Genomic DNA, 72,089 nt, shown 5'->3' on the forward strand with positions numbered 1-72,089 from the left:
TTCAACAAAACTGCTGCTAATTACTGAGAGTATTATTATGATATTTTACCATAATAGGGCAATGCTGCTCAGTAGCTACACATAAGACCTATTTTATGGTAATGCTGCCTTGAAATAAACATCCTGTATTTTGTAACCAAAGTACAAAAATACTTCAAAAATTACGAAATTATGATCAGGAAGGCATGGTTCAACCATAAAAGCAAACTAAATATTTTAATGGTAATGCTATCAATGCTTGCCAATTAAAGGGTTAATATCAATATATCGGGCTGTATCTAAGGTGTCATATGTTCTCAGCTGAAACATTTCGTTATAAGCATATGAAATGATGGGATAAAATACATGTTCATTGAAATGACTAGAAGACTGAAACGGTTGCACTGGATGCAAAGGAAATGGTGCATATTTAGTTTTTACCTGTAATCTGCACCAGCTCAGTTCATTCACCGCCACACCTCCAAATGGAATTCCGAGTTCCATGGACCGTCTAGGAATCGACTTCTGTGGGCTGTTGATGATGCTTTCCCTTACCCTGTTCACTGTTGCAGACGATGTTGGCGGCCTCCCACTTCGAGGACGCTCCAGGACGCTTCCCGTCTCCAAGAACTTAGCATGCCACTTTCGGATGGCACTCTCAGTCGGTGCCGGCTTTTTGAACTCTTTGGTTAACTTTCGACACACCAGAATTGGTGATTTTAGCTCTGCGTACCACAGAACACATTGCGCTTTCTCTTTCACCGACGCCATCTTTGATACGGTAAAAAAAATAGTCTTCTCAGAGGAGTTTTTCATTTATTTATTTATTTAAAAGACACACACCAATACAACTTACAACTTACTTTTAACAGTCAACATTGAAACAACAATGGAAACAACAATGGATGGAATTTGGTAAGAAACTGACCCTTGCCCTCCCCCTCCCTCTCTCAACGTGTTCAGAGTTGCCGCTTATCTAACAGTGTTGCCAACTAAAAATTTAATCCTTCCGCTACCGTTTGCACTTTATTTGATTTCATTGTGAGCATTTTTATGAAAATTATAAGCAAATTAAATCCGTCCAGACTTTATGAAAACACTGTAATAAGATTTATGAGGATTATGATGAAACACTCCGAGAGACGGGCAGATACACACATGCGTATTGGGTCTGATATAAAAATCTGAGTACGCTTGCTTCAACTTTTTACTTGAATACTATTGTATTGTAAAGAAAATTGAACATCTCGTTTTTGTATTTCTTTAAAATTAAGACCATTAATTATCTTGTGCATGGTACAGCAGAAAAGCGTCAAGTTGAACAGTTTTCAATTTGAAATTGTGAATACATTATTTCACATAAGATTTATTCTTTCCAAGCAAAACTACTTCAATATTTGTCTTACAATTAGTTCCGAAACATTCCAGTCCTACTTTCCCAAAATTTGCGTTTCTCAAATGATTTTCCCAACATTCGGAAGTTTAAACGGTAATCGTTTTTCCTGATTGTCTAATCTTCACGGAACAAGTTTCCTACGAAAGTAAGGTACCGACAACAATATTTGCTGCTTCTTGAAACACTGTGATTCTGATGAATGTTAAGTTGCGGGCTAAATACACGATGGTGAATAACAATCGCTCAATAATGATTTGAAAATATACACGATAAATGCTCGCTTTACTGCTGTCCATTATTTCACGACGACTGAAATCATTAAGAGCAGGTTACAACGTCAGAGACACCCCTAATACTTTCGCTTGCATAGCACTAATCTAAAAAAAAAAAAAAAAAAAAAAAATATATATATATACTTAAGGCAACTGTGAATATACATTTCAAAGATTAAGGAAACATCTGAAGTAAGGTGAAAATGTAATAATCAAAAAAGTAGTTGCCTAATGTTTCCTAAATAATTGTAAGAGAACATTTTAGTTTAGCTGATAAGTAAAATATATATTAAATAATAATTTGGTAACAATTTCAATCATAAAACTGTCTGTTTTTGCTACACTCTGTACTTTAATTAAAATATTCGTACAGTACTAAATATAGAAAATCTAGGAGAACAGATTTTATAAAATATCTTGGGTATTAGATTAATGTAACAGATTTGTACCTTCAACTTCTAGAGCTATTGTGTCCCAGAATCATGTTACACCTTGTGTAATATTCTTTAGGAGTTTTACATATTTAAACAATTAGTTTAGTTTTTGGTTTGGTTTGATTTTGTTTAACGTCCCACACTTATGCCTGCTAGGCTAAAGGAGACGTGAACCTACTGATTATAGTGGAATCCGAACCACGTAGGTCGTTCAACTGTACCCCCATCGGGAATCAAACCGAAGTCAAGCGTGCTAGCCAATAGACCAAACATGGGTTCTAAAATGAATTATTAATATTGATCATAAATAATTATTAATGTATTCATAGGAATACAAGTTTCAATCTTTTTTTTTTCAAATGTGTAAATATGATATCAAATAAATAATTCATTATGTTAGTTGTACAGTTCACCTACCTTTCTGTGACGTGTCGGTTTTTCCTTGCAGCCTCTCCAATGCCATGAAATGAGGTTCCTAGCATAACATTTCTTAACCAGTCAGTCATATTTGGTTGTAATGTTGCTAATTTAACCTACAATGAAACAATATAACAAGGAATTAAAAAAGAATTAAACATATTTTTGCTAATCAACTATAATTTAAAATGTAGTACGTAATCGTTCATAACGAGTTGGGAAGTTTTTGTATTGTGTAGAAAAATTTGTAAATTTTTAAACCTTCATAAACAAGTAAAGATTTTACAATTTAGATGTCAAAGAATGTTACTAATTCTGCGAGTGTTAATGGACAGTTGTTCCATAGTTCAACTCCAGTATGTTCTTATGAAGCATAATACTGCCAAAGAAATAATAATCGTAACACAACTAAAAATTATTCATTCGTTGTTATGGAGTTTAGCATCCTTTTCCACCCCATAGTTGCAAATATGTGGACTACAATTTAACACAGGATCCGAACTACACGTTCGACGACTGTAATCAAACACCGAAAGTAAGCATGAGCTAATCATGTAACTATGAGGAAACTATAGTAGCGATGGAATACGTTCTGTGAATTCAAGATTAATAGAACTAAATGCGGAATCATGGCAGATTTTCAAAAAGATTCTGCATTCGTCTTATCTGTTTTCTTATAATTTCAATAGGATATATATTGAGAGTTCTTTGTAGTGCCTAATATTGTGGTTGCAACCAAAACCATAGTACCGAAAATAACAAAGTGTTTCTTCTTTCACTCTTTGGAACACTCTCAACCTCACAAACCGGAATTATTCTTTGTAGTACTTCAAAATTAGTTAAAATGTCACTTTATCCAGTCAAAACGTTAGAACTTCAAGATAGGAGTTTAGTTTTGAATGTTCTCATTGATACACTCTTAGTTATAATAGATGACGGAGAAATATAGATATTTCATATGGTAAAAGCTGCCAACGTTTGAACACATTTCTCATCCCACACTTTATACGTTTTTAAGAACCCTGAATCCAATAGTGCTATTTCTAAACATATCCATCGAAAAAATATCTAGAAGTTGGGATGTAAATAAATGTCAATATTCAAAATTCTATATAATGTCTCTCCTGATTCCATACACTGACATGTAATAAAGTCATTTCATTAACTTCAGTGTCCTCTAGTTAGTATAAAACAGCAATTAGAAATATATTGTCTTGACAACTTTTGAGACTTTTATATAGACAACTATTAGGTTCTTTCACTCTCATCTTTTGAACAAATATGTTCTCCTGCCACTTGCGGACGCCAACCATCTTCGTCCTACCCAAAAGCAAAATAATGGAGATATTGATTGTAGTAATCACCTATTAAGGGTTGGTATGTGCTTTTTGCAATAATAAAGTTAATATAGCGTATCAATTTGCTGGTCTTTATCCATATATACGAAGGTATTTGACGCGTGTCAAGTTAGACCAACCACCAACACTGAAACGACCAGAACATCTCAGAATAATGGGCTATTTATGGGCTAATTAGTTGCTCTAATCAAAATTATTGGGCTCCTACTGTTTAGTGGGAAATAGGATTCAAACTGGGCGATTCTACCTTCACATCAAGCTAGAACCCTCCATTCGGTTACAATGGTTCGATCGAAAAAATTCAAACGCCAGAATTATGGGCTACTTATGGGCTAATTACTTGATTTAATCCCAAATTATGGGCTCCTATTGTTTAGCGGGAAATCGGAAACAAAACGGCGGAGTCTAGCTTGACGTCAAGCTAGAACCCCCCATGTGGTAACAATCCTCCGATCCAAGAAATACTCAAACGCCGGAATTAATGGCTATATATGGGCTAATTGGTGCTCTAATTTCGAGTTTGGGGCTGCTACCGTTTACCAGGAATTCTTCATGAAATTGTGGAATTTGGCTTAACTTCTAGCTATAAACCTAATGCTATAATACTCCTATCAAATAATTGAAATGCCGGAATTATGTGTTATTTGTGTGCTAATTAGCTGCTCTAATGTCGATTTTGATTTTCCTATCGTTAGCATGAAATCTCATACAAGATTGGTATTGATTTCTGGATAACGTGGGATAATAACTTCAAAGTTGCTGTGAGAAAACGTCGATGTCTATTAACTAAAAATTGATTTATTTGCACTCTACGCAAATACAAATATATATCTCTACTAGTAATTCCATGAATTCTCTTTTCACGTGTTTATGTTTATTATGTTTGAAAGTAAGTAGGGTATATATAGAATTTATATAGTGAAATATCACATTATTTTTCATTTTTTTAAAATAGGAAATGCCTCTTCGCTGTTGCTGGGGGCCGCAGTGGCACAGCGGAAGAATATTTATCTCTTGCGCGTGTGATCCCTAGTTCGATCCCAGATCGCGCCAAGTGGTCTTTGTGGTTGACAAACACCGTGTGCTTGGGTTTTATCGATGTTCTCCCGTTTCCTCCCACTTTATTCTTTCCACTATTTCATTCATTTCTTATTATCACCGGCTCCCTTAGCCTCGGTTAATAATTGTGGGTCGTTAAACTAGATATTTCATTTCCTCTCCCATATTTCATTTCCTCCTAGATATTTTTTTAAACATTTGTGGAGGTTTTACTTTTCTAACAAATATACAGGTAATCTCGCCTATGATGTAGATATTGCTTAAACCGTAACTATATTTGTAGTAATTCTCGAAGAGTAGGGTAAAGGAGCCCAACAAGCATGTTGGGAAAATTTTTATTAAACTAATTAAAAGTGGAAAAGTAAAGTCAGAAATGCCTTTTTCTGTAGGCATGATGCAGAAAATTCACAAAAGAAATTTGAAATATATTATTTCAGATTATTATTTGTCCATTGTTATGCAAAGTTTAAGTTATATTATGAGGCTCATTCCGAATGTAAAGCATCCTTTTTCTAAGCAGATAGTAATAATAAGAAATGAATGAAATGGTGGAATGAATAAAGTAGGAGGAAATGGGAGGACTCCGATAAAACCCAAGCACATGGTGTTTGTCAACCACAAAGACCACATGGCGCGATCTGGGATCGTAACAGGGATCACACGCACAAGAGGTAAACACTCTACTACTGTGCCTCTGTGCAACGGTGAAGAGGCACTTCCTTTGCACAGAAAAAAATATTTAAAACAATAAATTAGCACACAAATAATCCATAATTCCGACGTTTTAATTCTTTTGATCGGAGTATTATAATGCAATGTTTATAGCTAGAAGTTAAGCCAAATCTCACAATTTGATAAAGAATTCCTGCTAAAAGGTAGCAGCCCAAAATTTGGGATTACAGCATCAATTGGTCCATAAATAGTCCATATTTCTGATGTTTGATTTTCTTCAATACGAGGTGTCTAATCTTAAGGGGGGTTCTAGCATGACGTCGAGCTAGACTCGCCCACTTTGATTTCGATTTCCCGCTTAAAGGTAGAAGCCCAAAAATTAGGCTTGGAGCAACTAATTAGCCCATAAATAGACCATAATTCTGGCGTTTGAATTATTAAGATCGAACCAGTGTAGTTGTATGTTTTTTTAGGTTGATGACAAGCTAGACTCGCCCATTTTGAATACGATTTCCCCCTAAATAGTATGAGCCCAATATTTGAAATTAGAGCAGTTAATTAGCCCATAAACAGTCAATAATTCTGGCGCTTGAATTTTTTCGATAGGACCATTGTGACCGTATGGGATGTTCTAGCTTGGTGTCAAGCAAGCAAGCCTCGCCCATTTTTATTCCGATTTCCTGCTAAACGTTAGGGTCACAAAAACTGGAATTACAGCGAGTAATTAGCACATAAATAGCCCAATAATTGTGACGTTTAAATATTTTCCGAAAGGGCCATTGTAACCATATGAGAAGTTCCAGCTTGATGTCAAGCTAGACTCGCCCGTCTTGATTCCCATTTCCCGCTAAACATTAGGAGCCCAAAAATTGTGATTAGGGCAACTAATTAACCCATAAATAGCCCATAATTCTAGGATTTGAATTTTTCCAATCGGGCCAATCTAACCGTAACCAAATGGGGGTTCTTGCTTGATGTCAAGGTAGATTCTCCCAGTTTCATTCCCATTTCCCGCTAAATATTAGGAGCCCAAAAATTGTGGTTAGAGCAACTAATTAGACCATAAATAGCCCATAATTCTGGCGTTTCAATTTTTTTGATCGCAACATTCTAACCGTATGGGATGCCTTAGCTTGATGTCAAGCTAAACTAGCCCATTTTGATTCAGATTTCGCGCAGTACATTAGGACCCCAAAAATTGTGATTAGAGCAACTACATAGCCCATAAATAGCCCATAATATTGGCGTTTGAATTTTTCTAATCGGACCATTCTAACCGTTACCGTATTAGGGGTTCTTGCTTGATGTGAAGCTAGAATCGCCCATTTTGATTCCGATTTCCCGCTAAACATTACAAACCCAAAAGTTGTGATTAGAGGTACTAATTAGCCCTAAAATAGCCCATAATTCTGGCGTTTTAATTTATTTGATCGGATCGTTGCAACCGAATGGGGATTCTATCTTGATGTCAAGTTAAACTCGCCCATTTTGATTCCCATTTCCTGCTAAATATTAGGAGCCCAAAAATTGTGGTTAGAACAACTAATTAGCCCATAAATAGCCCATAATTCTCGCGTTTGCATTTTTCGATCGGACCATAGTAGTGAGGGCCTGACTATAGGAAACTTTTTGGCCCCTGGGTCCCTGCCTCAGGACCCATGGTCCCTGGCCGGGGTCAATGACCTAGGGGTACCTAGGACCACCCCCTAAAATTTGGCAGGGGTACATAGGACCACCCCCCAGGACCCATGGTCCCTGGCCCGTGTCAATGACCTAGGGGTACTTAGGACCACCCCTCTACATTTTGGCAGGGGTACATAGGACCACCCCTTAAATTTTGGAAATTGCCAAATCTAAAAATTGGGTGTGGTAGCCTAGGACCACAGTATGTACCTCTATCAGTATTGGGTGTCTATGTCGTTCCCTTTTATGGGTAAAAAATTGCCAAAAATTCAAATTTCGGGGTTTTTTGACCTAATTTATCCCCTTTGATGAGGTATTATTATCCTATATGGTTATATGTGCATATACAGGGATTCATTACCTTTCATAAGACATGGGTATATTAATGCACCCCTTTAAATTTTTGGGAGGTGTACCTTGGCCCACCTCTTCAATTTTGGAAATTGCCCAATTTCAACATTGGGTATTATAGTATAGAACCCTAGTATGTATTACTATAAATTTGGGTGGTCCACCTCGTTCCCTTTTAGGGGTACAAAATTGCCAAAATTTTAGTACAACCACATGTTTGGTTTTTTTTTGGTTCATTTTTATTCCCTTGGATGAGGTCCTATTACCTTATATGGGTGTATACAGGTGTTTATTTCCTATTGTAAGACATAGGTACATTTGTGCACCCCGGCAGGAGTGCCTTGGCCCACCCCTTCAATTTTTGGAAATTGCCCAATTTAAACATTTTGGTACAATAGTATAGAACCCTAGTATGTATTACTATAAATTTGGGTGGACCACTTCGTTTCCTTTTAGGGGTACAAAATTGCCAAAATTTTAGTATAACCACATGTTTGGTTTTTGGCTCATTTTATTCCCTTGGATGAGGTCCCTTATATGGGTGTATACAGGTGTTTATTTCCTATTGTAAGACATAGGTACATTTGTGCACCCCGGCAGGAGTGCCTTGGCCCACCCCTTCAATTTTTGGAAATTGCCCAATTTAAACATTTTGGTACAATAGTATAGAACCCTAGTATGTATTACTATAAATTTGGGTGGACCACTTCGTTTCCTTTTAGGGGTACAAAATTGCCAAAATTTTAGTATAACCACATGTTTGGTTTTTGGCTCATTTTATTCCCTTGGATGAGGTCCCTTATATGGGTGTATACAGGTGTTTATTTCCTATTGTAAGACATAGGTACATTTGTGCGCCCCGGCAGGAGTGCCTTGGCCCACCCCTTCAATTTTGGAAATTGCCCAATTTAAACATTTGGTATAATAGTATAGAACCCTAATATAGATCACTATAAATTTCGGTGGTCTATCTCGTTCCCTTTTAGGGGTATAAAATTGCCAAAATATAAACGTAAGCAATACGTTGTACCACGTGTTTGGTTTTGACCTAATTTATTTCCTTGGATGAGATCCTATTACCTTATATGGTTATATGGCCATGTATAGGAGTCCATTTCCTATTATGAAACATAAGTACATATGTGCACCCCGGGAATGGTACCTTGGCCCGCCCCTTAAGTTTTAGAAATTGCCAAATTTAAACATTTGGTATCATAGTACTGAACCCTAATATATATTACTACAAAATTTGGGTGGTCCACCTCGTTCCCTTTTAGGGTGCATTTTGTTCCGCTTTAGGAGTGAACCTTGCAATCGTCCCGAGTTTGATTCTTGGAAATGTTGAATTTAACGTCCCCGCGAAAACGGTGATAGACCGAAACATGAACTTACTTGACTGAGGATTGAAGCAGTGACCTCATACAGTAGAGACAATCGCTGAGCCATCGTACACGTGTGTTGATTACTATGCAATGGTCCCGAGTTTGATTCTTGGTGCTAGTTTCAGGAAATGTTAACGTCCCACTTGAAACGATGATGAGAAATGAGAAAACATCATAAACTTACTTGCTTGCGGATTGAAGCAGAGATCTCACATATTTGAGCCACTATGGCCCATTGAGAAGTTCAGTTTTTTGATTACTATGTCATGGTCCCGAGTTCGATTTTTTGTGTGTGTGTGTGTGTTAGTTTAAGAAATGTTGAGTTTAACGTCCCCTTGAAACGATGATGAAAAATGATAGGAGGAAACATGAACTTACTTCGTTGTGGATTGAAGCGCTGAGCCGTCGTACTCCATTCAGTGCGAACAGTTTCGCGTATGAAAAGAAGACGAGCAGATTATGTTACATTACACATTTCAGTGCGAGCAGTTTACACTAGGTTTATGTTTCATATAGAAAGATAGAAGATCTGCGTTGTCATCTTTTTACTTCGTGTGCAACTTTGACCTTGAAGAAAACCTTGTTGACTCAGTGCTAGCATTGACGTATACACACAATCTTATTGTTTAGTTGGCTGTATTTAGAGATGAATCAGACATGTAAGGTTGCTGGTTCGAATCTAGTTGTGTTCGCTGTAACTCAGGGTCTGAGCGATACTTACCGAAATTTTTCCAGTGTTGCCAACACTATCAGAATGAATCGATTCATTTAGTCGGAGCAGTTTCGTGACGAAAACGGAATTTTGTTTTGCACACAAAAATTTTTTCTGAAACAGAATTTTGTTTGTACATAAAAATTTTTTTTCTGAAACAGAATTTTGTTTGTACATAAAAATTTTCTGAAACAGTTTTTGTTTTGTACACACAAAAAAATTTTCTGAAACAGAATTTTGTTTTCGTACACAAAAATTTTTTCTGAAAACATTTTTTTTTCGTACACAAAAATTTTCTGAATCAGTTTTTTTTTCGTACACAAAAAATTTTCTGAAACAAAAATTTAGTTTGATTTTTTTTTCGCAAAACATTGATTTATTTTATCGGTAAACTGATTCAGAAAAAAGAAATTGAAATCGCAGTACAGGAAAAAGAATTTGATTTTAGGATGTGAAATAAAAACACAGAATCATGTTTTTGTACATTTATTTTTAGCATGTGAAATAGAATACAGAATTTCTTTTTTCTTCAAAGGAAGACGTGTCCGTGACGGGTACAAATTCTGTAAAGAGAAAATAAAACATATGAATATACATGGTAATATTTATTTTGTTTCCTGTGAAAGAAGAAAAACAGATTATTAACATCGAACTAACTGATCAAGAGAGAGTGACGTGAGAAAAGAAACGCAAATGTGACGTACCTGAATTCCTTTTTTTTTTCTCCACGGGTTTCTGCAAGGTGATGTCATCTGAGTTTTTGTCTTCGCTGTGGCCTTGTTGAAGCATGTCCCGTGTTGCGTTGATTCTTTGCCCCGTCTTTGGGAGGTGATGTTGGTGGGATTAGGGGAAAATATGGCTGTTATTCTGTTCTGGCTTTTTTATACCCATAGGGCAATGTCTCGTATGTGTCTGGTATTAATCGGCGTTTTTTATAGTTGAAACTGTACTTCTTTTCTTCAGGTTTTGTGACAAGATGATGATCGTGGGTTCTGTAAATTTTGTGCGGCGTGCTAATGGAGATTTTTTCACTCGATTGATTTATGATCATTTGCTCCAGACTATTGAAATTTAACTTTTGACTTGCAGTATAATTGAGTGTGAATCCACGAATTTTGCATACATAACTGGTTGATTTCGTGTCGGGGTTGTAGATTTCCAAGGCGTACTGTTTTGGGCCACCAGACACGAATTTTTTAATGTATGCTTTTGGTCCAATTGATTCAAGTTCATTTGACATTGAACCAAGAAATACTTCTGGTTCTATTGTGGGCTGTGATGGTCGCTGCGTGAATATCACTGAATCTGTATCGAAATATAATACTCTTTCTTGCAGAAGTTCTAAATATTTGTAGAGTTCCAGACGAGCTTGACACGTTGTAAATGCTCCAAGGACAACATTAGCATTGTGATTTTGTACTGGAACATCATCTTCATACTGCCAATAAAGGTATAACATCGAATCGTTAACAGGTAAAATTTGGTTGACTTTTATGTCTGGAGCAGTTAATTTTTGATACAGTTCTTTGGGGTCGTTAATGATGGTCGTTTGGCTGAAATTGTCTCTTATAGCGAGTCGTCCCCAGAAGGCATTCAAACAGAGCTTTGCAAGACTACGACGTGCTGAATTTGTCATTATATTTGCTGCATCTAAAGTTATGCCTTCCCGTTGTTGTACCACTTGGATATACTGCTGCTTTTCTTCTTCGGTGACGCAATTGGCAGGCCAACCAGAAGCTTCCAGCTTAGATTTCAAAAATGTATTAATGTATTCGCTGAATAATCCGCCAGTCTTGGTTTCTGGATCATATACGGTGATGTCGTAATCCCAAATTTCGTAAATTTCAATGACTTGATACCCAAGTTCAATGGCTTTTTGAATTTCATAGGACACCCATGTTCCTGTTAGACTTCGTTCACTGTCCGAATGTGTACATTCAGAATCTTGATTTAATGCTGTGGCACAGGCAGCACAAAGTGGAAACAACAACTTCTTATTTGAGCGAAATGGCAGCACTGGATGAAACACATTTCTGCTAGGCAAAATCTTCAACTTGACCAATCCGTTGACATCTTGGATGTCGGGCATTTCTGGATCTCCCTCTAGATATATTCGTGGGTGCCCTATTGGATACCGTCCACATTTATTCACATAAGGATACAGGGAAACGATATCCAAGAATTTTATTTCTTCGCCTTCATTTTCATTTGCGACGTGATACAATTTAATGGCATTAACACGGCCACCATAGAAGCTGTCTCTTGGATTTAATGGTGTCTTATTAGTATAAGGATGTGTGCTTAAAGAAGAGGCCAATGCTGGATTGGATTTTAACACTTGACGAAATTCACATTCCCACATTTCATGTACTTTATATCCCATGGATCGTAATAATTTCATTTTACGCTGTGTTCTCTCGTAGCGATAGTTCATTGTTTCTTCTCATAAATGGGTTGATCACGGCCTGTAGGGACACATAGAGTACAGCCGTGGAATCTGCACCCTTCAAATTCATACACGTGTTCCTCTTTAGTGTCGGGATCTTTGTAGTAACCGTCCAGATGAAAACCAGCAACATAAACTTCTTTTCCTCTCGCAGCATGTTGAATTGAATGACCCTCTTTTTCTTCCATGTAGGCAAGCCACTGCAAAGCAATCCGTGACTGATTGTTTCTGTGACGATATCCACGTGCAGGGAGAATGCTAATAGTATTAGGTTTTAAGAAATTTCGTCGAAATACTAAATTGCACGCACTCGCCAAAGTGATAGCCTCCAGGAAAGGATTAACGTGAGTTTCTTGTTCAAAAGTGGTCATGAAAGATATACAAGCCATTCGAAGTACGTTTTTCAGGAAATGTTATCGTCCCACTTGAAACGATGATGAGAAATGAGAAAACATCATAAACTTACTTGCTTGCGGATTGAAGCAGAGACCTCACACATCAGAAAAAAACGCTGAGGCACCATGCCAACTTCAGTGCAAGCAATTTTTGCGTATGAAAAAAGAACATGAACAGATTATGTTACATTACTACACATTTCTGCTCGTTGTTACGCATAGAAGCTTGTTATTGTGAAATTGCAGAATCTGCTTATACTATATCAGCATTTTTTTCTCAGCTGACGGACTTTTAAAGCTCAACTTTACATTTATGTCAAAGACAGTTTCGTAACATATCGATGAGTGTTACATTTTTCAATCAAGTTTAAGAAAAATGAATCACATTTTAGATGTGGTAATTTGAATGTCGTAAGAAACTAACGAGTCAACGGTATGATGTCATTATCAAAATTGCGATACTAGATGTCGTAACGATTGATGTGTAAGGAGAAAAAACGTGAATAATGTCACAACCAATCAGATTGCTTCTTACATCACGTTTCGGCTCATGATACATGATGAAAGCTGTGTTTTCATTGGTTCTCCGTGATGTCATTGATTCATTTTCCTCGTTTCTGATTGGCTGATAGTGTTGTCACTTTATAGTTGAACCGTTTCAGACCTAAATAAAATTCTTAATTTCATTTTTGAAGTTCTACTTCCACGAAGATCTTGAATGAACGTAGGTGTACCTCTTGTGTCAGCGTGACTTTACTCCGTTCCTTGAATTTGAGGTAAGTATCAACCGCGTTTTCTTAATATCAATGGAGTGCTTTTGCATAAGGATAACATTGTTATCACTGTTTTTATTTTAACATGAAATATTTAGCAAATGGAAGAATAACCCTCACTTACTTGACCGGGGATCCCGCACATTAGAAGTAGGCGCGAGAAAATTGTTGATTTTGGTTTAGCGTCCCTTCAGTAGTGGGGTGCTAGGAATACAGCTTAATGTTGAATTTGAGCGCATACTGGGTGTTGAACCCGGGCCAGAGTTGCGTAACGCTAACCACTTAGCTCAGTTTCTGAAAGTAAACAAAGAAACTACGCACGAATTTGTTCCCTACAACGTGAGACGTGGACTTGCAGTTTAATGTGGGATCTGATCTCCCGCCGAGAAACGAATTCGAGTCTTTCTTGCCTTAGCTCGAGAAAAGCAAGCGCATGAGATTTTGTTTTCGTTTCATGTTCGTCATATGTTTTAAAGTTCAGTGTCAGAGGAAAAAATGCTTACTACAATGATTCTTTCAGCACAGTTAGAAAAACAATTTCATTCATTCTTTTTTATCACTACAGAAACTTAGGTCATTTACATGTTGATGTTGGTCCGGGTTTGATTTCCAGTATGACGACAATAAAAATTTTAACAGTAAAACTATTTGAGATATGATCATTCTTTTAGGATTAATCGTGTAGTCATTTTGATAATGTAGTGATCTCTGAATTCAATTTTAATTCGTGCTTTTTTTTCTCTCTCGTTTTAGATATTTGTTTTCTTTGCCTATTCCTTTTTTGCTTACCTTACCTTTCTTCCCTATTTGAATATGGCTACTTCTGGCTTTACTGTCTTGCGAGAAATCAATAGACATTATCGGCGTTTTAATCTTGAAGGACGAATGCTGGAAATTCAAATTAATGCTCCGACCAGTGGCACCGATATTGTGGAGTGGGTTCAGGCCTCCTTTCAACAGATGTTGGATTACTTATTGGAAAACGTCGACGAATCATCGATGGTTGGATTATCGATTTTATCCCACGATGAGAAGAACAAGCCATTTTATTTATCTTTCCGGCATGCAAGTAATTTGACACTGGAGACTTTATGGGCTTCCTTTGATCGCATCCTTCAAAGTAACGATAGTTTTCTCATGAACGAACCGTTCATTGTCCATTTTCATCATGTGGATGTGCCCCGTGGATTTGGATTGGTGCGTCGAGGTCTTTTATCAAACGACGAATTATTAAAGTGCAAGAAAGGCATTTTACGTGTAAAAAACACCGACAAGAAATGTTTAGCGTATGCAATTGTGATTGCTATTGGCCTAAAGAAATATAAGGATACAAATAAAAAAGTTTACGATCAATATCGCAAACAGAGCAAGTGTGTCGTTCTCCCTGACGTACATGAACTTTTGTCCAGATCATCAGTGAATTTAGACCATGGGGGATCTGTGGAAGAATTACGAAAATTGCAACGCTACTTAACCGATTATAAACTTACCGTATACACCAGTTTTTCCGGAGAAGATATTCTGTATGAAGGGCCTGGTGGCGAAGACAAGATTCCAATCAATTTAATGTGCATCAATTCTCATTATGACATCATCACGTCATTAACGGCCGTTTTTTCTACCAACTATTACTGTGCTGCATGCCACAAAAAATATGATCATCTTAATAGACACGTTAAGAACTGTTCGGCCATGTGTGAAAAATGTTTGCAGAAACCGCCATGCAGTAAGACCAATACGGAGAAGCAGTGTCCAGAATGCAATCGTGAATTTTATGGTGAAACATGTTATACAAATCATCTGACTGTACCATATCATAAGGGCCAACCAATATGCAAGATGGTGAAACAGTGTGCCAAATGTCTACGCATTTATTCGTTTGTCCGTACAGGGGAAAGAAAACATGATTGTACTGATTATTTTTGTAATGTGTGCCATAAACACGTTACGTCTACCCACCAATGCTACATGAAGCCTGATACGACTCAATTAAAACCTGGAGTTCCATCAGTGTTACATGCCAAGAAAGCTATGATTGTCTTCTATGATATCGAAGCCACACAGGATACTTTCTTCGATGAAGACACGTTCATTCATAAGCCCAATTTACTGGTGGCCCAACAAGTATGTTACAACTGTGTTCAAGATGAGGATATACATCATCCGTGTGAAGTTTGTGGACAGCGAGAACATATTTTTCAAGATGATCCGATCAATGCCTTTCTTGCGTATTTACGTCAACCACGACCCAACATCAAACTTATTGTATCTTTGGCACATAACTGTAAGGGATATGATGGTCATTTTATTCTTAAATCTTTAGTGGAAGAACATGAATTGAAACCTACTTTGATCTTGAACGGAGCAAAAATTTTAAGCATGAAAGTGAATCACTTATCATTTATTGACTCCTTAAATTTCATGCCAATGGCTTTAAGTAAATTATCCAAGGCATTTCATTTACCAGCGACCAAAGGATATTTTCCACACTTTTTTAATACTGCTGCAAATCAAACGTATGTGGGAAAATTACCGGACATCCATTATTATGGTGCAGATGAAATGAAAGTGGATGAACGAGAAAAATTCATGACATGGTACAACGAACACCAGAACGATACGTTTATTTTCCAAGAAGAATTGGTAAACTATTGTGTCCAGGACGTCAACGTACTTCGAATGGCTTGTATATCTTTCATGACCACTTTTGAACAAGAAACTCACGTTAATCCTTTCCTGGAGGCTATCACTTTGGCGAGTGCGTGCAATTTAGTATTTCGACGAAATTTCTTAAAACCTAATACTATTAGCATTCTCCCTGCACGTGGATATCGTCACAGAAACAATCAGTCACGGATTGCTTTGCAGTGGCTTGCCTACATGGAAGAAAAAGAGGGTCATTCAATTCAACATGCTGCGAGAGGAAAAGAAGTTTATGTTGCTGGTTTTCATCTGGACGGTTACTACAAAGATCCCGACACTAAAGAGGAACACGTGTATGAATTTGAAGGGTGCAGATTCCACGGCTGTACTCTATGTGTCCCTACAGGCCGTGATCAACCCATTTATGAGAAGAAACAATGAACTATCGCTACGAGAGAACACAGCGTAAAATGAAATTATTACGATCCATGGGATATAAAGTACATGAAATGTGGGAATGTGAATTTCGTCAAGTGTTAAAATCCAATCCAGCATTGGCCTCTTCTTTAAGCACACATCCTTATACTAATAAGACACCATTAAATCCAAGAGACAGCTTCTATGGTGGCCGTGTTAATGCCATTAAATTGTATCACGTCGCAAATGAAAATGAAGGCGAAGAAATAAAATTCTTGGATATCGTTTCCCTGTATCCTTATGTGAATAAATGTGGACGGTATCCAATAGGGCACCCACGAATATATCTAGAGGGAGATCCAGAAATGCCCGACATCCAAGATGTCAACGGATTGGTCAAGTTGAAGATTTTGCCTAGCAGAAATGTGTTTCATCCAGTGCTGCCATTTCGCTCAAATAAGAAGTTGTTGTTTCCACTTTGTGCTGCCTGTGCCACAGCATTAAATCAAGATTCTGAATGTACACATTCGGACAGTGAACGAAGTCTAACAGGAACATGGGTGTCCTATGAAATTCAAAAAGCCATTGAACTTGGGTATCAAGTCATTGAAATTTACGAAATTTGGGATTACGACATCACCGTATATGATCCAGAAACCAAGACTGGCGGATTATTCAGCGAATACATTAATACATTTTTGAAATCTAAGCTGGAAGCTTCTGGTTGGCCTGCCAATTGCGTCACCGAAGAAGAAAAGCAGCAGTATATCCAAGTGGTACAACAACGGGAAGGCATAACTTTAGATGCAGCAAATATAATGACAAATTCAGCACGTCGTAGTCTTGCAAAGCTCTGTTTGAATGCCTTCTGGGGACGACTCGCTATAAGAGACAATTTCAGCCAAACGACCATCATTAACGACCCCAAAGAACTGTATCAAAAATTAACTGCTCCAGACATAAAAGTCAACCAAATTTTACCTGTTAACGATTCGATGTTATACCTTTATTGGCAGTATGAAGATGATGTTCCAGTACAAAATCACAATGCTAATGTTGTCCTTGGAGCATTTACAACGTGTCAAGCTCGTCTGGAACTCTACAAATATTTAGAACTTCTGCAAGAAAGAGTATTATATTTCGATACAGATTCAGTGATATTCACGCAGCGACCATCACAGCCCACAATAGAACCAGAAGTATTTCTTGGTTCAATGTCAAATGAACTTGAATCAATTGGACCAAAAGCATACATTAAAAAATTCGTGTCTGGTGGCCCAAAACAGTACGCCTTGGAAATCTACAACCCCGACACGAAATCAACCAGTTATGTATGCAAAATTCGTGGATTCACACTCAATTATACTGCAAGTCAAAAGTTAAATTTCAATAGTCTGGAGCAAATGATCATAAATCAATCGAGTGAAAAAATCTCCATTAGCACGCCGCACAAAATTTACAGAACCCACGATCATCATCTTGTCACAAAACCTGAAGAAAAGAAGTACAGTTTCAACTATAAAAAACGCCGATTAATACCAGACACATACGAGACATTGCCCTATGGGTATAAAAAAGCCAGAACAGAATAACAGCCATATTTTCCCCTAATCCCACCAACATCACCTCCCAAAGACGGGGCAAAGAATCAACGCAACACGGGACATGCTTCAACAAGGCCACAGCGAAGACAAAAACTCAGATGACATCACCTTGCAGAAACCCGTGGAGAAAAAAAAAGGAATTCAGGTACGTCACATTTGCGTTTCTTTTCTCACCTCACTCTCTCTTGATCAGTTAGTTCGATGTTAATAATCTGTTTTTCTTCTTTCACAGGAAACAAAATAAATATTACCATGTATATTCATATGTTTTACTTTCTCTTTACAGAATTTGTACCCGTCACGGACACGTCTTCCTTTGAAGAAAAAAGAAATTCTGTATTCTATTTCACATGCTAAAAATAAATGTACAAAAACATGATTCTGTGTTTTTATTTCACATCCTAAAATCAAATTCTTTTTCCTGTACTGCGATTTCAATTTCTTTTTTCTGAATCAGTTTACCGATAAAATAAATCAATGTTTTGCGAAAAAAAATCAAACTAAATTTTTGTTTCAGAAAATTTTTTGTGTACGAAAAAAAAAAACTGATTCAGAAAATTTTTGTGTACGAAAAAAAAAATGTTTTCAGAAAAATTTTTTGTGTACGAAAACAAAATTCTGTTTCAGAAAATTTTTTTGTGTGTACAAAACAAAAACTGTTTCAGAAAATTTTTATGTACAAACAAAATTCTGTTTCAGAAAAAAAATTTTTATGTACAAACAAAATTCTGTTTCAGAAAAAATTTTTGTGTGCAAAACAAAATTCCGTTTTCGTCACGAAACTGCTCCGACTAAATGAATCGATTCATTCTGATAGTGTTGGCAACACTGGAAAAATTTCGGTAAGTATCGCTCAGACCCTGAGTTACAGCGAACACAACTAGATTCGAACCAGCAACCTTACATGTCTGATTCATCTCTAAATACAGCCAACTAAACAATAAGATTGTGTGTATACGTCAATGCTAGCACTGAGTCAACAAGGTTTTCTTCAAGGTCAAAGTTGCACACGAAGTAAAAAGATGACAACGCAGATCTTCTATCTTTCTATATGAAACATAAACCTAGAATTTGTACATAAACCTAGAATTTGTACATAAACCTAGAATTTGTACATAAACCTAGAACAATAAGATTGTGTGTATACGTCAATGCTAGCACTGAGTCAACAAGGTTTTCTTCAAGGTCAAAGTTGCACACGAAGTAAAAAGATGACAACGCAGATCTTCTATCTTTCTATATGAAACAAAACTGCTCGCACTGAAATGTGTAATGTAACATAATCTGCTCGTCTTCTTTTCATACGCGAAACTGTTCGCACTGAATGGAGTACGACGGCTCAGCGCTTCAATCCACAACGAAGTAAGTTCATGTTTCCTCCTATCATTTTTCATCATCGTTTCAAGGGGACGTTAAACTCAACATTTCTTAAACTAACACACACACACAAAAAAAAATCGAACTCGGGACCATGACATAGTAATCAAAAAACTGAACTTCTCAATGGGCCATAGTGGCTCAAATATGTGAGATCTCTGCTTCAATCCGCAAGCAAGTAAGTTTATGATGTTTTCTCATTTCTCATCATCGTTTCAAGTGGGACGTTAACATTTCCTGAAACTAGCACCAAGAATCAAACTCGGGACCATTGCATAGTAATCAACACACGTGTACGATGGCTCAGCGATTGTCTCTACTGTATGAGGTCACTGCTTCAATCCTCAGTCAAGTAAGTTCATGTTTCGGTCTATCACCGTTTTCGCGGGGACGTTAAATTCAACATTTCCAAGAATCAAACTCGGGACGATTGCAAGGTTCACTCCTAAAGCGGAACAAAATGCACCCTAAAAGGGAACGAGGTGGACCACCCAAATTTTGTAGTAATATATATTAGGGTTCAGTACTATGATACCAAATGTTTAAATTTGGCAATTTCTAAAACTTAAGGGGCGGGCCAAGGTACCATTCCCGGGGTGCACATATGTACTTATGTTTCATAATAGGGAATGGACTCCTATACATGGCCATATAACCATATAAGGTAATAGGATCTCATCCAAGGAAATAAATTAGGTCAAAACCAAGCACGTGGTACAACGTATTGCTTACGTTTATATTTTGGCAATTTTATACCCCTAAAAGGGAACGAGATAGACCACCGAAATTTATAGTGATCTATATTAGGGTTCTATACTATTATACCAAATGTTTAAATTGGGCAATTTCCAAAATTTAAGGGGTGGGCCAAGGCACTCCTGCCGGGGTGCACAAATGTACCTATGTCTTACAATAGGAAATAAACACCTGTATACACCCATATAAGGGACCCCATCCAAGGGAATAAAATGAGCCAAAAACCAAACATGTGGTTGTACTAAAATTTTGGCAATTTTGTACCCCTAAAAGGAAACGAAGTGGTCCACCCAAATTTATAGTAATACATACTAGGGTTCTATACTATTGTACCAAAATGTTTAAATTGGGCAATTTCCAAAAATTGAAGGGGTGGGCCAAGGCACTCCTGCCGGGGTGCACAAATGTACCTATGTCTTACAATAGGAAATAAACACTTGTATACACCCATATAAGGTAATAGGACCTCATCCAAGGGAATAAAAATGAACCAAAAAAAAAAAACATGTGGTTGTACTAAAATTTTGGCAATTTTGTACCCCTAAAAGGGAACGAGGTGGACCACCCAAATTTATAGTAATACATACTAGGGTTCTATACTATAATACCCAATGTTGAAATTGGGCAATTTCCAAAATTGAAGGGGTGGGCCAAGGTACACCTCCCAAAAATTTAAAGGGGTGCATTAATATACCCATGTTTTATGAAAGGTAATGAATCCCTGTATATGCACATATAACCATATAGGATAATAATACCTCATCAAAGGGGATAAATTAGGTCAAAAAACCCCGAAATTTGAATTTTTGGCAATTTTTTACCCATAAAAGGGAACGACATAGACACCCAATACTGATAGAGGTACATACTGTGGTCCTAGGCTACCACACCCAATTTTTAGATTTGGCAATTTCCAAAATTTAAGGGGTGGTCCTATGTACCCATGCCAAAATGTAGAGGGGTGGTCCTAAGTACCCCTAGGTCATTGACACGGGCCAGGGACCATGGGTCCTGGGGGGTGGTCCTATGTACCCCTGCCAAATTTTAGGGGGTGGTCCTAGGTACCCCTAGGTCATTGACCCGGCCAGGGACCATGGGTCCTGAGGCAGGGACCCAGGGGCCAAAAAGTTTCCTATAGTCAGGCCCTTACTACTACCATTGTAACCATATGTGTTTTTTTAGCTTGATATCAAGCTAGACTTGCCCATTTTGATTCCGATATCCCGCTAAACAGTAGGAGCCCAAAAATTGGTATTAGAGCAACTAATTAGCCCATAAATAGCCCATAATTCTGGCGTTTGAATTTTTTCAATCGGACTGTTGTGACCATATGAAGAGTTCTAGCTTGATATCAAGCTAGACTCGCCCATTTTGATTCCGATTTCCCACTAGAGAGTAGGAGCCTAAAATTTGGGATTAGAGCAACAAATTAGCCCATAAATGGCCCCAAATTCTGAGATATGTTCCGGTCGTTTGAGTATTGGTGGTTGGTCTAACTTGACACACGTAGATATTTGGACTATGCCAAGAAAATAATACTTTTGAATGTATATCCTTATGATGTAAAACAATAATTGTGATACACAATACAGTTAAGAAGTCGTGCCTATATTTTTAATCTACATATAAAATACATTCGCCATCCCTGAGAATTTTTCGCAATGTATTTAATAGAGAAACGTTAGCATGATATTCTTTGTCATAGCAGAGAAGGAAACTTCTTTGATTTTGCGACAGTAAAAGCAGAGGAAAATAGAAGTAGTTAAAACTGCTTCCTCTTACCTTCCATAAGTATATACAAGGAATATTAATTGAAGTATTTGTGAAACTGTGTCACATGAAAGTTGGTCACTTGCCTCTTGTGCACTTGAGAACGTGTTGTTGCCACAAATAGGTCCCCTTTTGGATCACGAAAACAATGTCTTTTTGTTAACGTAATACATATTCTTCAGATATGAAGAAACAAACTTTACAAACAATAAACGGGTTAATATTCGAGTCAATGCTTTATATAGAATGATGATTAATTATTAATATATATGATAAATGGCATACAAAGAAGAAAGGAGCTACCAGAAGACAGATTTTTAAAATATTACAAGCATATGAGAATCATAGTTTCCGGGGTGGGGTATTTCCAGCGATTGCACACATGCAACTTAGATATATAATAATAAACTCGTCTTAAGGTAATAAAGAGGTCAGTACCGAAGATAGTCACTTCAGTCATCAAATTACGGTTCATGGTACCTAACTTACTTGCTGAGGTAGAGTATTTCCACCGATTGCACGCAAGCTATCTGTATATCAATCTTCTCATCTTTACAAAGGAATTAAGTCAGTATAGGAATTGGTTACTTTCGGCACATGGTGACTATTGCAATTTCCGAGGATAGGCTATATGTAGCGACTACGCATATGCCACCTATATACCAATCGACCTGCCTTGACGAAATAAAGCAATCCGTAAGGAATTGGTCGCAACCGTTAAGACAGTTCCGGTTTATGGTACCTTAATTTCTGAGATGAACTATTTCCACCAATTGCACGCACATTTTCTATATTTCAATCAACTTATTTCGACGAGGAGATGCGAAGGGTGCCAGAATTGGTAACTTCTGGTAAATCATTCCCGGTGCATGTTGCCTAATACAGCTTTTGTGTTTAAAATATGTCGACTTATTACACACATATAGCATATAAATGAAACAAATCGTCTTGACGAAAGATATGGGCTTTGGAATTCGTCACCTCCGGTACACGGTTCGTAATGCTATCAAGGATGAGGTATTTTCAACGACTGGACATATCCAAACTATGTAATAATCAAGCCGCCTTTGTAGAAAGAAAGCTAATCACTTCTGATTGCCAACTTCCGGTACATGGCTTCTAATAAAGTTTCCTTGTCTTGGCTATATCGAGCGACTGCATAGATGAAATTTACATATCAAACAATTTGTATTGACGAAAGAAACGATCGGTAACGGAATTGAAATGTTCCGGTGTAACACTATCCTTAGTAGACATGTACTTGCGTTTTATATTTGAATCACTAGGGCTAGGCAAATTTCTCGCATGCTTTACTTATATATATATATATATAATATATATATATATATATATATATATATATATATATATATATATATATATATATATATATATATATATATTATAACTATTTTCAGTGTGCTTTATATTTGTTTTCTATTTTAATGTTTGCTTGACAAGTGTTTTACGGGTCGAGTTTTAATTTTGTCTCTAATGTTTTCTATTTTATTTTATGGTATATTTGAACGTTTCTTTTAATCTCTTATAACTAGTTTACAAGAATTTTTTCCTTGTTTCCGTGAAGTTATGAAATGGCTATATGCATCTCTGTGACGGTTATAAATAACCTTGGAGTTGATTGCAAATAAATGATCCAGTTACTTAATGAATATACCAATCAATCGAATCTTGTGCACTGGCAGCATGAGCTCGAAGGTTTCTCTCAATATAATTGCACTCAAATAAATGTTTTACGTGCACAATAGCTAGATTAACCATATCCCTAGAAAATTAAAAATGTCTCGTGTACTAGAAATGGCTAAACACAAGTGACCAGTTCTAGTATCCGAGTTTTAGTTCGTCATGACGAATTGATTGGTATGTAAGCTTTATGTGAGTAGTCACAGGATATGGCTGAACCTCGGGAAGTGCATTATTTCCAAATATTTTTTTCTTCAGAAAATGATATATGTCTGTAACTATATTCATAGGGAGAGCATTACATGCAACTGTTTACGAATGTCAGTTATTTCTCCAACACCAATGGTCAATGAGTTGGCGTGGGTCAATGAAAATTTGACCCACGACCCACTGACCACCACCCACCTTTCCCCACGACCCACTGACCCACCACCCACCATGACCCACTCTGACCCACGACCCACCATGACCCACCACCCACCACGACCCACTGTGACCCACCACCACCCACGCTGGCTCACTCAGAACCACTACCCACTGTGACCCACCACCCACCGTGACCCACCACCCACCATGAACCACTCTCATCCACTTTGACTTAGCCTGACTCACCAAAATCCACCGTCATCATCTCTGAACACGATCCACGGCCTCTTCTGAACTGACTAAAGAGTTTACACTTGTGATAAAACAAGACTGTAAAAAAAATTGTCACTAATCGGAGTTTGAATTTCTAGTCAATCGCTCAAGCACCACTCTGTTACAATAACGGTGGATCTGACCTTTACGAATTAAAATGGTAAAGTGTTTGTCAGTGAGGAAATTGAAACAGTTCCAGGTGGGGGGAAATTAGTGTGTGCCTAAAATATACTTGTACTAAGAGAGTATTCTAGCAAGTGTTAATTTCTGAACGCATTCCACAAGAAACTTCTATTCGCAAGGAAAATACCCCTGTACAATATGGAAAAGGTTATGGTTTCTCAGTTCACAGTATTTTTCTCACAAAAGACTTGAAAAATCAGTTGTTCGTGGGGTATAAAGGTGCTCGGGTACCCTATGTGAGAGCATCTCCATAAAGTATGCTCATAATTGTAATTTGTGTAATCACTAAAACACAACGTTAAATTTAAGTTACAAATATGCATAATTGCAATTATTATGAATATTTATTCAAAGTAGTTTACCTAAAGCAAACAAGAGACTTACTAAAAATTAGGTACAAAGTTGAATAACACAAATAAGCCATTAGTAATACAAGTATACATTTTCCGTAACTCGTAATTTTCAACCTTAAAATAAATCTGAAATCGGATTTATTTCCTGTTGGTAACTTTTTGGCGATAAATCATCCTCAGTGGAATGATGTCCATCCTTCAGCCAAGGAATAACTAGCTCGTCTACTTTGAACTTGTCTAGCGGTGGGCCATTAACATTAATGAACAACAAGTTAGACAATGTTTGAGCACTTAGTCTATTTCTAATATCAGTCATCTGATAATTCATAATGGGAAATCGCCGTTCGCACTCTGTCCTGGAAATTGATAATACTTTTACCCGATTTCTGCAACTTCTCATCGGCAATCTACTTGTTAGACTCAAGTCTGATAACGATTTTTCTTGGTCAGGTTTGAAATACTCAGCAAGAAGTATCATTTCTCTATCACCATACAACATCTTTTCCATATCGACCATGTCAGTTCGCAATGTCGACCCATGTAGAACAGAAACTTCATCTACCACGCCTTTGATAGGGAATCTTGTGAATAAATTATCAATTAAAGCCTGATAAACTGATGATTTCTTATTTGTTTATAAATTTAATTTTTGTAATTACACATGAAGGTTTGATACCATTACCAAGTTCCCTCCCCCGTCTAGAAAGCGAAGGGAACGAGGTTCCTGGAAAGTGTTCAGAGGTGAATGGGAATTTCCCTCCTTCTTCAACTTCAATTACTACACTGCTGTTTGCCATGTGCGAAATTACGATGAATTTCAATTAAATTATCATAGTATAATTATTTCCTTGTTGAATTATCAATACTTTTCAGTGGAAAAAAGGATGAAATTTCAAAGTTCCAAATCAAAGTAAGTAGACCAACTTAAAGGGAAAAAATGTGTAAAAGTTTCCATACAATTATGCGTACAATCCAAACTTCAAATTTCCGTGTAATTAAGCTTACAGTACAAATTTTATGAATATTTTTCTCACAACTTTATGGGTTGATTGCCCTGTCTGTACTGTAAGCGCTTCATATAATAAACATAAGCTTCAGCAATTATTATAGCAGATAGCAATGGATATATGAAGCCAAGCACTGTATTTTTTGTTTCTGATTTTTTTCTTAAATAACATCAATCGTTTTCAATCATTTTTGCAAACCAACTCACTACCAATTCTCCATATATAGAAAGTGCAACCCCCCACGTAAAGGAGAATTTAAAAAATGCTAGGACACATTCTGTTTATTTTCAATAAAGAGTTAATACACTGAATTTCAGCTCCGTAAGTTTAACGGCTTGCGAGATACTCATTTCTTTTTCGCAAAAATTCGGATCCTCACTACCTCCTTAGGATATTATGCATTATAATAAAGGCAATATAACATCTCAATTTGGATTAAGGCCTAACTATATACCAAAAGTAATTTCATTTGACTTTGCAATTTGACCGTAATGATCAGGCACACATAGTTACATTCATTTTTTTATATAATAATTTATATATTACAGTGATTCAAAAATGTATATTTTCCAGTAGTTAGCTCTAAAAACTCACAGGTCTCGAAAGCCAAGTTGTAGTGTAAGTCCTATTGCTATTATTACTATTAAAAATATCAATATCCAAAAGAGCCTGAAGTTCTTTTTTCACTTGGTTAGATATACTCACCTCAGGTAAGTAGACAGAAACAAGTGGAAAAGGAAGGAAAATGAAGGTCTTGAAAGTAAAACGGAAACAAATTTACCAGTCTTCAGAAGATACTGTCTGCAATGCAGTGAGCAGAGAGGGTCGGTAGATCATACTGAGTCGGTGGGTCGCAGTGGGTCACGGTGGGTCATGGTGGGTGGTGGGTCACAGTGGGTCACATGTTGTTGACCCACGACCCACTCAGAAAACTTGACCCACCGACCCACTGACCCACTTCATCTCTGAACACCATCTCTGGAGAGCAGATTTTGGAATATATTTAGAAAGAAAAGCAATATTTGTAGTTATCCTCATGAGGTCCTGTGCAGAGAGATCTCAAACCTTTGTTCGGATAAATCTTTTATGCATCTAATAGAAATGCTACAGCTAGTGGCAGAAGTATAATAAAACATCCAAGACGACAGAAATGACAAATTCATATCGACAGCGTTGTCAAACACTCGAACAGAAAATATATATTAAATTGATATATACTAGTATGTATATATATATATATATATATATATATATATATATATATATATATATATATATATATATATATATATATATATATATATAAATATATATACGTCGGGCTTCAGGAGGCTGTACAATGACAGCATCGATATTCTCAACTTATGCACTATTTATTTTTAACATTAAATACTGGTATTGTAGCAGGTAGTGTTGTAAAATTTCCGGAAATTTTGAAGCTATTGGTTAAAGACCGTTTTTCCCGGTTTTTTCCAGAAAAGTTGAAAAAATTGAGAAAATAACAAAAGTATACTATTTCGTTGTTTACAAATAATGGAACCTTTCTTTCTCGAACACGTGAAAAATGTAAGTTGAGAAATTTCAATATTGTGAATATTAAAAAAAAAAAAGCACTCGAAAATAAAATTGTTGCAATCATTCTTGAAAATTAATAGTTTGTACTTATTTCCTTCATGAGCTTTTTGTCGCTTATTCATGGATATGCAACAATTATATACCTTTTACAGTTACAAGTCTGCGATCATTAAGCTTTTCTGTTGCAACAAACAGGGATCTTGAATGAAAGAGAGTTCTTAATATGCTCCTTGATCTGGTAAAGTTTTATTAATTTAAAACAAATTACTTTTTAAAAGAAAGAGCGGTACGTAAATTTCGTTAATACTCATGCAGTAAAACATATAATTACTATTATTTAAAATGATAATATGCGGTTTTATATAAACTTTATTTACAAAATCTTGTATGCAAACAAACACCTGTTTTGTAATGCAACAAATTATCTATATACTTTAAGTTATATAAAGATGAAAATGACTATTTTTATAACTTAATAACTGTTGAACCACAGGAGTGATCTCGATAAAATTTTTAACTCATATTAGGTGCAGGCCTGGGACTCTTTTTATTTCACTTTGAACGTGCAACTTCGAGGAAGGGGAGGGAAGAGATATATCGAAAATGACTGATATTAGTGTCGAATCAATGGTTTTTGTGATCGCTAAGATGAACAGTGACACTTCGGATGCGATTTAAATCCAACTTCAACCCCACAACGTAGGGGAAAGGGACATACAATGATTGAAAATGGCCGATAAAAATGTCGAACCCAATGTTTTCAGGGACGCTGAGATGAACAGTGACACTTCCGATGGCTTTTAAATCCAAATTCGGCCCCGATGCCCCGCATATGGGGGATTGTGACATGTAAAACCATTGAAAATAACCTATTGTCGAATTAATAGGTTTTCGGTCCCTAAGTTGATTGGTGACAGTTTTGGTGCCCTTTATGTTTCAAATGAAACGACTTTTTATCCTCCCCCTGAGAAGTACGGGTATTATGCATATCTATAATAATAACGAACGGAAGTTTCACGTTTTCAACGTTTTAATATATTTATCACTGCTCAAATTGACTTACTTGTACGATGTAAGTAACTGTGTGTAGATATCATACCTTTTTTAAAAATTGTTCGAAAAATGTACAACTAATAAGGAGAAATTTTACTAGAAATTAGAAAACTAAAAAGTAAAATTAGAATCCGTTGCTTTCAGTATTTTTCCTGTTAGCGAAATACATTTTATATATATGTTGCAGACAGGTTACAAGGCAAGTAAGATTAGCATCAGGCGAAGAGATAATATTTAAATTAAATTTTCAAGTTTTGGCCAATATTTCCGAGCAAAAGTTTTTTTTATTTGTTCAAAATTACATAAATTTTACACAGCACAAAGAAGCATCTCTATGAAATATATATTTGATTTTAATAAATTAACTAAGATGTTTCTGTTTCCGTTATTTAACACTTCCGTGCCATCAAACGGGAATTTCAAAAGATTGCTTAAGATAATTTAAATGCAAACTAAGAATATGATTTTTTTTTGTAGCCATAACTCCATTCTATGACGGTGCTAACTATCAACTGTTTGGATGAGTGGTGCATATATATTTGTTGCCACAAAATTACCTTATTCTAGCACAAGAAACGCAAATATTCAATGGCCTTAACTGTAAACTAATAAATATAAATTAATTTTATTTTAAAACATAATATAGTAAAATATTCGAAAATTTTATTATTCCCAAACTTTTCGTTTTTTTTCCAAGCTTGGAAAAAGTCGTAATTTTTTTTAACCCAAAATTTCTGTTCTTTCTTTCTAGGCCTTCACAACACTAGTAGCAGATAATTAGACAAGTAAAATTTCCTGTTTAATACCATCAACAATGAGTATAATGACTCTTCCGTATCCAACTCAGCAGTATCTAAAACTGTCTTCTTTTTTCGCTTAGATATACTCATCTTAGAAAATTAAATAGAAACAAATGAAAAAAAGGAAGAAAAATGCAGGAATTGAAATTCTAACGCAGACAAATTCACAATTGTTTAGGAGATGGAGTATACAGTGTACTGGATTGTAAGGTTCGGTGGGTCACAGTGGGTGATGGTAGGTCACTGGGCCATGGCAGTAAGTTAGAATGGGTCACTTTGAGTGGTCGGTCGCAGTGGTTTTATGTCCTGTTGGCCCAAGATCCACTGATCCACTCACAAATCTTGACCCACTTGGCCCATGACCACTCACCCACTCCATCTCTGAACACGACCAACCAACTAAAGAAGTTTAATTTTTTTGTTATTTTTAATAATTATTATAATTTAATAATTATTTTGTATTATAATTATAGAATAATTATTTTGTTAATTATAATAATCATAATTATTGAAACCGAAAAATGAAGAACATTTTTAGCAGTTCCGGTGTAATATTCTTGAGACACTTAATAATATTCTTGAGACACTTAATTACTTCCACAAAACAGCTTCTCGATATTTATTACCGTTTTCGCTTATACTGATTAACGTTGAAACTGAACATGGTTGATTTCTACAACTTCCGGCTTAAACACCATCTCCATTAAGGAAATCGATTTCTGAATTGTTACACTCTACATTATAGCCAAAATTCATAGTGATCCATCCATAGTAATTCTTGACATTTTTTTGTCTCCCGGGCGGCCCAAGAGCAGCCAGGGTGAAAATATACGGGAGTTTTAGTCAACCAATTGCTTAAAAATAATAAAATCTTGATGTTAATCTTAAAATCTTTGTCATGAAAGGAATATGAAATATTTTATGTTAGATAGAAAAGACCTCAGTAACGCTTTATTATGGACCGTCTTATTTCTTTCGGTACGTGCTAGATTTACGCACAAAAATCTGCGCTCTAAAATCACGACTGAAGTTTTCTATATGGCGACAGTAAGGAAACTGTTCCACCTAGCCAATAGCAGCCTTCTTCTGCATCTGTGACGTAGGACTTGCCTGTTTTTTTTTTGTTTGTTTGTTTGTTTTTTTTTGTTTTTTTTTCATATTTCAGGCTTAATTTCTACGTGATTAAGGCATATTATCATCTGGTTGTCAACACAAAACACAAAACTTGCTGCTATAATACTCATAGCAATCATAAATTATTTTATTTTATTTTATTTTATGACAGACTGTTAGTTTTTTGGATGTATACATAGATATGAGTTAGCTTTACAAATAGTTTAATTGAGACAACTTACCTAACATGTTAAGCTGATTCTTGACTCAACATACTTAATACGAAAGCAAATCACACATTGAATTTCACTATGAAGTGTCTGTCTGTGTGAAAAGTAAACAAATGCTTGGCAACAATCAAAATCGGCTATCTCCAGAAAATTCCAATGAGGAACGTGACTGTTATCGTCTTTTATCTTTGGCCCTTCCGCAGGAAATAATATGTTGTACTTTTTTGTATGACAAATACGTAGATGTTATCTATCTACTTCAAGAACAATAAAATATATTGTATTCAGTCTGGTAGGCTAACTTAATTTAATATACAAGTAAAGTTTCCCCAATATATATATATTTTTTAATACCAATGTGCATGTCATAAAAGTTTATTCGCCCAAGAACTCTTCACTTTGTATGTGACGAAAACAGTCTCGAACTAAGTACAAATATAATAGTTGAAGTAGTATACATTATTATAAGTAGATAAAAAAGGTTTTTATATATGATATTTAATATATAAAAAAAAGATTAACTTACTTTAGAAAAAGCGTCGACAAGAAGAAATCATTTTAAAAGCCATAAAACGGCAAAATAGCTTCAGAAAGTGTTGAAAGGTTACCATTGTCAACAAAATTGTTATTATTATTATTATTATTATTATTAATAATAATAATAATAATAATAATAATAATAATAATAATAATAATAATAATAATAATAAGCAATCAAAGTTTCTATCAAGCCAAGTAAAATACAAGCTAGTATAAAAATAATTTCCACAGTTATTTTATTCAACAGTTATTTCTTTGCCTTGGAGCTTCAAAAAATATATTGATAGTAGTAATAGTTTCCCATTTATTAAAATAATTAATTCTTTATAAGTGAGTCTTTGGGAGCTATTTATTACAGCAATCTTTAAAAGATAGCAATAACCGTCTTTTTAAAAAGCTCTAATAAAGAGTGTATATATATACAAGACCGGATCCAGGATTCTCTGAGGGAGGTTCACCAATAACTACCAGTTAATTTTAATTAAATTCCAGTTTTTAAAGTGCCTGTAGGAATCTGTGATGTAAATGAAGAATTCCTTTGGAAGTGCTGTGTCTGCTCTCAATGAATTCTTTTACTTCAAACTTCAGAAAATTGACTTAAATTATTGATTTTGCAAAACTCACTGTTAGCTTCCCACTTTAGGTAGCGTATATTTACAACGAAGGGGGGTGCACGTGCACCTTTGCACGCTCCTAAATTCGACCCTATATATATATATATATATATATATATATATATATATATATATATATATATATATATATATATATATATATATATATATATATATATTAGTCTCTATTCTATACCTTCAGCGCAATTTTTTTAAAGTTCGCTTAATATTCGACTTTTCAGTTACCTCAGTAGATTACGTGCTTAAGAAAACTAAAAATTTCATCCTAATTTCCTTTAAAATGAACCAGCATGAACAAATATGTGTTTACATATAGATCCCTGTGCTATGGAATTATACAGGGCGAGGCAAACAAAAGTGGCCCGGACGAGTGGATACGATTGGACGTGAATGTATGCATGAAACCACACCACTTGACGCGCACAACACGTGTACGCACACCACTGGTTCAGATCTTCGTGCGGCGGTGTCAGTGTAAGTTGAACAGTGCGGATGTGAAGATGGTACTCATAGTGCAGCAGAAGGTGTTCGTTGTGAAAAGTTACATGAAAACAAATTCGTGGAAAGTGTGGGATCAGTTATTTGCTCATTATTTTCGTGGTGTAAACATGCCAGCAAAGAGTGCAATGCAATTATTAGTCAGAAAATGGCTTCAGACAGGATCTGTTTTGAACAAGGCAGAAGCGAAACATTCCGAAACGTGTCCGAACACCTTAAATTGTGGTCATTTTCATTCATGAAGTCATTCAAGAAATGAATGGTGGTCAGTTTCAACATCTGCTATAAGCAGGTTACCGAACTCTTTCCTTTCCGCAGCTCTGTTTCTTTGTAGCCTGGTACTCCGGGCTACTTTTATTTGCTCCACCCTGAAAGTGAACGTATATACACATAGTTACGGTATTAAAATTTTCACCAATTGCTAATGTTCCATGTTTTAGCTCCGAATATTAGCGTAAGATTCTAATTCAATTTACATGAGACTAAGGCTGAGCATACTCAATCGATAAAGTAAAAACGTCATGAAAATCGGTTCACTTATATGTCAAACGTATGCATAAGAATACGGACTATCGACGTTATTTACGTTTTTAATTAAGTTATTAACATTTTGCCCAATGAAGTGTTTTTACATCCTAGCACCAATGTTTATCATTAGATCCTAATGACATTTATATGGGTTCACTGAGAAAATATACAGAAACTAAGAACCACACATAATAGAGTAAATTATAACTTTTATGTTTTACGGTACATTTCGTCAGAGTAAACGGGAAGGAAGAAAAATGCGTAAGAAAACCACAATAGTGGAAAATGGAAATGAAATTTTTATTTATTTAACCAGAGGTCAAATTCCTCTTCATTCCTCTTCATGATAAAGATGACGAATGACTAATGAAACTAAATCTTTTTGAACAAATTGGTGGAATGCGAAAGTGGAAGGAAATTAGAAATCCCCACGGACTTGTTCTCCTAAAGAAACTCGTGTGCTCGCGGACAAAATTAAAGCAAGTAGTACCAGAAGTGAGCTTTTTACATTTGGCCAATCGTGTAGTAGTGTTGGAGAATGGCGTCACACGATGGTCTTAATGCTCCAACATGGTGGTCTCCTTCAAGCTTGTCCTAACACTTGTTTTCCACATTTCTGACTAAACGTACGGCTAAAACGGCGAGATACATTTTATTACTTTAATTTATTTCAGTATTTTTTGTTATAGCGTTATCAGCATGTTCATAACAAAGTATAGCTACTTTAAGTTATCTTTTTCGTATATCAAGACGGATCGGATTCCGCGAAGAGATATTCCTTGTGTAGCCAAAGTACAACAGAGTACCAATATTATTTTTGAACTAGGCACGGTTTTCTGAAATAAGCTTTTTGGTGTGAATATGATTTTTGTGTTGCAAGTATCTTTATTGTCGTTATTAAGTTTACCTACTTCGACAGCGGAAACGAATGACTGACACAAACTCTATGTTTCTCTAATTCTTCCCAATCTATTGAGCACGTTAATTTTCTTTAACATTTGAGAGAAATAATCTACATACATTAGAAAGCACTCCAATTTCCTTCACACTATTTTCAAGCCAACCAAATTTGAAGTAGGCAACTGTAAGTTCTTGGTTTGGATATTTAAGCTCTGAAAGTGGATGCGAGTCTAAAATTGGACTGGAAAGTCCCGTTAACTAATCACCGAAGTCCAGTTTCTCAGAACTATCAACAATAGCGGAAGCGTCTTGAACAGATTGAGTTTCATTACACACCTTTTCGTACGATTTCGGGCACTCTAGTTGGAAAGTTGTGTTCTCAATAAAGCCTATTGTGAGTTGCCTTTTTCTTTCTTTCTTTTTTGAATTCTATGTTACTACTCCTCCTACTTATTGTTGGAAAAGTTCGTATTTACTCTGAAAAAGACGTGTGAGAAAACAACTGCAGCACACAAAATTACATTTACATTTGCGTGTTTCTAAGTGGATTAAAGTTAATAGATTTGTCGCGTGAATGATTGTTGATTGTTTATGATGAAGTACTGAGCGAAAAAGTAATCCATACCACGAAGTCAAAGTTTCATTGTTGCGTGTATTGGATTTGTACAGCATTGTGATTTTAAACAGAAAATCGTAATAGGCCTATAATTTATAATTCAGTAACAGCAACATAGAAAATTTCAAACACGACAAACGTTAAACAAAAACGAATATTATTTAAATCGTAGTAAAAAAAGGTGTGAATTTTACAATGTAATACTATTTGTTTTATATGCAGGCGATTTTACTATTATTATTATTTTGTATAATCTAATACAATTAAAATACAGTGTTTCTATGTGTGTATATACACCCACAGGCATTGATTTCCAAATATCGCCCCCATCGGCTGGGGGCCAGAGGCGAAGGTAAAGGCTTTTCATGACTGCTATTTTCACTCATGCACATGACGCTCTGGTACAGAAACATCGAAGATAGGAAGATTGTGTGCCATTTTGCGGCTGTGACAATAATTGTACTAGACCACCGAACGTATAAATTCGGAATTCAAAGAACTTTTACAGTATTTTTCAGAATGCTGTACATTATTTGTGACTTAAGGTTTCGTAAAAATTTAGAGCTAGGGATATTTAGAGATTGTAAGGTAAGGAGTTAATTAGCTCTCATTCATACCATTGTAAAATGCATTTTTAAGAGGTAGGGAAGAGCAACATGAATTGGAATTTAGCGTCCTTTTCTGCTGCGAGGCTTGTAGAGAAGGAGATTTATTTATTTATTTATTTATTTATTTATAACTGATTTCAGATACAGCAATAGGCCATTTTACACTGAAACATTTTAACGACTTGATTACATAACAATTTAATACGAGTGTCAACTTAGCAGGATCACTTACTGCGTTTGTACCGTAAAACATTTCGTTTGTACCGGTATCAAATTCGAAAAAAAATGAAAAATAAAGTGGTCCTGCTAAGTTCACGTGAACTTAGCAGGACCACTGATAAATTTCTACGAATGTGATGATTTTTCTGTACAAATCGTTTGTACTGCGTTTGTACCGGATTGTACCGTAAAAATTTTCATTTCTACCGGTCTCAAATTCAAAAAAAAAAAAAATGAAAAATAAAGTGGTCCTGCTAAGTTCACGTGAACTTAGCAGGACCACTGATAAATTTCTACGAATGTGATGATTTTTCTGTACAAATCGTTTGTACTGCGTTTGTACCGGATTGTACCGTAAAAATTTTCATTTCTACCGGTCTCAAATTCAAAAAAAAAAAAAAAATGAAAAATAAATTGGTCCTGCTAAGTTCACGTGAACTTAGCGGACCACTGGTAAATTTATACAAATTTGATAATTTTCTGTACAAATCGTTTGTACTGCATTTGTACCGTATTATACCGTAAAAATTTTTATTTTTACCGGTCTCAAATTCAAAAAATCGAAAAAAAAGTGCTCCTTCTAAGTTCACGTGACTACCTGGACTGATTGCATAACTATCTCTTTCTATAGAAGAGAGAAAGGAAAGAAAAAATATTAGTAACGTCAATACGGTACAAGGTGTATACATTTTCCAACAGTATTGTGAATGGAGGCATGTTTGAAATGGGGGCTGGTCATCGACACGTTAATGTTAAAGACAGTAACTTCATTCTTTTAACATTGGACGCATAAATAGCGTATAGCCCAAAGAGTTGTGCGATTAAAAGCTCCCTTCACTTTATAGTGAAAACATCATGTTTAGAGACGGTTTTCCATCTTACATTTTGTTGTAACTTTCATAATAACAGAATTACCCTATGTCAGGGAATTTTGAGATACCCGTGGACAAACTAATTACATACAAATGAAAATAAGGAAAAGGTGAGAAAAATGCTATTAAAAGAAATCAGAAAAGAATTTTGTTTCCAGAATGAGGCCTACCATTATCAAGCTAAAGGATTTTAAAATTTTGCAAAATATGTGCTTTTATGAAGAAAGTGATCGGTTGTTAGCAGAATGTATGAGGTACGCAAAGGAAATGTTGGAATGCTAAGGACCTGTTTAAAGCGAGTTATGCTGAGAAAATATTAGTTCCACTTTCCGCTACCAGGGGAAAATATGGCGCTGTACAGGCCATAATACACACGAGCTCACACTTCATACATATGATAGCGTGAGAAGCAGGATGTTAATTAATAAGAGAGACCATACATTGTTAGTAAAATTGGCCTATTAGAACGGGAGAAGTTACAGTGCAACATTGAGCGAATATCGGCGTCTGCAAGGAATGAAAAGAGAACATCTATCAAGAAATGGCCTGAAGAAAATGGTACTGAAATTCGAGACAACAGGTGAGTTACGTTTGGCTTCATTAAGAGGAAGACGACCCATTCCAACCGAACTTGTTGACGAGGTTGATGAGTACGAAGCACACACGCTATACTCCGCTACCAGTGCTCGGTGTCACGAGAATTGGCTATCCCATGGTCAACCGTGAGAAACTTCATATGGCCACTTAACACTAATATCCTGACAGAATTCACACAGTACAGTGACTGAATCTCCAAGACCCGCCACAATGTTTTGAGTTTGCTCTTCAGTTTTTGGCACGGATGGAAGTGGATGATGTTTGGCCATGGGTTATTATGTGGACTGATGAGGCGCATTTAACACTAAGAACACGTAAAACTGTCGGGTATGAGGCTCGAATGATCTGCGTGTTGTGCAGAACAACCATTATACTCTGCGTACGTGAATGTGTGGTATGGAATCACAGGAACGTTCGTTATTGGCCCGTTTTTTTTATTGATTAACTAACGCTGATATGATGTGTCACCTGTATCGTGACAAGGCTCGTTATAGGGACTTGTTAGTGCGACATGTGATTCTTGAATTACTGCTTACATGCAAAACAGGTCAACACCGCACATCAGTTGCCATGTGAAAAATCTGCTTCGTGAAACCTTCACTGCTGATTGCATCACCTAGCAAAGTAGATGCATGGCCAGCAAGATTCCTCGGTCTGAATCAGTGTGATTTCTGTTTCTGGGGGTATCTGAAAGTTCGGGTCTACCAGTGAAATGTCCAGTCGCTTGTGGATATCGAGGAAAGCATAAGGCTACATATCGCAACAATTCAGCCGGAAAATATTGCGAGAAACTGTTGCGCACGTATTTTATGGATGCAACCTGGCGTCGATGTGTCTGGTTGCCATATGGAGCATCTTATGTAAATTCGCCCCTGTAATCGCAAATGCCAATGAAGTTGCTTCCATTGCATTTTTGTTACATTAAATGGAAATAAAGTTTGAAGTTTTGTCACCCTCACATTGTTCCTAAAGTTGTATCCTCTGCATCACTCGTTACAATCACCTGCCCTCCACCTTCCTTGCATTACATTTATGTCTCATGTTTGATCTCTTTGACCCAGATGATCGTCTTGTCCATACATTCACGACCATTTCCAAATGCATATTATCTGTATTTTCCATGGTGGCGGAAAGTGGAACTAATGTTTTTTCCATGTAACTCGTTCCACATTATCGCATTAGCATACTTGTAAAATTTCAATGTAATTCGTCCATTATGGCCCACGCTGGACAGCCGTGAATAGCGGTACTTTAATTGTAAGTATCCTGTACTTAGTAGTAGGGTAATAGCTTATATCAAGATAAAGGATTAAAGGATGAAGACGGTGTATATTTTACTTACAATTCACACAAATTCTGAAAAGTATATGCCACATTCCTAAAAGTTTCTAAACTTTCACTAAGATTATCAACCTGGTGACATGTATTTACGAGATATCAGTACCAATGCCAAAGTTGAACAAGTGAGTGTGGTGGCTCAGTGGTAGAATGTTCATCTCTGGTGCTTGGGGTACCGGGTTCTATCCCAGCCCCCGCCAAGTGAACTTTGTGGTGGACAAACACCGTGAGCGTGGGTTTCCTCGGGATTCTCCCGTTTCCTCATACTTTCTTCATTCTACGGTTTCATTCGTTTCTCATCATCATTCATTCATCTCCTTTAACCTTGTCGGCTTAACCGTGGGACGTAAAACTCAAAGATTTCATTTCATTTTCAATACATAAACCTTATATTTTACAACTACTGGTTGTAATAAAGTAAAAGGATCTAGAATATAATTTGTTTCTCGGACTCTCAATCCATATGAAAGAAACATTATTCGCTACTCCCCGCTCTTTTTCTTCTTTGGAAATAAATATTGAAAACAGAAATCGGTAATTTGAAGCACTTTATGGTTTGAATACAGGACTAAGCTAAGACAAAGAACCAACCCTTGGGACGATAAAACGATTCCAAAAGGAAGAAGAACTCCTAGATATCTTTCACAGCTTTTGCTCTATTAAAAATCTGAAACTATGAGTATTAGTAAACTTAGCCACTTTCCGTTTCGCTATAGTTTATCGGGTTTTGTTTATATATATATATATATATATATATATATATATATATATATATATATATATATATATATATATATATATATATATATTAGTACAATTGAGAGGTTGTGTCCATTGCAAATACCTATAGTCTTTATTATCATTTCTGATCTATGATTGTAAATTTTGGAACCAGAAATGGTTAATTTGAATGACTTGTGAATTAAACAGAGAGTTAATGGAAAAGATTGAACTTGTTCTTTTCAAACTAAATCGATTGAAAGAAACCACATCTCGTTATCTCTTACCGTTTTCCTCTATAGAAATAAGTATTGCAACCGAAGGTGGTGTTAACATTGTTTCACTCTCTGTTTTGGTAGTGTGTAGCCTTAAGTCATTTTATGTTATCTTGGGATGCTGAATCGATTGTAAAAAGAAAAAAAAAAAGATTTCTCGCTATATGTTACCGTTTCCATCCTATGTCGATAAACATTAAAACCGAAAATGAGTAATTTTAACCTCTTTGCTAGAGTTTCAATAGAGCATCAACGGAAATGGAATCAATTCTTGAGATGCTGATCTAATTGTAAAAGAGCATATCTTCATAGCATTTAACGTTTTCGCTATACGAAAATCTCTACAAAAATACTAGTAATAGTAAATCGAGCCACTTCAGTTTTTGGTAAATTGTTTTAATTGTTTACAAAGAGTCATTTTTCGTTATATGTTCCCGTTTCTGTTCTATAGCGATAAACTTTGAAACCGGATATGGAAAATTTGAACCACTTATGGTTTAGATAGATGAATTGATTGTAAAAAGCCGCATATTGCTTACAGTGTTTATTTTATTAAAAAACGCCATATTAATATTTTAAGTACTTCCGGTATTGGTAGAATAGTGTGGGTTCTATCGATATGTTGTTTTGATACCCTCAATCGATTGATGAAAACCGTTTGTCGCTATCTGTTACAGTTTTCGTTCTATGGCGATAAATATTTAAACCAGAAATATCTAATTGCAGTCACTTCCGGTAAGGACAAGTGTTAGCAGAAAATAGGGAAATTTTGTTAAGACGCTCAGTTGATTGCTAAAAATCGCATCTCGATACTTCCTACTACTTTTTATGTATACCTATCGAAATGAGTATTGAAACTTGAAGTAATACTTCATTTGATCCAGTTCCTGTTTTTATGGAGTGTATGCAATAACTGTTGCGTTGTCTAATAATAATAAAAAAAAAAAAAAAGCTTTTTGCTATCTGTTACAGTTTTCGTTCTATGACGATGAACATTCAGACCTAAAATGGTTAATTTTAACCCTCTTGGTTTGGACAGATAGTTAATAGAGAAGAAGATGCCAACCCTGGCACACTGGATCGAATGCAAGAAGCCACTTCTTGATACTTTTTAAAGTTTTTGCTCTACGGAAATCAGTATTTCAACTGGAAGTAATAGTAACTTTCCGGTTGCGGTAGAATGTTGTTTATCGTAGCCATATGCTGTCCTGAGAAACTGAATCGTTTGCCAAATACAGCTTCTCACTATTTGTTCCTTTTTCCCTCTAAGGGACAAACGTTAAAACCTGTATTGAAACCACAAGTAATGGTAAATTTTAATCACATGCTGTGGTTGTAGAACAATGTAAATAGTCGTGATATGTTGTCTTTAAACGCTGAGTTGTTTGCAGATAAGTTTTTCGCTAGTTGTTACCATTTTCCTTCTATGGCGATAAACGTTGAAACCGGAAATGACTAATTCTAGCCATTTCTGGTTTCACTAGAAAGTTGTTCGAGGAAATGGAATCTATCCTTTGAATGCTGAATTAATTGCAAAAGACCCCATCTTGAACTTATTTACTGTTTCCGCTCTACGGAAATCAGTACTGAAACCGGAAGTAATAGTAAATTTGAACAACTTTTATTTCTGGTAGAGTATTATGAATATGTATGATGTATTGTCTGAAGACACCAAATCGTTAAAAAAAAAAAAAAAATAGCTTTTCGTTCTATGTTACAGATTTGGTTGTAAGCATAAAAGTTGAAACCGGTATGGAAATCGGAAGTAATAGTAAATTTGAACCACTTGCAGTTTTGGTAGAATTCTGTAGATTACCATGATATATTGGTTTTACACGCTGAATTATTTGTTTAAAAAAAACGCTAGTTCCTATATGTTACCGTTTTTGTCTTTAAAGTTAAAACCCGAAATTTCTAATTTGAACCACTTATGGCCTTAATAGAGAGATAATGGATGAGATGAAGTCTATCCTTTGGAAGCTGAATCAATTGCAGAAAGCCATTTCTCGATACATTTTAATGTTTTTGCTCTGATACCAGTTAACAGACGGACTGCGGGACGGATAAAGCCGTTTTACAAGACTTTTGAGTCTTATGGACAGCATAGTTTGTAAAATTTGAAACCTGTCTTTGGTTTCATAAACGTTATTAATAATAATTTACCGAAGAATATGGTTCAAAATATAAGCTGTGAAATTAAGCTCAATAAAAATGTGAGCTAACCTATGCTCAATAAAAATGGAAAACTTATAATGTTAATAATAAATACGAACAGATATAAATGTATTTTGAAAGAAAGAAACAATTGTGTAAAAATTCATAACCCAACTTGAGTTTACCTAACTTCCACTATTTCATGGTCGCTAATTTAAGATAACCTACGAAGATGACAATAAATAATTAATAATAATAAACATGAACATACAAAAGTATTATTTGAAGGAGAAAGTTGTCCCTGTCCGGACTCGAATTCAGTATCTTTTACTCCAGACGCCTAAGCGTTAACTACTCGGCCAGCGAGGCAACCTTATAAACATGGTCGGATCCAGAATTTTCTGGCGCGGGCTGCATTAATAACTATCCTATTACATTTGAATTCAATTTGTTTTTTCAGTGTCCTTGGGCATCTTCGGACTATTTTTTTTTTTTTTTTTTTTTTTTTTGCTTGGAGAATCCTTTTCTCTTAATCACAGAAACCCAATTTAAACAACTGCTTTTGCAAAACTTCGCTTTTTTAAAGCCTCAAACATTAACAAAGTGGAGAAAGGTTTGGAAACTGTTGCTATATTCACTGCAGCTTCTCATTTTAGATAGTGTGTTTACAATGAGACTGGGATGCAAGTGCATCGGTGCACTCTCCCTAAATCCGGTCCTACTTATAAACGCAGGTTTAACTGTTGTATTTACATTGCCAACATCCAAAAGTTTAACAAGATGACGTTGGAGCCTGTCAATTAGTTCGTTAAAAAATCTGTGTGTTATACAAGCACAATTCCTTCAAGAATACGTCTTGATCGGGACACTAATCCACAATGCCGAAAGAAAGAAAGAAATAGTGTAAAGACACATGACCACACCTAACTTCATTGTAGTAAATCAACTATTAATAGCAAATACGAATTTATTGAAATATATTTTGAAGCAAAAAAGTGTTTAGTATAACATGGGACCATATGAATTTATAGTTTAACTGGAGTTTAGTTTTACCTTCCCTTTCAGAAGCGGGCTATATGACAAGTGGACCTAAAACTTAATGTGGAATCCACACCACATGATCTGCCGCCTAAATTTGAAACTGGATCTCCCACGTAGAAGACACGCACGCAAATCATATAGCTGTAAAGAATCTCTGTCAAGTTGTAAAGTTTTACTTCGTAGTGCATGTAATCAGGATTCGATAGTTCTAAGTATTAATTTCCAAGGAAAGTTTGACTCTATATACAATTTTTAATTATAAAAAAATCTTTCACAAAGTGAATGTGTCTATTAAGAGATAACATGGAATTATATCAGTTTCTAACGTAGCATTTGACTTTGTCTTTCAAATAAACGAGAACCGACAGAGGTTATTAATTTCTTATGAAAGTTTTACCACCAAAAATTTCAGCTACAAACCATCTTCCGGAAAGTGACTACATCTGTGAAGAGATATCGTTGAATAATAAATATTTTGCTTGTGTAGAGGCATCAAGCATCCTGGCTGCCGTGACAAAAATATATGTATCTCTCTGACATTGACTGAGGCAGAATAGAATCCATTAGCAGATTTCTGCTCAATATTTTATTATACATATTCGTTAATATCTCTTTTTGTTTACTTCGTTAATATATTGCTACTAATTGACACAGAAATGTCTTACAGCAAAGTAATTACTGTACAGCAAAAAATATAAATTCACCTACGAGAATATTTCTGGAAACTACATGTAATAATCTTGCGTTTGCAAGTTGCAATCAAGGATTGATTATAGTATTAACTTGTTTCGTGTATAAATACGCTCTCTCGTACAAAGTAATAGGTCAGTGTACATCAATATTTTTGTTTCCGAATGTCATTGTCATAAAATATTGGGTCATCGTCACGAAGGAACTTCGATCGGACAATAACCTTCATAATTATTCAAGAAATAGATTTCTAAATAAACTCGCGTGTCAATAGTAATATGAGAATAAAAATAAGGTCAAACATTGGATATTATAATAATTGGAATTTGTTTTTGTTTGTTTCAAAGTTCTAAACATATATTCGTTCTCCGCATTGTGAATTTGCTAAAGAAATATTTTGTAATGCATATAACAGTGGCGGCTCGTGGAATGAAGAATAGCATATGCTAACCACACAATAACCATTTAATTATTATTGCTGCTACTGCTACATTATCAACATCACTATTATTATTATTATTATTATTATTATTATTATTATTATTATTATTATTATTATTATTATTATTATTATTATTATTATTATTATTATTATTAAAGGTTTATTAAAAAAGGTTTATAAAGTCAAAATTGCAGTCTTAAATTAAGTATAATTTAAGGGAAAATAATGTAACAAAACATTTCCTATCATAAATCGCTCTCTGAAATTCTGAGCTCAGGTGTTCTATGTTTAAGGCTGGAGAATTTCTAAATTACCTTCCTATTCATCGGTTATAATTTAATGATATATTTTCGTGTTAGACAACCTAGTTAGTGCATTGAGTCTATCTACTCCCAACAAATTCCTTAAATACAATTTAAATCATTCAAAATGCTGAAACAACGTTCTCATTCTACTATAGCTACATACACTAATTACTGATGTGTTCGTGCTACGTTCACCAATTTTGACACTTTGGAAAATGTCTGTAGTAAGTCATTGTCAAGCAGAAATAGTAATGAATTGCTGATGCTTTTAATTCTTCAGAAAATCTCAACTTGTAACTCTTTCATTAAATTTCCAACTCGTTTTGCAAAGAACTGTCGGGAATGGTCCATTCCATAAGGCTCTGTGTAGAGTTGTTACGTTCTAGAGAAAATACAAAATAATGAAGTAATTCTAATCATATTAGCAAGAAATGCCCTTAAGGTCATTGGTCAAGCAATTTAGTCATTATTTTTGTCAATTAGAGTGTTGTCGAAACAAAGCTTAGTTGGGTTACTTTGTTTTTTATTGGAACTATACGAAGTAATGTTTGAAAACCCAATTGAATGAGTTCAGTTGATTTTGAGTTTAACTTACCTTTCATCAGCAAGGCTGTATGAGACGAGACCTACTGATTAACGTGAAATCCGAACCACATGAGCTCTCGCCGGGAATCAAATCCTGGTCTTTCACACCAAAAGGCAAAAACGAAATTGAAATGAGCAGGATAAATCAATAATATTTTGAAATATTCTGTTGTTTACTTGTATAACATACGCTTCTTTCGACACATCTTTTGCATGAGATGTTGAGAATGAACTGGCTTTTGTTTCGGAAAGTGTTGGAGTTTTTAAAGAACAAAGTAAAATTACATACAGTTGTAAAGTCAGCTTTATAGTCTAGAAGAAAATAAACGACAACATGAAAAGTTTTCCTGCACTTAAGGCGAGTTACTTTTCTATCTTCCCGTTTTCTCAAATGAGAGTCTTCAAACCATATCTTTTTCAGCAAACATACTATAGAGATAATTTTTATTTCTATAAAGTGATTCGGCAGGTAACGCTGTAATTAGTGTTCAATATTATCTCATAAACGTATAATGAGGAGCGGATTAAGGGCGGAGCCAATGGAGCCCAGGCTCTGGGGCCCCTAGATTCAGCTCCCCCCCCCCCAAATCTCTCTCTTTAATATTAAAATATAGGAATCAACTTATTATATCATAGCCTCCAGACCCATACTATTTTTTCCCGATCGCAGTATCGATAGAGTTAAGTCTTCTTCAACCAGCGTCTTCACGATACTTATTTTCTGATGGAGTAAGGTATGTTGGATCTCTACTTCAAACCAAATTATATCGTGGTGATAATTCCTTTGAAATATCTCTGTCATTACTTAGACCAAGGATGGCCAACTACGGGCCCACGGGCTGCATGCGACCCGCGAGGTCTTCTCGTGCGGCCCTCGAGACTTTTCAACAGTTTTAATATATTTTATTGCGTACATAAAAACCTTTAAAAATAAGAAAATATAATAACTTGGACTCAAGTGGGTGTATGTTTTAGGTGCGGTAACAAATAATAAAAAAAAAGATCACGGTTAGAGTTTTATTTCGTTTATTCGAGTGCGTTAGGTATCTAAAAAATTTAAGCGTCCATTTTTGTTCACACTGTAGCGTGAAAAATGAGTGGCTGTGAATATTTTTAAACGTCAGTACTACTGGGGGCAGACACATGATTTTGCTTGCAATTTAAAATATTTTTTTTACTTCTTACATATGTGTCATATTTGAGAAATTATTTAAGATATTTTCACCCAACCTTGAGAATGTAAGGGTATTTATTGAGCAAAAGGAGTTTTTAGGACTCGTCGAAGGGATTTTGCGTTGAGAACATGGCAACTCTGAATCTGTGTATGAGACTGGTGCATTACATAAGCATACTTTAGAACTGCAAGGTGTTTCCTCAAGAATTACAGTATTTCGAGTTTTTTCTTTCAGTCCGTGCACTTCAGATGAGCAAGAAAAGGAAGATTAGTAATGAAAATGGAAAATTTTAAGATAAGTGGGAAAGTGAATTTAAATTATCATATGAAGTTGCGGCCCTTGCCACATAGAAATTTGTATAATGCGGTCCCTTAGTTGAAAGAAGTTGGCCATCACTGACTTCGACCATTTGGCTTATATTTGGCATTTGGGTGTTACTCTGCAGTATATGAGCCTTTAACTGTTAATATGTACGGTAATTAAATTATAGTAAACTTGGGGTACATTAAAATATTACAGCATAGTTCTCGGTGTTTCAATAACCCTATGAAGCTATGGAAAGTAGCAAAGAAAATTAATCCGCTGGTATTATTCGTAACATAAGGCTCCCTTGAAATAGTCGGCTCCAGGGCCTCAAAAGCCTTAATCCACCCCTGTGTATAATCTCTGGTACGTGAAATCACTGGACCTCATGGTAGACAAGCACCATGCTTGTGTCCCTGTTCTCCGAGTTCTCGCGTTTCCTTCTAAGTTCTTCATTCTATCATTATCATTTATCTCAGTACACAGTTTCTTTTAGCTTCGGTACTTAATTGTGGGACCTTAAACAAAATATTCCCCTATTTTTAAATTAGAAGCAAAAAGCATTGTTAAACTAGATCTCATATTAACTCATCTTTTTCCCGGTAGAAAAGGTGAATATTTAAAATGGAAGAATAATATTGCTGTTTTACTATGTTAAATTAGCCGTTACGCATTTTAAAGTAATGGTAGACGACTACTGAAAGAAAAATAGGACTCTGGTATCAATATTCCTTATTAGAATTTAAATAGATTATATTCATGCGAGTTCACACTTATTAATGACCGCTTGCACCCAGGGGTAGAATTAGATCTGAATAGCTAACGGGACGGTGGGTAGCAGAATGACGTCACGCCGTCCACCTACCTGCCGATCTGGTAACACTACATTGCACGTCTCGACCTTTTCCGGTGTCTGATTATCACAAAGGAGTTACTAGAAGACAACATGTGCACAAAGTTTACTTTCCATTGTTTCTTGGGTGTTTATATTTATGGATTTCGGTTTGCCAGTGGTTATTTTCCTTATTGTGCTAATTCAAGCAAACTGTGACAATGACTCAACGTCATACTTTTCTAACACTCGAGGAAGCAGTGCATTTCCTTTTTCCTAGACTCAGATAATGATGAAGAAGGAACTGTAATATTACCTTCTGAACTTGCAGAAGTAAGCGATCAAGAAGGGGACGATTGCGACATGAACGATGATAATCTCCCACGTGACGTGTCAGGTCAGCTTGAGATTCACCGAGTTCTAGACGACATGGATGAGCCTCGACCTTGTATGTCAAATGACAACACCAAACCTCGTTCATCTTGTTGTAACAAGAGGAAGAGAATGACTCGTGCAGCACCAGTTTTCAAGTGGGTGAAAAAGGTCGCTCATTATTTGATTCATCTAATCGAGAACAGCAGTATGTCTCAAATGTGCAAGAACAACTAATTGACAAGAATAGCCTCGAATTTTTCAGCTTGTTTTTTGATAGAGAAATATATGATCTTTTGGTAGAACAAAGCAATTTATATGCAACTCAGACAATAGACATGAATTTAGAGCAACCGAGGAGATGATGAAGGGATTCATTGATTTTCTGCTACTTGCTGGATACCATTCACTTCCGCAAGAAAAAATGTATTGGTCCTTGGAAAAATGATGTGTCGGTTCCTCTTGTACCACAAGCTATGAGTAGGCACACATATAGAAAAATAAAAAAAGAATCTACACTTAGCCGACAACACTCAGATGGATAAAACAGATAGAATGTACAAAGTTAGGAAGTACCTGCAATTACTGAATAGCAAGTTTAGTCGCTTCGGTGTATTTCGGCATAACCTAAACATAGATGAGCAAATGATTCCATACCGTAGAAGGCACTCCGGTAAGATGTTCATGAAAGGCAAATCCATAAAGTTTGGATACAAATCTTTGTGCCTGGCTTCACACGATGGATACCTCTATGCTTTTGAAATATACGTCGGAAAGGACAATGATGCAAGTCTTGAAGAAAACACAAATCTAGGGTTGGGAGGAAATGTAGTGCTGAATTTACTCAAAGTTATTGACGAAGGTAATGCTCACCATATATTTTTCGATAACTGTTTCACAACCTTGAATCTTCTAACTGAAATTAAGAAGTTGGGTCTATACGCTACCGGCACGATCAGAGAAAACAGCACTGGAACCAGCCCTTACAACCCTCGAAAGTCTTAGCAAAGCAAGAGAGAAGTAGCATGGATTGCTGCTTTGAGGAAGATAAAGAAATACTCGTTGTTCGATGGGACAATAATTCCATGGTGACGGTTGCTACTAATTGTGCCAATTTTGAACCAATTTCAAATGTGGAACGCTATTCTCGAATGAAGAGAACTAAAATAACAGTACTACGAATGTCATCAATGAGTATAATGCTAACATGGGGAAGTCGCTCCACTTGATAATATGATGTCGAATTATCGAGTAAGAGTCCGAGGCAAAAAATGCTGGTGGCCGATTTTTGTGAACTTCATAGACGTGTCTGTGGTAAATGCGTGGAAATTGTGGCAGCTTGTACATCCGGAAGATAAAAAAATCACTTCTCCAATTTCGCAGGGAAATTACATGCGATCTTCTGAATATTGCTCTTGCGGCTTCTGGACGACACACTGATGGACCTACAGGACGTCCAAGCAGATATGCCGTTCAGACAGCCATTAGAAATACAACTCAACAGGTTCATCGTCTCAGAAAATTTGAAAAGGGTCAGCGACGTACGTGTAGGGAATGCCATAGTCAGACTGTATTTTTTGCCTCACTTGTGCTGCGTCATTGCACACAAAATGTTCAGAGGCATTTCCTAAGTTATAAAATGGATCAATTTTGTAATCGCTTGCCGAAATGTAACGTTGTGTTGTGCTAAACATTATTTTGCTGTAATTAGAAAGTTATGTTTTACGACATGGCTAGTTATTATTTTATATTATTCCTATAAAATAGTGATTTTGGTGTTATATTAGGTGTAGAATGGTTGGAATAAAAGTTTATTTTCCAATATTTTGACGAAAAGTAAAGAAAAATATAGCAAAACATACGGAACTGCAAATTTTATAATTACTTCATTAAGTACCACTTTCCTGCTAACGTTGCAAAAACGCAATGGATTAAAACTCAGTGTAGATATCGAAATAGGACAAAATATTTTTTATTGTATATATAGGAGCTTGATAACCCATAATATGCAAAATCTTCAAATTCTGTACATTGAAAACAACAGCAGCGAAAAATGGGTTAACTTGGAATGCGAACCACATGATCTATCGCTGGGAATCGAACCCGGGCCTACCACGCCAAAGGCACGTATGCTAACTGCTTAGCCACGAAGGAGCTCTTGCCATCCACAAAGAGTGCAAACACTGAGTGCAGCTGATTTCGACTCTCGTGTCGTATTTTGTGAATGGTTTGCTCAGCGCTGTGTGGCCCATCCTCAGTTTAATGTCTCGGTATTGTTCACCGATGAAGCCTGTTTCACCAGAGACGGTTTGTTTAATAGCCGTAATAATCACGTGTGGGCCGCCAGAGACTTTCATGCAACAATTGTGCGGAGCCATCAACATAAATTTGCAATGAACATGTGGGCAGGCATTTCTGGTGACTACTTACTCCCCCCATCTTCTTCCTTCATGCTTAACTGCACTAGTGTACACGGTGTTTCTACAGCATACGCTTCCACAACTATTATAAACCGTCCCGCTTGTTCTTCGACAGCATATGTGGTTTCAGCATGACTTAGCGCCAGCCCACTTTGCTGATGTTGCTCGTGCTTATCTTGTTGAAACATTCCCAGATAAGTGAATCGGGCGAGAAGGTCTTGTTGCGTGGTCCGGTCGTTCGCCGGACCTAACCCTACCTGATTTCTTCTTGTGGGGCTACATGAAAAGCCTTGTCTACGAACGTCCTGTAGGCGGAGAGGACCTCCTGGCATGCATCATCACTACCAAAGACATCATCCGAACCATTCCAGAGATATTTGCGCGTGTACGAAAAAGCTTTCTCCAACGCTGCTATGCATGCATCGACGCCAGAGGACGTCATTTTGAACATCTACTGTGAAACTGTACATAGTATGTACAGTCTCTATTTTATGTACAGTACCTTTACGATGTTTACATGGTAGAGTTTCTCACCGTATATTTGTTGCAGATGTTCGAAATATCCTATATTTCTTTGGGACTACCCTTGCGCCGCCTTGCTTTCAATCCATTCCAACATTAATGAAATCTGCAGGTAAACACAATGCACAGTGCCTTTGACTGGACCTTAATCCGACATTTCTTTCTGGAGTTGTGGCCATTTTTGTACCATTCCGACAAATTGCCGGCAGCCCCTATCTCCAACACGACACCTACCCTTAAATCTTCTATCCTTAAATTGCTTCTTTTGATATCATCTTTCATCCCTCTTAAACGGCCTATAGCATCACGGAAACACCCCTATAGCATATCTATATCTATCTATCTATCTATCTATCTATCTATCTATCTATCTATCTATCTATCTATCTATCTATCTATCTATCTATCTATCTATCTATCTATCTATCTATCTATCTATCTATATGTATGTATGTATGTATGTATGTGTATATATTCCTTCCGCTGAAATGTTCTCTTTGTCTCTAAGTACATAAGAAGAGTATTACTTTGAGAATATACATTTTAGATCTTTCTTCTTCGTGAGGCATAGCGTGTACGATTTGAGTATGTGGCAGAAGTGTATAATCAGGTGATCCGCGTCCTAAATGTGAAGTATTGATAAGATAAAAGGTAGGTATAAATGCGTGCTTATATTAGACACCCGAGTAGCTTAATTAAGGTGGATCACCACCCGGAAGTCAGTGCATATTTTAGCTCATTCCCTTAACTACTGTGCAATGAAACGTTATACATTATAGTTATTGTACTATAAGATAAAGTTATGTTTCTGTTACAGCACAAGACACTAATTCATTTGGTTGTGTCTTCTGATATCGAGAAAGGTAACAAATAAGAGAAAATATTTGATTCGTTTTACAATGAGCACACAAGATGACCCTTGCTGTTAGATCTTACTAGAAGTGCTCAATTTTATAAAATGTTTGTTTGAATGTGTGAAGTACTTTAAAGTAACGATCTTATTACGAAATAGATATGCTGTTTGGCCGTTTTTCGTGTTACGTTTCACATTTTATTTCATTATTAATTTACATTTAAGGAAATATATTTTGAGAAGAAACTTGCGCAGAACGCCATAATGCGTAGTTGCTAAATCTGTACATTTAATTCCTGGATTCTAGCGTTGCAGTTCGAGAAGCGGGACTTAGCTGTTAATTGCGGTAAGGGTCGAAAACTAATTTCTCCAGTTAGTATCCAAGCAGAATTCCATGATTACTTCTTTATTATCTGGCACCAGCAAACACTCGACACTACCTGGCAACGCCCCACTATTCAAGTAGTGTTTAGCATAGCACCGAGAACACCTAGTGATCCACCTTAAGGAAGTAGACACCAATACTTGAAGACAAAGGTCGCGCTTGTCCAATTGTTGGTAGTACGACCAAACTTTGATATTTTTGTGAGTGTAAAGTTAATGTTTGAAATAAGATAATCTAAATAGAAGGCATAGTTTTTTTTGCTTACAAAATGACATTTAATTTGAATTTTTGATTACCTTTCCACAAGTTAACACCGGATATCGAAAGAAAATTATTTAAATATTTTCTTTTTTTTTTAATTTCAATAATTTGTGTGGAATCAGTAGTATAGAAATATTGTTATCTTTGATATTTTTCGACTGTTGTGGGTGGCACTCATAAAAATTGGACACTCAACAAACTAGGAAATATTTAATAGTAAAGGGACTTTTTGTGTCATCCGAGCGAAATTTTGTTAAAGCAACCTACTACGAATACTGATGAGAAGCATTAGAACGCATTGCAAAGCATGCATCTCTCTCTGTGGTGATTACCAGAGCTTTGATTATTATATAATTATAAAATGTTCCTTTATATCTCCATTCGTAGAATTAAAAAAAAAAAGTGTTGGATAATTACGTCAGGAAGAATATCAATGTCAAGTTGTATATTAAATATTTTACTTAAACCTAGATATTTCGAAGATATGGAACATTCTTTATATTTAGGGTTGCCATAATTTTTTGATCCAAAATACGAACAAGGATTAAAATGACGACCGATCAAATATAAGGCTCTGAAACACAGAAACATTGGTTTCGACGTGCTTCCTTAAATCTCGACAACCGCCAAATGCAATTGAAAACTCAGAATTACAAATCGTACAATACAGTTAATCGTCATGTTCACTGTCCTACCGAGCACGGTGGCTCAGTGGTAGAGTGTCCTCTGGTTCATGGGGTTCTTGGTTCGATCCCAGTTCGTGCCAAGTGAGCTTTGTGTTGGACAAACACCGTTTGCGTTTATTTTCTCGGGGTTCTCTTGTTTCCTCCTACTTTCTTCATTCCACCATTTCATTTATTTCTCATCACCACCGTCTCTTTTAGCCTACCCGGCATAAACGTGGGGCGTAAAACTTACAAATTTCATTATATTTTTCTTTCATTTTCGCTGTCCTGCTGAGCCTTTTTAATAAAGTTAAACTCCTTCAAATCTTCACTCAAACTACACTTCCTCTTCTGCTTACTTTTCATGATTTATATAAAATAATAGAAACTAACTTGATGTAAAAAGTAAAGCTATGTAGGGGTACACAAACAACAAAATAATGACACGCGGTAGTACGGCGCTACGGCGGTTCTGATCTGTAACGGTAATGGTATTGCCACAACGTCAATAGTAAAAATTAAATTTCTCCCGAGATCTTAGCGATTCCCGACTTGAGAATTTTCGGGCAACTCCAAAAACTATCAAATATGGACATATTCCTATTTCATGCTTTGTACAATACGGACACGGACATGGAACCAAAAACAGAAACAGTCCGTACAAAATACGGACATATGTCAACCCTATTTATATTAAATAATCTTTGAGGGGAGGATCCACTCGACTTTTGACTTACATATCGTGTGATAGGTAAAAAGTAAAATTTAAACCATTTTCTCCTTCCCGTCTCTCCATTTTCACCTCCCGATAAGACACTAACTTGAAAGCGTGATTTGCCTTCATAGTACATACATTGCAGTTCTTTAGTTCACCGCATCTCAACAATTACTTCACGAGTTGACAGTATTATAGATTTCAGCTCGCAAGAGGGAAGGGAGCGGCAATGAAAACAGGGCAGACGAAAATAACCAACATTGGAAGGTAGCAAGTACAAAGCTGAGCGGTAATTGCTCTCATCCCTACTCTGTTGTATAGCCCTAAAGAGATATGCTTTCATATCGGACTAATAAAATGAAAGCTGAATTTCTCAGTATTGGTATTTCAAACTAAATCTTAGAACATACTAAAAGCTCCATCGATCTCATGTCGGCTTCACTCTCAAAATGGCGTCACAAGAAGTCGTTACTCTCTCACACTTGTTCCTATAACATGAAGAAATATACATGGATTTTCATCTTCCAAACGTCCTTTTATTTTCATTTTCTTTTTCTTAATGCGAAAGTCTACGTTCTAATTATAAATAAAGTTTTATTGAATTTTACGATTAACCCTTTTGAGGCAGGGTGACCAAAATGTCACTAACGGTAGTCAGACTTACTTAATCATCTCCTGTGTGAACACTAATTAAGATACCGAGATTTTTTCTTTACCAAATATAGTTGGATCCTAGTTTATCCAGTGAGTGTCGCATTTACCTCTGAAATTTGAGCCCTAAGTAAAAAAAAAAAAAAAAATAGATATTTTTTCGAGTTTAGAATTTTCATTTTAGTTTTTTTCAGTATAACTTCTTTCGTTTTAAAGAGATGCACATAGAAATTGTCAGGTATATACCCCTTAAATATACCTAATTTTTAGACCAATTTCATCAACTCACAATCAGTGTTGCAAAGTAGGGAAAGTTTCCTTCTTTTCGGTAAAACAATTCGCAATTCTCAACGTATACCAGTTGAACTTCAGTCCTTACTGAACAAAAGCAGTACAGATCATTACAATTGGGTAATTAGGGAGCGTACGAAAAATTCGAATTTAGGTTCTGAACATTAATATTTTTCTAACTTTTCTCTTTACCATAATCTATTTTTTTTAATTACAAGCTTCCTTTCTTAGATATCGAGATGATACTTGTACGATACATTAGTGATGTACCAAAGTATATTTTAAGCTAGTTTGCGTCTGTCAGGTAGCAGTGTTTCCAGCCATAGAAAATTTTAATTTCCTATTATAGAGAAAATCCAGGAAAATATCCCATTTTTCTCTCTATAATTTCCCTCTTGTTGGCTACATTGGAACAAACGTGCCAATATCTAAAAGCATCGTCTTACGCACCATTGAAAGTTTCACTTGGATATTTACGAGAAGTAAAGTTGCGGTTTACAATAGACCTTGTTCTCTAAGTGGAAAAAGATATTTGTGACTTTTTTAGGTATAACCTTTAAACTGACATGCTTAGTTTATTAGATATCATCGTGATATTTCTAGTATATATTAGTGTGGTACCAGCGTTTATGATAGTTCGCGTCTGTCTGGTAGCAGTGTTTCCAGCCACAGAAAAGTTTCGGGAAACACTCGACTTTCAGAAAACTGTTTATTGCGGGCGAAAAGCCGGAGAGACAGTGAAAGGCGAAAAGTAATTGAAAGATTCAAAAGGGTCATCTCGTAGCAGCAGATGCCAAATATAATTAGAATTTATGATAGCATTTTTATTGGCGGGAAAATCAGCAGAAGGGATACCTGTGGATGAAATTAGACTACAAGGCTTCAATACATTCATTGAACATATTGTTAGTAATGATGGATGTCTGGTTACTCTGACAATCTGTTGAAGAAAGAGCTTATTCATCAGTATGGAGAGGGATTGGTCGGACTTCATATGGCGAGGAAGTAATATTAACATTTAGAGGCTATGCCAATAAGTTTTTGCATGAAGCATCGTAGTGATACACAAATTTTAAAAAAAGTAATTGGGAGAACTTCTTCGAATTGTGCAAAAAACAGTAAAAATTATTAGAGAAGACATCCAAATTCAACCATGCAATACAGAGCACCATACACTTTTGGATGAACAAACAATGAGTGATGATGAACTGGTTCTTAAATCCCTGAAACTTTTAATTCGTGTAGTACCAAAGAAGAGGATCAGCGATGACAGTTGAGCGGCTAACCGCAAGCGTTCGGTAATAGGTCAACTTGTCATTTCAGGTTGTCGGCCTAGATCATTTATTTCTCCCCTAAAACTAACCATAGGTGTACACTGTCTGCCTCACTACGCATCTAGACAACTAAGATATTTTGACTACTCTTGGAATAACTATCCCATACCAGGAGATAAGACGATATGAATATTCAAGAATAAGTGCAGAGGGGTCAACAAGAAGTAAGTTCATTTATTCAGTTCGCATATTGACTGTGCAGATTTTAATACAAGGATACTTGACTGTCACAATACGTTTCATAGCATGGGAAGAATAAAAATATGCACACCTCCAGAAGTAGTTGAAAGAGCTGAAATTTCCAGTCACTGAAGTTCCCAAATCTGATCATGTTGGTAGTCTTTGTAAAGAAATAATCAAAATCTACAAAGGCCCAACTAAGTTAATGTGGGAATCAAGAGTTTGATAGTGAAAAACGTATTATCAGGGACATATAACAAACTTGGTGTTAAAGAGCTAGAGTTTCTTGATAATATGTGGTTAGCACGCATTTCTTAATTGCCTCCAATCCCTCTATGGAGCGGTTTTATGCACATCTTGACAGCAAACTCTCTGCAATTCACTGCGCAAAACAAATCTTACTGAAAAACTTACTTCATTGTTGCTGTCTCAGAACATTAACGTTTTGCGAGCGGAAGCAGATGCTGATGAAATGATCGTGCCGTCAGCTATTGATATGTGTGCTGCAGAGCAGTCAGTTGCTATTGATGGTACAGCCATTGGTTTGTTGGTAATTACGATAGCATGCTCAAAAGCAGTAAAATACCTGTACTTCATATAACCAAAAACTACCATAAGGGAAATTAAGTGTTACGATTTGGGATGGTAAATAAGAAAATGAGGCCTCCTTCTGCTTCGATACCTGCATTACATGCGTTAACAGCCTGTCACTCAGCATTAGCTCTTTTCAGGAAGGGCAAAAGGTCTGCTCTCGAACTGATTCAAACACATAATGAATTAGCTCAGTCTCTAACTCTATTTTAATGGTAAAAATCAAGACGCTAAACTTATAATGGCTGCAGGAGAAAAATTCTTGGTGAGACTGTACGGCTGTAAGGAACGTGAGGGTCATGATTTTCTTCGATACAGATGTAAAAACTTTTGGGTGACTGTCGTTGTTATCCACCTTTGATCTTGCGAACCTACCTCGAATGTCTGCAGCTGTCAGACAACATTCACTAAGAGCATACCTTCCAGTCAAGTTTTGATTTGAAAATTATCTCGAACCCAAAGAATGGGTTTGGCAAATGAAAAAAATGAAAAATTATTTCTAGTATTAACAACTTTTCAAGTGCCTGACGAGTTCTTGAATCAAATTAGTTGCCAATGTGAAATATCCATTCGTAGTGATTGTTTCAGAAGATGTGAATGTCAGGAAAATGGATTGTCCTGTACTAAATTCCTAAAAAAACCTGCAATGGAATGTCTTGCATTAGTACTCAAAAAGTCATTTCTGATAAACCAGATGAAGTTTTCGACGATGTCTTATAAGCTACACTTGCAACTCCATGCAATTATGAACAATTATCTTAAAACACTTCTGATACATCCTGCGTTATTGTAAATACATCTATTCACATGTCATAGTACATAAAACTTTACAGAAAATAAAAAAATGTATTTGAAATTGCAATTCATTATTTACAATTTTGAGATATTTATATTTACAAACATAAAGAGGAAAAATAAGACTTTTACTCGATAAAAAATTCTTTTGAAAATTTATCTTAATTTAATAATTAACATCAACTGTTCAATATTTTTCAATTTTTATTTTTTACAGAAACGAAAATAGCCTAACTATATTGATTTTTGGCCGCAGAACGCGAAAATTGCACTTAAAATTCTCTCCTTGCTCAGGTTTCTGAGTAATTTAGCGTTTTATATTTTGCATATAACGCTATGGGACATTATAGTACATGATTTGAAATTATTGTTTTACACGGTACAAAGTGTCGTTCTTGACAAGTATTTGCCCCATATTCGACTTGGTAACGTTGTACTTTATCAACGGCTAGTGCGAGCGACTCATGAGTCACGTGAGGCAATGACTGCAAAATTGCAGCTAGCTCCAGTTAATGTCTCTTATTCGTGGCGTGCTTCAAGCAGTAGTTTGACAGACTGTTTGTGTTACTGGTGAACCAGCAGTTTGAAACTAGTGACTGAGAACATTACCGCTGTTGTACATATTGTTTCCATTGCGAAGTGTCAGCGATTCAAAGAAAGTGCAGCAATGTCCCGTGTTTGTACAAATTCGGTGGACAGTGTGTGCTACATATTTGCGGACGTGATTTGTGGTTCCAGGAAGCAGTCATTGACTACTGCAGTGCGAAGAGCATATTTATTATACTTTTGGGTGTCGTGTTGAAGACCAGAATTAATCATGGGCTCCCCACGGTTGTTCATCTACTCTCAATGCCTGGAAGCATGGGAAGAACGTTTCCATGTACTTTGCTCTGCTTGCCATTTGGCCTGCTTGAAGAAAGGTGTAAATACGAAGAAGAAGAGGAAGATCGAATACCTAGTGATACCATCTGTCATTCGTCCAGTGGCCCGTGGAGAAGGTTTGCCTGTTCCCGATCCCCCGGCTACCATTCCGACGGAAAGTGATACAGATAATGAAAGTGAAGGTAAACCTGCTCCACATACCAGTGACACTGATCATTCATTTAGACCGAAAACCAGCTATCCCGAACCACACCCACTCACACAGCGGAGTTTCATGACCTAATTAAAGATTTGGAACTGCCAAAGAATAAAGCTGCACTCTTAGCATCTAGGTTACAGCAGTGGAACCTTCTGGAGGATACAGTTAGGGTAACAACCTACGCGATCGTGAAAAAGTTCTTGCAAAATATTTCTGATGCACTGATGAGTTAGTATTTTGCAATGATGTTCCAGGTTTGATGCAGAAATTGAAGATTCCATACAAAGTAGAAGATTGGAGACTGTTTATAGACGCCTCCGAAACAAGCCTTAAGGCTGTGCTCCTGTACAACAGTAAGGAGATATCAGCATCAATCCCTGTTGCTTATGCACCCCTAGGTAATGAAAGTTATCCCAAGTTGGAACGCGTTTTTGGATCTTATAAAATATCGTGAATACAAGTGGTCACTTTATAGTGATTTTAAGGTGATCGCAATTTTGCTTGTTCTACAGGGTGCCTATACAAAGTACAGTTGTTACATATATGAGTGGGATGATCGTGCAAAGAATGTCCATTACATGCGGGAATTTATGGCCGCTACGAACAGCTTTTTTGCCATGCGAATAAACATTTCAAATGTGCCTCTCATGAACCCATCAAGCATTATGCTACCTACATTGCACATCAAACTTGGAGACACGAAGGCATTTATGAAGGCTATTATTACTAGATCGGACACTTGGATACGGGCAAGTCAGTTTTAAAATGAAGATTTTAAAGAAGTCAAATCTGTGCTTGACTCATTTTCGGTGATTTAGCTGTATCGGTACGCATTGCTCAAAATCTCTTCAAGAACACTTAACTCCCTTGTAGCATAGCATACACAGACATCAAGTTTAGTTCCATTCTTATAAGCATAATCAAACTGGAAATGGTTTAGTTTCCGCTTCTGAACTATGGCTATGTATGAGGATGCAGGAAAGAAACTAGCTGCTGTCGGTGCAGTTGTGGGAGAAACAGTTCGAATAAAATTTGACTTGTAATGCCTCGCGTTTCGCGAAGACATTACAAGCTTTAAAAAAGATTTAGTTTCTGAATTTATTTGTTTATAATTGGTAGATAGTTATTGATTTATTGTAGATTGTTCTTATAACTACCAGTTACATTTGTTTCGTTGTTAATTTTGTGAGTTGTAAATAATTTACTACTATTTTGTATAGATTATTAACAAATTGATATATTGACGAACAGGATCTATTTCTGCACCATAAAATTTCAACATATAAAAGGAGAAAGTAAATAAAATTAGAAGATATAAATTATTATTCTGTTGTTGATAAAAAAAGATATAAAATTTGTTATAAGTTCAAATGGGATTGATGTCTGTTTTTTAATGTTGAATTGTAAGACCTAACATTTAAAACATCGATTTATATGATAGTCAAAGTAAAACAGAACTGTATTTAGAAGTCGTTTTAAAGTAGTTGTACATGAAAATGTTAACTGAAATTATGAATCATTAACCGGTGAACCCACTCCGGGTTCCCATAGACAATAATCTGATGTCCTTTAATCTGGTATAAATTTTATTTGAGCTTAATCTAAATTATAAGCGAATTATAACCCATTATCTGTGCACGGTTTTGCAAGTACTACGATATAATTCTCGCTGAAGACATAAGAAGTATCCACACTTAAAGGGTTATTGAGGATGATGGCGGTGTCTGAAGTTTAATATGGTATGGATCGGATGTATGTTACCTATATCACCTTATTGGGAATTTCGTGCTGGAACTCTCGACTGCTTATTGCTTGGTGCTATTTTTTGAGGTATGTTTAATTATAAAAAAATAAATAATCGACAAGACTGAAAGAAATAAAGTATAATTTAGTAATGTTATTAAACATAATGATACAAAGTTGAAGAAAATGTTGAATGCTAATTAATAATATTGAAGTCATAAAAGGAAATATGAATATGTCTGAGAACTAAAATATATAAACCATCTTGTGCACTAAAGCAATGTAGATCATTATTCCCAGTAAATATAATACAAATAAAACTAACTGCAATAATAGCGCAAGCAATTTAACGACTGCTATCATATACCTAGGTATGTTTATCTGTAAGTACCTACAAAGCTATATATAATAAAATTGTAAAATTTTGCCATCTGTAAAAAAAAAAAATCGTATTAAACCGTTATGTACAGATAATGTGATTTATCAAAACTGTCATCGATTTGTTTACTGATTTATGTTGTATATCCATATGTATATGCATGTTCCTACCTAGTTTCATTCCAATCGCAATTAATTCAATATTACCATGAATCTTGATCACATTTTTTTGTATTTTTGATTTTATATCTAATAGTAGTTTCATTTTAAATATATCCGACTCCTTGGGGTACGGGGCCTCGCGTTTCGCGAAGACATTACAAGCTTTAAAAAAGATTTAGTTTCTGAATTTATTTGTTTATAATTGGTAGATAGTTATTGATTTATTGTAGATTGTTCTTATAACTACCAGTTACATTTGTTTCGTTGTTAATTTTGTGAGTTGTAAATAATTTACTACTATTTTGTATAGATTATTAACAAATTGATATATTGACGAACAGGGTCTATTTCTGCACCATAAAATTTCAACATATAAAAGGAGAAAGTAAATAAAATTAGAAGATATAAATTATTATTCTGTTGTTGATAAAAAAAGATATAAAATTTGTTATAAGTTCAAATGGGATTGATGTCTGTTTTTTAATGTTGAATTGTAAGACCTAACATTTAAAACATCGATTTATATGATAGTCAAAGTAAAACAGAACTGTATTTAGAAGTCGTTTTAAAGTAGTTGTACATGAAAATGTTAACTGAAATTATGAATCATTAACCGGTGAACCCACTCCGGGTTCCCATAGACAATAATCTGATGTCCTTTAATCTGGTATAAATTTTATTTGAGCTTAATCTAAATTATAAGCGAATTATAACCCATTATCTGTGCACGGTTTTGCAAGTACTACGATATAATTCTCGCTGAAGACATAAGAAGTATCCACACTTAAAGGGTTATTGAGGATGATGGCGGTGTCTGAAGTTTAATATGGTATGGATCGGATGTATGTTACCTATATCACCTTATTGGGAATTTCGTGCTGGAACTCTCGACTGCTTATTGCTTGGTGCTATTTTTTGAGGTATGTTTAATTATAAAAAAAATAAATAATCGACAAGACTGAAAGAAATAAAGTATAATTTAGTAATGTTATTAAACATAATGATACAAAGTTGAAGAAAATGTTGAATGCTAATTAATAATATTGAAGTCATAAAAGGAAATATGAATATGTCTGAGAACTAAAATATATAAACCATCTTGTGCACTAAAGCAATGTAGATCATTATTCCCAGTAAATATAATACAAATAAAACTAACTGCAATAATAGTGCAAGCAATTTAACGACTGCTATCATATACCTAGGTATGTTTATCTGTAAGTACCTACAAAGCTATATATAATAAAATTGTAAAATTTTGCCATCTGTAAAAAAAAATCGTATTAAACCGTTATGTACAGATAATGTGATTTATCAAAACTGTCATCGATTTGTTTACTGATTTATGTTGTATATCCATATGTATATGCATGTTCCTACCTAGTTTCATTCCAATCGCAATTAATTTAATATTACCATGAATCTTGATCACATTTTTTTGTATTTTTGATTTTATATCTAATAGTAGTTTCATTTTAAATATATCCGACTCCTTGGGGTACGGGCTCCTTACATTCCGAATTTGGATGTGTTACTTCGATAAATTTATGTTCGTTGCGCAGAGCATTACAGACTCAGTGGCTGAAAGAAACCCAAGTTTTAATAGCTTGTTGAAAGCGAGTCACACTCTCAAAGGTGTAACAATTAAGGCTCCTGATGATACATATATCCCAACAACATACACCTCATGAAGATTGCTCCGGTTACTCTTGCGAGGAGAAAGAAAAAGTTTCTCTGCGGACAACGCCATATTGTCTGATCGGCGACAGACATTTACTTCTAAACATTTTAATGTACATAGTGACATTTTCTGAATTAAAAAATGAGTATATTCAAACAGTGTCGGTTCCAAAATTAAGGGTAATTTGAATTTTTATAACTTTTTTTTAATTGAAACAATATAGGTAAATATCATTTGCCTTTCTATATTTAGGTGTATACGTTGTGGTGACATATGGTAAGTTTAATATTTAAATATACTCAAACTGTAATTAATATCTGAATCAGGATCAACAATACTTGCATTGCAGGATATCAACAATACTTAATGTAAGTATTCTCATATTGTAACTAGCTTTTTTGTAAACCCATAAAAATAAATGTATCTGTTTTTTGAGGAAAAAGTTCAAATGAAAATAAGAATTAATGTTAAGAATAAATGTTTATAATACACATTACATTCTGAATATACAGTTTTTACACATTTGAATCATTTTTATTACATTTTTATGTACATATTTTAGGAGTTGATATCATATGAGAATCCGGGCTCTACCTTTCACACATCTCTTGATTGCCATTTCATTCCTTCTATAATGTTAAATGACTGTATGAATTACAGTACTTTTATGTTATTGGGTGATTGATATCAATAAAAATAAGTAACTACTCCTGAGAAGTCCTCCTCGAGAATCGGCGTAACTACAGCTGGAGTAATCTCCTCCCTCAATTTCGTATCAATAAAACCAGCCACTACTCAGATCTAGACTGCTCCAGATTTATGAACGTTCACTCGCGTTTCCTCTGCGCGTAGCAGTGAGTTGTATCAACAAAAGAAGTGATTACTCATTTCTCCCATCCTTGTGCGGTCATTTCGTTGTTTTTAACCTATGGCGTAGTATCCTAAACGCCACGAAATGGGCAAGTAGCAACGACAGCTTCAATCAAAGTGCATTTTGGATGTCTTAAAAGAGTTTCAAAGTTACAGTTACCAGAGAGTAAACGACGGAAAGCCAAGCTTTGAAGACAATTCAGTGAAATGCAACGAAATATCAAATACGACTATCAATATCTCTACGTCTGAGACACAAATCCAAAAGAGAATCTTTAATATTCGAGCGAGAATAAAACAAAAAGAAGAAAACGGGAAACAAGAAAGTAACACTCAAACCATGGGGACGAACCTATTGGAGCTGTTGGATGTTGATTCGAATCCAGCAATATCAAGGTTAACACGACAAGCGCATATCACGTGTTGTCCAAGGTGTTTGTAGATTGTTTGGCTTTAGGAACGAAATCAGACACTTGGCCCCTTTGTTTCCTTTTAAAAACTGTCCAGCAGTCACGTCATAAAGCACGTTCATCTGATTGCGTTTTCCACACTATATGTGTCCCCTTTTGCCTTGACATAAACAAAATACATTCTCATGTATACACCCTTCCTATCAACGTTGAATTGAGTTGATTTTTAGTTGAACGTCCTTTTCAATAGCTAGGCTATATGAGACGGGACCCATTGATTAACGTGGAATCCGAACCACATGAGCCCCCTCCGGGAATTGAACGCGGGTCTCACATGCTAAAGGCATGTACGCTAACCGCTTACCTACGAAGGGGCTTTCCTATTAGTGTATTCGTCTCCAAAATATTAGGTTTCTTTATTACCAAGTGTGTATAGTCAAGTGCTCCGATAGCATCCAGAAATGTATATTGTTCTTGCCTCTCTGCCTTTGTTGTATGCGTATTACGCACACTTCCGAAAACAATCTGTTTTCAGAATTCGCAATAATCGCATCCATTACACTTGTAGTAGTCATAGACACAGTACTTTGAGCCACACCAGAATCCCCTGACACTCCGACCTGGATTCGCGGATCACTCACGTAACGCAACAGAACCCGCATCTTTTCCTCATTGCGTAGTGCACTACCCCGAATTTCGGTGGATTCTCTTAAAAAAATGTTGTACTAACCACTCTACATTTTCTTTCATGAACCTATAATGATTTTTGTAATCTCCATTTGCAACATTTCTATGTAGTTTACAAGTTTTACTAGATAGCAAAACAATTATATATTCTGCCATATTTCGCACGGAGTCACCTATTTAGCTTGTTCCACAAATTTGGAGAAGTTAATCGCATCACAGAGGAGTCTTTGATTTTTATTGATATCAAACGCGGAGTAGTTACTCGGCTCGAGAATAAAGGTGTGGTTACTTCAAAAGGGCGGAGCCTCTCCGAGGTCAATCGAGACGAGTAGTGCTCAGTTCTCTTTTTATAGATACCAATGCGAGTAATACTACAAAGTTAGGAATAATGAGTAACTTCTCCGTTTTATTGACATCACCCATTGTCTTTGCACAAAAGTGTCACTTTTATTCCTCTAGTCACATGTTTTCATTGTTTGAGCTATCATACTGCATGACTACTTTCCATTTCAGCCTCAAGCTTCACTAATTTATGCCACTTGTGAGTGACACAGCATGCACAACTTACTTTGGTTATTACGTTCTGCACACCAATGTAGAAAATGGTTGTTATGTTAGAATAAAGAAAACGTTTATGGCCTAGATAGGCGCTCTCTTTTCATGTAAAATTTACATTATGGGAGTATTAATTTATTAGTTTTTTTTTAAAGATTTTATTTACTCCTTTTAATTTATGTTTATTCTCTGAATTGTTACTTTACCAAAAACGTATCTTGTAGTGAATTTAAAACAAATGTCACTTATTCATACCTTAAAGAACATAAATAAAACACTAATTCACATATTTAATTATGTTCTTTATCAGGAATCATAGTTATTAACAATTACAAACCTTAGAATAGTCCCATTAGAATATATACATATTATGAATAGTAATAATAACAATCTTTATTTCAGTGCCGCGAAGAGGTTTATTTTCAGCAAAAATACAGCATGTGGTATCAGAGCACAACGTTGCGACGGTATAATAATACTATAATTGTAAAAATAATTGTAAAAAATATATTATATTATAATTGTAAAAATAAGGACAGTAAAAAGACAAGTACTAATAAAAAAACTCAAGGTAGATAAAAGTCAATTAAATAGAGTACATTTCTTGTCAAAGCTGCAAAAATTGCCAAGCTTTCTATCTATCCACAACAACGAAGAGCTGAGATCAGCAGTCTTAAAATTACATTTTAGCTTAATGTTTCTAAACGTCATTGCTTAAAAACTATCTGTCAGATCACATAAACTGTTCACTTGCTTACTACACTAAATATAAATTTATGTGCTCAAAGAATCTGTCAATGTTTTTAAAATTTCACTTTTATCAGAGGGATTAAAATCGCACTGATTTTTAATGCTATGATTCTGTAGTTTAAAAGTTTTGTTTTGTAAAAGTACTCAGTGACATAAAAAAAATTAGTATTTTTTGCACGCATACCCTGTCCAAATTTTTCTTCTATTCATAAGACTCTCCAAACCCTAGTATTCATTACTATATTCATATCTATGTGAATAATAGATCATTTTCATCTTAAAATATAGAAGTGGAATAAAACATTTTTGAGCTGATTCTATCTTGTTTGTGCAAGTTTTAGAAATGCTGATCCAAACTACCGAACCAAATTCTACTTTTGGTCTTACCAGTATACTACTACTATTAAAACTACTAATTCTTCTTTTACTACTACTACTACTACTACTACTACTACTACTACTACTACTACTACTACTACTACTAATAATAATAATAATAATAATAATAATGACTTACATTTCCAACTCTCATTTTTTTAATCACTTCTGTTATACTTGACCTACAAATTTAAATTCCATTGTAATATATTCACGTATCAATGTATACTTTATATTAGTGACGATTTGTCTTTGCTATGCTTACTCTAAATATTGTATATTTTTTTTCACCTATTTGTAAATATATCTTGTATGAGACAAATGCTTTTGAGTAATACTTGCTACGAGTTACAAATAATGATTCATCATATGCTCGTATCAATAAAGAAAAAAGTACTAATAAAAGATTGAACAACAATATTGGGAGCTCTAAGAACGTGACTTCTATGTGCATGATCTTTGCAGGGCCGCAACTTGTGGGGAGCAGGGAGCAACTGCCCCTCCAGGGTAGGTTCCCGGCGTTTGAGGGGGGTAGCATTTTAAGAAAAAAATTCTTACTCCATACACGATACGAACATGAAATTATGAATGAACCATCAAACAGATTTAGTACATTATATAAACAAAACGGTACACAAAAGGAAAATACAACAAAAATGAGTCGTGGGCCCACTTCAATAATAATAATAATAATAATAATAATAATAATAATAATAATAATAATAATAATAATAATAATAATAATAATAATAATAATGTCTACTATTAAGGGCTCTAGAAATAATATTTATTCGTATGGCTATTAGATTTCTCAATATTGACCCCTTAATTAATTAGTCATGTATGGAACGGGCCAGAGGCGTAACTAACGGCCCCGCAGACCTCCCAGAAATATATATATATTTTTTTTTCATAATGAAACACCTGTTACAAAGTTTCCTCTTTATCACTAGAAATTATCTTTAAGCCAACCAGTTTTACACAAATGTTTCCTTGATTGACTATTTAATTCTTTTATTCGGTCTGTAACAACTTTAAAAAGGATCCAAACGAGGCAGATCCAATAGAGTGATGGAATAAAACTAGTGGGTTTAGGTTACGGTTACTCATAAAGCGTAGAGTAGTAAACTTAAAAAAAGCTATACAATGGTTTTCCAATTATAACTTTCTTCTATGAACGTTAGATTTGCTCTCTTGTGTATGCGCGAATACGATCAGTAAATCGTGAACTTCAGAAACGTCAGTTGATAATGAATGAAACTGAATGGTATGTGAATTGATATACTCATTGTTAACCCAATGAAGTATCTATTGTATCATAATTCTATTATTAACTGAAATGAGAAATGTAATTAAAACGGACTAAGTGGATTGTAGGATCTCAATTTCCTACAATTGAATCTGTGAAAAGTATTTTCTATACGACTTAAAGAATAATAAATTAAAAGCCAAGGGATTCAACTTTACAGCTTATATTTTTTTACAATGAATTATGTGTTTAAAAAATATTTTTCTTGCGAGATGTGAACTAATTATAAAGTATTTTAGAGAAATTTCTGAAAACTCACTTTTAAAGTAATTTACTTCTTGTTTATTTTTAAATTAAAATATAGTTACGTTATTTGTTAGATTTATTACTTAAGTATTGGCTTATGGCATATCAACAAAATCGCAGGAGTCGGATCTGACAATTAACAAGCATGGACGTGTTATCCGGACCTCCGAATTAAACCTAGACTATTCGATAAACATAATGAAGATATGTTCATGCATAAAAAATTAGGTACCATGGACAACACAGCAAGTCCTTGGCGCCCATTAACCCTGTTAGTATAAAGAAATTCGTAGACTCGCAGTGAAATAGCTATTGTATCAACACTGTTCATTGGAAAATCATGGATTATAGTTCATTCTTTTTCACCATGAAACAAGCTTTCCAGATATGCTATGTATTGAGCCCATAACTTACTTGAACAAGAACAATTGGAAGAATGTCGAGAAATTTTCCTTCAGAACTCCCTTCCATCAACTTGGGACTTCTCTGGAGTGACCCCGGTTAAATCACACAATACAAATGCATCTCAAAAAATACTATAGGGGATAAGAAAATACTGTACCAGGTTTTGTATTGATAGACGGAATACGTATGAGGGAAAAGTTTCTATAGCAATACATGCTTTCCTCTCATACCTATTCTGCATATCAATACAAAACTTGATACAGACATTTCTCCCTATAGTATTTTTGAAATACATTTGATTTGTATGGGTCATCCGAGAGTGGTCCAAAATTAATAGGAGGGATTTCTGGAGGAAAATTTCCCGACTTTCTCCCAATTTTTTCCTGTTGAAGTTGGTTATTTGCCCCAATATAAGTACTAGCTTGGGAGGCCTATACTCCTGGAAGTAGGAACTAAATACACGGTTCTGATTCGTTAGCATTATCAGTTTTTTTTTTTGCCACATGGCACACATATAGCAGAAATCAAACACCTACTACTGTGTGTCGTCGTAGCCGAGCGTGCTAGCGCTACGGGCTAGTAACGAAAATATCTTTTGGCGTGATTTCAAACCCTGCCCAAGGTAAGTATTTTTCAAATTTTCATGACACTTTTCTCATTAAATAAGATGAAAATAATACTTAATAAAGTGATGTACTTACATTTGTGCAGATAATAATAATAACTCCAACACCAACATCACCACCAACAAAACAAAACAACAACTACTATTCTATTACTGCTACTACTACTACTACTATTGCTAATGCTGCTACTACTACTACTACTACTACTATTATTATTATTATTATTATTATTATTATTATTACTATTACTATTACTAGTAACGGGTTAGAAGCCCCGCAGGGTTTATTTTGTTGCACCTTGAACCCCATGATATAAATTTTGTGACCAAATTATAACAGTTGGCTAGGGTAGCGCGCGAATAAAACGTACATCCGGGAATATTACTTCCGGAGAGGGTATTCCAATACATAGCACCTCTGGAAAGCATGTTTCATGCTGAAGGGAATGAACTATAAACCACAACTTTCCAATGAACAGTGTTGATACAATAGCTATTTCACTGCGAGTCTACGATTGTCTTTATTTTTCAGGGTAGGGACTTACTCTGTTGTCAATGGCACCTAATGTTTTGTGGATGAACATATCTTTGTTATGTTTATCGAATGGACAAGTTTTGATTCTGATGTTTGGATGTCTGGTTCATGTCCGTTCCTTGAGAGAAAACTGTCTGAAAGCAAAACACTCTCCCCCAAGAGCAAACTACCTATGGGGATATTTTCCTAGGAAGTAATTTACTCAGCACTATAGACTTACTAATGAAATATTCATTTACCAAATACGAAAAGACAAAAAGAATTGTTTTCGAGGAAATAATCCGAAAGAGCTAATACTTAATAATATAAGTGTGGAACATAAAAGTCCCTTGTGGACATTTTTTTAGGACAAATAATTTGTCTCGTATTGTCAGGTCATTAATGATAAAGGACCGCTTGGCAGAAGGAGGTCTAGAGTGAAATATCGAATTTTTACGAAACTCTGCGGCTATCAGGAAAATATAAGGTTGATACATTACGAAAAAATGTAGTTTCTGATATAAAGTAATTATCAGTGCAGACGGGGCAATATATATATAAAAAAAATTAAAACGGAATATATGGGAAACTACATGTTACAAATTAATTTTTAAATATCTTGGATTCAGCTTAGGGAGATGGATTTTGAACAGCATGTAAAGTATAAACACCGGCAAAAAATATTTGAAAACAACTTAGGAGTCACACCAAACGTAGAAAACACTGTATAATCCTTATGATACGTAATCGAAACAAAACTACACTGACTGCAAAGATGTGGAACACTCGATACCAAGTCGGTGATGTCGAACTCAAGACTTTCATGTCAACGAAAAATATTTAAGTGCGTAGCAGGAAACGTGGATGAGGTGTGCCATAAAACAGAGACTATATGGGAGCAACAGCGAGGAACCCTTGCTCTACTTGGGTGCTTACAATACCAACCAGTAATGGCTTTCGACCAAACCTGGATGTTATGTTCTACAAAAAGAAGGTAACGTATGGATTACACATTTCGGGACTGTATTTGAAACCTCAAAATGTTGGGAGCAAATTATGAAATAAGGCTAAGCTGCCATTGCTTTTCATGTGTCCAGTCACGTAGGCCTGAACGTTCCCGATTTGGTAGATATTTAATATTATTTCGTTTAAATCATCTGCAGTTAGGCGAGGAAATTCAGTGAGTTAAGTAGCATCACATTGTATCCAAACTTGCGATGTCCACCTAGCAATGTCAGTAGGCTTTCGTTGCAATTGATTTGGTACATTAGCACGTGATAGCATAATTTCTTCCACTTAAACGGAATTTTTAGTGGCTGGTGCGGTGAACTGGTTTTCCATGGCGCAAGCAGTCAGAATATATGCAAAAATATGTGGCAGCTCTGCTATGGAGATCAATTTCTGAACATTTTGAACTTCATTTCGATTTGTCCATTTTTGGCCTCTACTAGTCATCTGCTTTCGATGACTACACGTGAAAAGCTTACATCTGCTGCTTCATGTTGTTTGGGTCTTTTTTTGAATAAGAACAGGCATGTTGGCAAATTATCCCCCTTCCTGCCTACGCAGTCACCAGGTTCTACGAACTTGTGTAAATTAGCAGCATCTCGGAAAAAAGAGTTGTTAACGCTGGTAGTTATTTGCACCAACGAATTGGCCTATAACATCGACAGTAAACCCAGGTGGTGTGACAATCATCATTGGGATTACAAGAGGACGTATAAGCGATTCTTAACACTGTAATTATGTGACTTTTCAGTATGTATGTAAGTACCATACTCAACTAACATAAGCTTATATGCTGAAATTCTATCGGAAATTTGGTGAGAACGAGGTTGCGATTTGTTTTAATACCTAGAACAGAAGGAACAAGCCTTTCTACCAAGACCTCACGTACAGATTGCAGTGCTGTACTTGCGCCTCTTTCGTCTTTGTATTTAGATAGTACAGCTAGAAAACTGTTGGACAAGTCATGTCGTTGTTTCATGAGGAGTATTTTCAATGTTATCGACACCCGTGTTGGCACTTTGTCGCAAAAGGGAACAGAACTGGAAAGGACGTTTTCGTTTTTTACATTACTGAAAGCAAATAGGTCACTGTCCAAAACTCAGTTGACATCAATAGCGTATGAACAGGGTTCAGTTTGTGCACCACAACTAATCATATCAACTTCAGCCGAAATAGTTCGTCCAAGCACCAATAGCAAGTGGAACTATCTTAATCAAATGCGGCTTTGTACCAACAATTTGTACGGAGATAATTAACTACTGCTACAAAACAGAAATATTTCCCAAGCGAACAATTTACGGCATGTGACTTAAGTAGCTTACGGCATGTGACTCTAGTTCGCCTGCAGTGACTCGTTTCTAATGTCCTTGAAACTATTTTACACATACTCCACACCCTGATAACTGAACACTTGCCATTCTCATGACAACAAATGTTTTAAACAATTGTACGAAACTGATCAGCGATAGAATATCATCGGTAACTGACAGTCATATTACAGCAATGTCACTCCAAATGGTCACTCTTAGATTTAACTAAATCACACACACTCGCCTGTAAACATATACTATAGACATTCTGTGACATTCCTCTACAAATGAGTGTCTACACAAATACGATTCTCACTAAGTAACCTAATCAACCGATACGCTGTCTATTGGTGATTTTCGTTGCTCCAATTAATTACTCTTGTATTATATTCTCTCACTACACTAACTATACACTATGCTGCGATGATGATGTTGGTGATCTGGTGATATTCTTCACGAAGATATGTCTTTGATACGAATGTTCTTTGCGAAAGATGAACTCACAGGAACATTCTTTTCTGCAACATATTCTCCTATACGCCGCACGTAAACATTCTCGATTTCTCACTTTTTCTCTGGCAGAGTAATCGAAAACGCGATGTCTCCACTGCGGTTTATAACTATTATTTGCCAGTGTTCATACTTTACACGCTGTCTAGCTCTCTTGGCTGAAACCAAGGCATTTAAAAGAATCAATTTGACACACATAGTCTGCCATATACTCCAATATAAAACATTTTCACATATTGCCCCCGTATTCCATGATAATTACTTTATTTCAAAACAATATTCTTTTCATGATGTGTTTGTCCTATACGTTCCTGATACCACCAAGGAGTCCTTTATTTATGCAATATGAACACACTTGCGTAAGTGCTTTTCCAAGAAAATCTTCCGAGCAAATCTACTACCTCTCCTAAATTTTCTCACAACGACTTAGTTTTACTATATTGAAAGATTATTAATGGCGAGTGTTTTTATGAAACCTAAACAAAACCATCTGAGTCCGTTATAAAAATGTCATCTTATAATAGTCACCGGTATGAATGAATTACCTCTCGTTGACTTTTCTCAGAAAAACACTTATAATCGAGTATTGAGTTATTAATGCAGTTCTGATGTTTCGAGTAAAAGCAAAATCATTAGACTCGTTTGTGAGAAAAAGCATTGTTTTGTTTTATATTTACCTTTCTGTAAAGTTCTCTTATTTTTGAGGTGAGAGGAAAATTTGAGAAACTCTCGTAGAGATTATTAAGTTTAGAATTGCATATAGATTTGTAAACGTTATTATTCTAGGTAAGTGAACATATTAGTTTGGGACAGAGGGGTATATATTCAAAATCAGTTTTCGGTATGACATGTGTAAATCACTTGAAATCTCGAATTTGATTTTTGCACAATCATCATACTTCCTTCCTTCCTATCGTCACTCCAAAGTAACAAATGGATTTGAGCGTGACGTATGGGTCATCATAATCCCAATCGTGAAAACAAATCTATATAGCTATCTGGTGGTAGT

General features: G+C 35.6%; 1 protein-coding gene across 1 annotated transcript; it reads right to left on the reverse strand.

The window, feature by feature from the left end:
- Window positions 1-10,099: 10,099 nt before the first annotated feature.
- On the reverse strand, window positions 10,100-49,403 carry LOC145675015 (uncharacterized). The gene is made up of 3 exons (XM_081745404.1): window positions 49,226-49,403; window positions 10,420-11,731; window positions 10,100-10,278 (listed from the first exon to the last, which is right to left on the reverse strand). The coding sequence occupies exons 1-2, from the start codon at window positions 49,401-49,403 to the stop codon at window positions 10,578-10,580; spliced, it is 1,332 nt and encodes a 443-aa protein (XP_081601530.1). The 3' UTR covers window positions 10,100-10,278; window positions 10,420-10,577.
- Between the last annotated feature and the right edge of the window lie 22,686 nt (window positions 49,404-72,089).

Source organism: Thermobia domestica, chromosome 1 (genome assembly GCF_964235325.1).
Source record: "Thermobia domestica chromosome 1, izTheDome1.hap1.1, whole genome shotgun sequence".
In the NCBI taxonomy this organism is placed as follows: domain Eukaryota; kingdom Metazoa; phylum Arthropoda; class Insecta; order Zygentoma; family Lepismatidae; genus Thermobia; species Thermobia domestica.

Bases quoted from the DNA above. Each gene is read 5' to 3' on its own strand.
- LOC145675015 (XM_081745404.1), bottom strand. From the start codon at position 49,403: ATGTTTCAACAAGATAAGCACGAGCAACATCAGCAAAGTGGGCTGGCG. The intron at 11,732-49,225 runs GTAAGTAGTCAC...TGTTTCATCCAG, and splicing joins GAAGGAAGAAGATGGGGGGA to TGCTGCCATTTCGCTCAAAT.